Source organism: Oncorhynchus mykiss, chromosome 25 (assembly GCF_057628025.1).
Source record: "Oncorhynchus mykiss isolate SJ-2025 chromosome 25, ASM5762802v1, whole genome shotgun sequence".
Lineage (NCBI taxonomy): Eukaryota > Metazoa > Chordata > Actinopteri > Salmoniformes > Salmonidae > Oncorhynchus > Oncorhynchus mykiss.
Genome location: NC_143046.1, coordinates 86,165,434 through 86,221,958, shown reverse-complemented (window position 1 = coordinate 86,221,958; position 56,525 = coordinate 86,165,434). Strand labels below are relative to the sequence as shown.

General features: G+C 41.7%; 1 protein-coding gene across 2 annotated transcripts; it reads right to left on the bottom strand.

The window, feature by feature from the left end:
• Positions 1 to 9,299: 9,299 nt before the first annotated feature.
• On the bottom strand, positions 9,300 to 38,844 carry LOC110505911 (calpain-1 catalytic subunit). Of its 2 annotated transcripts, none has more exons than XM_036962640.2 (21): positions 38,689 to 38,844; positions 33,303 to 33,559; positions 33,111 to 33,180; positions 29,602 to 29,720; positions 29,255 to 29,388; positions 28,979 to 29,153; positions 28,277 to 28,351; positions 28,040 to 28,125; positions 27,230 to 27,304; positions 26,943 to 27,103; positions 26,661 to 26,827; positions 22,715 to 22,923; positions 22,480 to 22,537; positions 22,299 to 22,379; positions 19,700 to 19,757; positions 19,140 to 19,204; positions 15,081 to 15,149; positions 14,866 to 14,944; positions 11,197 to 11,313; positions 10,691 to 10,743; positions 9,300 to 10,398 (listed from the first exon to the last, which is right to left on the bottom strand). In XM_036962640.2, the coding sequence occupies exons 2-21, from the start codon at positions 33,537 to 33,539 to the stop codon at positions 10,372 to 10,374; spliced, it is 2,115 nt and encodes a 704-aa protein (XP_036818535.2). In that variant the 5' UTR covers positions 33,540 to 33,559; positions 38,689 to 38,844; the 3' UTR covers positions 9,300 to 10,371. The 2 variants fall into 2 exon arrangements, with proteins under 2 accessions (XP_036818535.2, XP_090077451.1); XM_090221325.1 differs by lacking the exon at positions 38,689 to 38,844 and adding an exon at positions 34,466 to 34,582.
• Positions 38,845 to 56,525: the final 17,681 nt, after the last annotated feature.

Genomic DNA, 56,525 nt, shown 5'->3' with positions numbered 1-56,525 from the left:
GGACCTCATATGTTCTTTGGTTAAAGGAACTCCCATGTATTTTGGTTGAAGGAACTCCCATGTATTTTGGTTAAAGGAACTCCCATGTATTTTGGTTGAAGGAACTCCCATGTATTTTGGTTGAAGGAACTCCCATGTATTTTGGTTAAAGGAACTCCCATGTATTTTGGTTGAAGGAACTCCCATGTATTTTGGTTAAAGGAGCTCTTATGTCTTTTGGTTAAAGGAGCTCTTATGTCTTTTGGTTGAAGGAACTCCCATGTATTTTGGTTGAAGGAACTCCCATGTATTTTGGTTGAAGGAACTCCCATGTATTTTGGTTAAAGGAACTCCCATGTATTTTGGTTAAAGGAGCTCTTATGTCTTTTGGTTAAAGGAACTCCCATGTATTTTGGTTGAAGGAGCTCTTATGTCTTTTGGTTAAAGGAACTCCCATGTATTTTGGTTAAAGGAGCTCTTATGTCTTTTGGTTAAAGGATTCCCATGTATTTTGGTTGAAGGAACTCCCATGTATTTTGGTTAAAGGAACTCCCATGTATTTTGGTTAAAGGAGCTCTTATGTCTTTTGGTTAAATGATTCCCATGTATTTTGGTTGAAGGAACTCCCATGTATTTTGGTTAAAGGAACTCCCATGTATTTTGGTTAAAGGAACTCCCATGAATTTTGGTTGAAGGAACTCCCATGTATTTTGGTTAAAGGATTCCCATGTATTTTGGTTGAAGGAACTCCCATGTATTTTGGTTAAAGGAACTCCCATGTATTTTGGTTAAAGGAACTCCCATGTATTTTGGTTGAAGGAACTCCCATGTATTTTGGTTGAAGGAACTCCCATGTATTTTGGTTGAAGGAACTCCCATGTATTTTGGTTGAAGGAACTCCCATGTATTTTGGTTAAAGGAACTCCCATGTATTTTGGTTGAAGGAACTCCCATGTATTTTGGTTAAAGGAACTCCCATGTATTTTGGTTAAAGGAACTCCCATGTATTTTGGTTGAAGGAACTCCCATGTATTTTGGTTGAAGGAACTCCCATGTATTTTGGTTGAAGGAACTCCCATGTATTTTGGTTGAAGGAACTCCCATGTATTTTGGTTAAAGGAACTCCCATGTATTTTGGTTGAAGGAACTCCCATGTATTTTGGTTGAAGGAACTCCCATGTATTTTGGTTAAAGGAACTCCCATGTATTTTGGTTGAAGGAACTCCCATGTATTTTGGTTGATGGAACTCCCATGTATTTTGGTTAAAGGAACTCCCATGTATTTTGGTTGAAGGAACTACCATGTATTTTGGTTAAAGGAGCTCTTATGTCTTTTGGTTAAAGGATTCCCATGTATTTTGGTTAAAGGAGCTCTTATGTCTTTTGGTTAAAGGATTCCCATGTATTTTGGTTAAAGGAGCTCTTATGTCTTTTGGTTAAAGGATTCCCATGTATTTTGGTTAAAGGAGCTCTTATGTCTTTTGGTTAAAGGATTCCCATGTATTTTGGTTAAAGGAACTCCCATGTATTTTGGTTAAAGGAACTCTCATGTATTTTGGTTGAAGGAGCTCTTATGTCTTTTGGTTAAAGGAACTCCCATGTCTTGACAGTCCCCCCAAAACGGCCCAAGAATTACTTCAAAAATATGCTTTCATGATTAAATTATTGATTTCTCACCATTTTATTTGTCAAAAGACAGCCATTTAAACATCCTCTGTCGAATAAACTTGTATTTGCCTCCCTCTGGTGGTCGGCTGCATCGTTACATCAGTTTATATCACATCGCTTCAACGTTACGTCACGGGGGCGGTCCTTAGAAAAACACTTAACCAGCTCTACTGCTTCATGGCACAGACATGGCAAAGTAATCGCTGAATTTGTCTCGAGCAGGTGGGTCTTAATACCTAACTTTCATAGCTCTTTGATAAACAATGCGACCTACACACTTCCCTAAACCTAAAATAAGTCAAGAAGTAATTTTGTGTGGATATCAAACATTTGTTTTACGTTGCTAGCAGAAACATTGCATATGATCACCACTACATTAATAAAATATCACCCTCCTGCTAGACTGATGACAAAAACCATAGCGAAACGGTGCAAAACGTCTGTCAGCTCAACTGGTTTTAAGGAACTCCCATATCTTTTGGTTAAAGGAACTCCCATGGTGTGGATTTTGAGCTGCAGAAGGCTGGGTCTCCTTTTAGTGTAGCTGATACATCATCCATCGGGTTTGTGTAGAGCTCAGAGACAGACAATTGGCCGCTGCCAGTAATTCTGCTGGCTTGTCTGACATTTTTATCCTGCTTCTTATAAGAAAAATAATTGCCATTTGGCGGACGTTTTTTGGTCCTGGGAATCAAACTCAAACGCCATGTGCTACCAACTAAGATACAGAGGAACAGGACATACAGTTGAAGTCGGAAGTTTACATACACCTTAGCCAAATACATTTAAACTCCGTTTTTCACAATTGCCAAGTACGCCACAATTAACATCAACGGGGCTGTAGTGTAGCGGGTCCACATCACCAACAAACTAGCATGGTCCAAACACACTTAGACAGTTGTGAAGAGGACACGACACTTTTCCCCCCTCAGTAGACTGAAAAGATTTGGCATGGGTCCTCAGATCCTCAAAAAGGTCAACAGCTGCACAATCGAGAGCAAGTGCTCAGCATCCGACCGCAAGGCGCTACACAGGGTAGTGCATACGGCCCACCCAGTACATCACTGGGGCATGAGCTTCAAATCATTTTTTTATTTGATTTCCTACCATCCAGGACCTCTATACCAAACGGTGTCAGAGGAAAGCCCTAAAATTGTAAAATACTCCAGCCATCCTATTCATAGACTGTTATCTCTGCTACCGCACGGAAAGTGTTACCGGAGCACCAAGTCTAGGTGTAAAATGTATTGGTCGCTAAATCCAGAGAATTTACAGACCATGTAAAAAACTGTTGTTCACTAAATCCGTCTTAAGGGCCATATAAGAATGGCTGGCTGGTATGCCCTCCCCTGTCTGAGCAGTCAGCTGCCGTCACCTGTCTGAGCGGTCGGCTGCCGTCACCTGTCTGAGCGGTCGGCTGTCCCCACCTGTCTGAGCGGTCGGCTGCCGTCACCTGTCTGAGCGGTCGGCTGCCGTCACCTGTCTGAGCGGTCGGCTGCCCTCACCCGTCTGAGCGGTCGGCTGCCGTCACCTGTCTGAGCAGTCGGCTGTCCTCACCTGGCTGAGCAGTCGGCTGTCCTCACCTGTCTGAGCAGTCAACTGCCCTCACCTGTCTGAGCAGTCGGCTGTCCTCACTTGTCTGAGTGGTCGGCTGTGAATGTCCTCACCCGTCTGAGCGGTCGGCTGCCCTCACCTGTCTGAGCGGTCGGCTGTGAATGTCCTCACCCGTCTGAGCGGTCGGCTGTGAATGTCCTCACCCGTCTGAGCGGTCGGCTGTGAATGTCCTCACCCGTCTGAGCGGTCGGCTGCCCTCACCCGTCTGAGCGGTCGGCTGTGAATGTCCTCACTCGCCTGAGTGGTCGGCTGTGAATGTCCTCACCCGTCTGAGCGGTCGGCTGTCCTCACCCGTCTGAGCGGTCGGCTGTGAATGTTCTCACCCGTTATATACTTACTGTACAACTGATTGGTGTGGTTCTGTCCTCTATAGTGCTTTCTGGTTAGAACATGATGTTGAGGCCCATCACGGTACTCTTGATAGTCACAACACACACACACACACACAGCTGTGTTTGGTAACCTGAAAGATACTTGGAATCTTATTGCTGTGGTTCTATAAGACAATGATATTCACACATGTAAACAGTATTAGTTAAGGGTTATAACTATAAAATATACATACAGTACCAGTCAAAAGTTTGGACTCACCTACTCATTCAATGGTTTTTCTTTATTTTTTTAATGTTTTCTACATTGTAGAATTATAGTGAAGAGAACAAAAGTATGAAATAACACTTATGGAATCATGTAGTAACCAAAAAAGTGTTTAAACAAATAAAAATATATTTGAGATTTGAGAGTTTTCAAAGTAGCCCCCCGTTTGCCTTGATGACAGCTTTGCACACTCTTGGCGTTCTCTCAACCAGTTTCATGAGGAATGCTTTTCCAACAGTCTTAAAGGAGTTCCCATATATGCTGAGCACTTGTTGACGGCTTTTCCTTCACTCTGTGGTCCAACTCATCCCAAACCATCTCAATTGGGTTGAGGTTGGGTGATTGTGGAGGCCAGGTCATCTGATGCAGCACCATGAATAAATGACAAATGGCATTTTACTTACACCATGTCTATAACGGGCTATAAATACAGCCTCAATATAAACTTAAACATTTACTTCTAGGAGAGAGAAAGAAACACTTATTACTTGGATTGACAAACGATCAATGTTTACGGCACCCTCTCACTCCAGCCTTGTGTGAGAATCTGCCAGGCTGAGACCTTATCAGATGTGGCCTGGTGCCACAGGGTCGTAAATTACTATGTGCTTGAGCAAGCTCCAAGAACTGTCTGGGATGACTCTAGAGAGGAGAGGAGCAGAATGGCCTTTTTTTTCCTACACTAGGTCCAAAAGGCTCCTTAACAGCTTCTACCCCAAGCCATAAGACTGCTGAACAGTCAATCTAATGGCTACCTGGGCTATTTGCATTGACCCCGCCCCCACCTTTTTTATGCTGCTGCTGCTCACTGTCTATTTTATAGTCACTTTACCCCTACCTACATGTACTGTACATATTACCTCAATTACCTCTACTAACCTGTACCCCCCGCACATTGACCCCAGTATATAGCCTCGTTATTGCTATTTTACATTTTCTTAACTCAGATTTTTCTTAAAACTTCATTGTTGTTTAAGGGCTTGTATACAGTGGGGCAAAAAAGTATTTAGTCAGCCAACATTGTGCAAGTTCTCCCACTTAAAAAGATGAGAGAGGCCTGTAATTTTCATCATAGGTACACTTCAACTATGACAGGCAAAATGAGAGAAAAAAAATCCAGAAAATCACATTGTAGGATTTTTTATGAATTTATTTGCAAATTATGGTGGAAAATAAGTATTTACCGTTCAAAAGTTTGGGGTCACTTAGAAATGTCCTCGTTTTTGAAAGAAAAGCTTTTTTTCCCCATCCATTAAAATAACATCAACTTGATCAGAAATACAGTGTAGACATTATTAATGCTGTAAGTGACTATTGTAGCTGGAAACGGCAGATTTTTTATGGAATATCTACATAGGCGTACAGAAACCTATTATCAGAAACCATCACACCTGTGTTCCAATGGCACGTTTTGTTAGCTAATCTAAGTTTATCATTTTAAAAGGCCAATTGATCATTAGAAAACTCCTTTGCAATTATGTTCTGATTAAAGAAGCAATAAAACGGGCCTTCTTTAGACTAGTTGAGTATCTGGAGCATCAGCAATTGTAGGTTTGATTATAAGCTCAGAATTGCCAGAAACAAAGACCTTTCTTCTGAAACTTGTCAGTCTATTCTTGTTCTGAGAAATGAAGGCTGTTCCATGCTATGTGCGGTTACATAAACTGCTGTAACTTTTCATCCGAATATACATTTTTTTGCTTTTTGTCTTGAGTTGTTGCAAAGTGGAAAAATGAGCTGATTTGAGTAAAACTGTTGCATGATTTCTCAAAGACAAATGACAAGTTGGAAGTGATGTCGTCACAATGGGGATCTTTAGAATGTTGATGAAATGAAAGCCAACAACAAAAAAAGAAGATTAATAACGTAAAAAAGTTTAACAGAGACCATTCCGGACGTTTTGAATATCGAGCGGCGTTTCTAGCGTGCAGAAGAAGAAGAATGAGAAGAAGTATGTCGAATATCTAAGCTGGGGCTCTTGCTTCGCAAGCCCCACAATTAATCTCATTGGTACAAGACTGTTCAGTCTGTTGAATATTCCATCAATGAAAAGATGGATTTCTTGGCTGAATGAGGGTTTTATTAAACCTTCAAAAGGGACACACACACACGATAAAGGAAGTTTATCAAATAAAGTAATTGACAGGAAAAGTAATTTACTACATCAATTATAGTCCCTTCATTTGTGTAACAGGGTGAATGGAATGGAGAAATGGTTTACAATAGGCAGAGTAGGGATCAACAGACGGCATGTGTATAACGTTTCCCTGAATAATGCACTACTTTTGACCAGAGCTCTACATTAGTGTACTATGTACATGGAATAGGGCACCATTTGGGACACAATTTCAACTGTTGATGAAGCCACCTGAAATCAATGGCTGCATACCAATTGTCCATCCCTCTCCTCGTGGATATCCAAGCATTAGATAGGTGTAAGCATTGGCTTGAGCTATTTTATACGGTGGTTAAATCCCTGAGATGAGAAGAAATGTGTAAATCCATACTTTGGGAGAAGGACAATGGATATAGAGCCAATGTTAATGGTCACAATGGATATAGAGCCAATGTTAATGGTCACAGTGGATATAGAGCCAATGTTAATGGTCACCATTGGATATAGAGCCAATGTTAATGGTCACAGTGGATATAGAGCCAATGTTAATGGTCACCATTGGATATAGAGTCAATGTTAATGGTCACCATTGGATATAGAGCCAATGTTAATGGTCACAGTGGATATAGAGTCAATGTTAATGGTCACCATTGGATATAGAGCCAATGTTAATGGTCACCATTGGATATAGAGTCAATGTTAATGGTCACCATTGGATATAGAGCCAATGTTAATGGTCACAGTGGATATAGAGTCAATGTTAATGGTCACCATTGGATATAGAGCCAATGTTAATGGTCACCATTGGATATAGAGCCAATGTTAATGGTCACCATTGGATATAGAGTCAATGTTAATGGTCACCATTGGATATAGAGCCAATGTTAATGGTCACAGTGGATATAGAGTCAATGTTAATGGTCACCATTGGATATAGAGCCAATGTTAATGGTCACCATTGGATATAGAGCCAATGTTAATGGTCACCATTGGATATAGAGCCAATGTTAATGGTCACAATGGATATAGAGCCAATGTTAATGGTCACCATTGGATATAGAGCCAATGTTAATGGTCACCATTGGATATAGAGCCAATGTTAATGGTCACCATTGGATATAGAGCCAATGTTAATGGTCACAATGGATATAGAGCCAATGTTAATGGTCACAGTGGATATAGAGTCAATGTTAATGGTCACCATTGGATATAGAGCCAATGTTAATGGTCACCATTGGATATAGAGCCAATGTTAATGGTCACCATTGGATATAGAGCCAATGTTAATGGTCACAATGGATATAGAGCCAATGTTAATGGTCACCATTGGATATAGAGTCAATGTTAATGGTCACCATTGGATATAGAGCCAATGTTAATGGTCACAATGGATATAGAGCCAATGTTAATGGTCACAGTGGATATAGAGTCAATGTTAATGGTCACCATTGGATATAGAGTCAATGTTAATGGTCACCATTGGATATAGAGCCAATGTTAATGGTCACCATTGGATATAGAGCCAATGTTAATGGTCACAATGGATATAGAGCCAATGTTAATGGTCACAATGGATATAGAGCCAATGTTAATGGTCACCATTGGATATAGAGCCAATGTTAATGGTCACCATTGGATATAGAGCCAATGTTAATGGTCACCATTGGATATAGAGCCAATGTTAATGGTCACAGTGGATATAGAGCCAATGTTAATGGTCACCATTGGATATAGAGCCAATGTTAATGGTCACCATTGGATATAGAGCCAATGTTAATGGTCACAATGGATATAGAGCCAATGTTAATGGTCACAATGGATATAGAGCCAATGTTAATGGTCACCATTGGATATAGAGCCAATGTTAATGGTCACCATTGGATATAGAGCCAATGTTAATGGTCACCATTGGATATAGAGCCAATGTTAATGGTCACAGTGGATATAGAGCCAATGTTAATGGTCACCATTGGATACAGAGCCAATGTTAATGGTCACACACCATTGAGTCATTAGTTTAAAAAAAGGGTATTCTCTCAAAGGGCAAATAACTGACAAGTTGTTGCAGTAGTAGGTAGGATAACAGACCAAGAGCTGTGTAAGTACATTTTCCAGAGAAATTATACAAGCAGCGCCACACTCAGGCAGAAAACTGGATTTTCTATTCTCAGAAAGACCCATATTTTCAAACAAAACACCATTTATTTCTCTGTGTTTCTAATATATTCCAAACACTGGTGCTAACTAGATGATCCCAATAATGTAGGTAGTAAATTGTAACTGTCTAGAATCATTGTTGTTTCTCTGTTTACTATTCAAAATATTGTACTTATTTAAGTCAACTACGAAATGAACTGGTCTCAAATATATTAGCATGACAAGGCTACACAGAACCACGGTGGACCCCATTGTAAAATCAGAGTTTATTTTTCTCCTATTAAAACTGTCCCAGTGCAAAATGCCAAGCTCTGCCCAATGGGGCGTCGTTTATGGAGAGCTCTGAAGTAAACGGTCCTATCATCACATGGCTCTATTATCTCACCACACCGAACCCGGTGCGTTATTAATCCTTATGTCATTTGTCAACTACCGCTTTAGACTGCCTACTATCTGTGATGATATTATTCATAGTTATGCTGCCATATCGTAGCGAGAGTTGCTGGGAAGAAAAATACTTGTATTTGCAATGACAATGAGAAAATAATCGCCATATTCACTGCCTGGATGTGTCTCGCTTGTGTTTGATATATGTAGCCCTGCACGAGCTGTGGCGTGCGCGTTCCAGAAGGGCGTGTAGGAGCGGCTCATGTTTGATATGCTTGCCAAAATATACTGTTACAACAAAGTGTGTATAAACATGACGATCATGTCTTTTGTGTAGGCTACAACATGAAACAACGACATGAAATCGCACTTGAGGCATGGAACGCATAGGTCGAACATGAAGACTTTATTTTAGCTTAGGCTGGAGCACGAAGCAACAGCTCTTCTAGGCAGCAGAAACGTAAACAAATATCCTGCACATGCGCACAAATCACCATATCAATAGCATCGGCAAATCAGTTTCCAGAAAATCCGCAACCGGATAATAATTAATGATCTACTTAACATGGACAGATTTTGGGCAGAGGGAACACTCGTTTTGCCTCTCGCTCTCTGGTTTCGAGCAACAAAGCCCAGCAGGGATCATTTGATTAAAGTCTGTTGTCAAAGCTTGTGTCCATTTAGAATCTCCCTGGATGACATAATCATGTAATAGCATGTAACCTTGTTTAATGAATACAAGGCAATACAATGAAGGTGTTATAAAGAGTGGAACAACGAGTTTTTTACCCCCTCTTTAGTTTTTATTCACATTACTAATCCAATACTTGTGTAGACAATAGAACATTGCTTCAAACCATCATAGGATAAGTTGTGTTTGACTGCATTTCTATTTAACAAAAAAAAAACGAATATAAAACCCAACAACCAATATATCACCACGGTTACATGGATAATGAAAGGTAGTAGACAAATCTAAATATGCAGAGAATACACTACGAGGCAAATATAAAATCGAATGGATGTTAGTTGCTGGTATAGAAAAAAAAAGGTTTGAGTTTTGAATAGTTAATAGTCTAGTTATTCTATGTTGTTTTTTTGTTGCACTAACACACCTGTTTCAAATAAACAGGTGATCCTCAGTCTGGACCGCCGTCAGTCTAATCAGTTGTGTTAGTGCAGGGCTGGACCAAAAGACGGAACACCTACAGTTGTGGGCTCCCCGAGTGGCGCAGTAGTTTAAGGCACTTACAGACACCCTGGTTCGAATCCAGGCTGTATCACAACCGGCTGTGATTGGGAGTCCAATAGGGCGGCGCTCAATTGGCCCAGCGTCCTCCGGGTTTGGCCGGTGTTGGCCGTCATTGTAAATAAGAATTTGTTCTTAACTGACTTGCCGATGTTAAATAAAAGGTGACATTTGAAATGTTTTATTTTTCAAGTAGCTCTCCAGAACTATTTGAGAGGGACACCACTGCCCTACACATATGCAGTTAGGACCTTACTAACCCTTACAGTATACCCAGAAACACAAACACAAACTACCACATTAGCAGATATAAAATATAATGTACCAGATGTGTACCAGAATGTAACCCCTTATGTTCTATAGCCTATGAACCCATCGATTTCAAGAGTACAGTCACTTGCTAAGCACCCAGTCTTTTAACTGTTCTCTTTGAACTGCAGGAGAATCACATCTCAAAGTGCAACAAATCACCCTGAAACTGCTGCAGCGAAAAGGAGTGGTTTGTCCAGCAAAGCATCACCTCAGCACGCTTCCCCCCCCCACACCCCTTCCAAATCTCACGATTCCAACGGCAGTCTTCTGTCCGTCCTATTTGGTCCTCGGTTTACGTATACATAGAGATGTACATCCACTGGAAGAAGAAGAGAAAGAACATCATGTAGTGTATATTAAGTGTATATAATAGTATCAAGTTGGGTTTGACCTCTGAGTGGACCTCTTCCAATAAGAAATGTCCCCAAATGAAACGCAATAAAAAATATAAAAAATCTCTCGCTGTTCTCCGTTGTCTTGACAACTAGAAAGGTGTGCCATCTCATAATGTACACACTCAAAGGTTCAAAACGTACTGTAGGACTGGAGTTGAAAACCCCTGGTGATGAAGTGGCTTTATTAATGAAGTAGCTTTATTAACTGTTCATTACCTCACTCTCTTGAAGAGATATGACCCCTCCATCGTTGAGTTGTCTGAATATTTCTGTTGAGGAGGGCACGAATTACATTATAAGACAATGTAGATAAACACAGTACCATGGCTTCAAACCGTCATCTAGCATAGGGTTTCCACATTCCTCATGATGTCTGCCATGGCACTCACAGGGTGATCCTAATTAGTTTTCTAGATCAGGGTTTTCCAAACTCGGTCGTGCCCCCCCGTGCACGTTTTAGATTTTGCCATAGCACTTCACAGCTTATTGAAATAATCCAAGCTTGATCATGAGTTGATTATTGAAATAAGCTGTGTAGTGCTATGGTAGAAACCAAAATGTGCACTGAAGGACGGATGGGGGGGGGGGGGGGGGGGACACACACTGATATAGCAAACTAACTAAGATCAAACCTGTGAGTGCCATGACAGACATAATGAGGAATGTGTCTTGTGTGCATGCACAAAGATGTATTGTGAACTATTCTTTAGTTGTGGACTTACTGGCCATGCAGTCCATGCGTAGGACGAGGCTGATGAAACTCTCCAGGCTGATGATTCCAGAACATCCACCGTAGCGCAGAGCCATCAGGTTTAACATGTCATCACCCACTCTGATCCCTGTAGAGGAGAGGAGAGGCAGACTGGGTTCACGTCTCACACCTTTAGTTCACCGGGTAAGATGTATTACGCATCAGCTGACACGTAAATGGACTAAATGTTTAGTCTTACCCTAATAGTAGAGGTATTTTCAGTGAGTGAAATTATGATGGATGTTGTGACAGGAATGAGGCAACTTATTGAATTAAAGGCCACAAGTGTGGAAGGTTCAAAGAACAAACTAGCCCCTGTAAAAATACAGATGTTGCCGATCATGCCAGACAATGGGCCAACTTGTGCTCAGCGTGTTACTTTTATTTCTTATTCATATATATATTTTATAAACTGCATTGTTGGTTAGGGGCTCGTAAGTAAGCATTTCACTGTGAGGTCTACCTACACCTGTTGTATTCAGCATTTCACTGTAAGGTCTTCTACACCTGTTGTATTCAGCATTTCACTGTGAGGTCTACTACACCTGTTGTATTCAGCATTTCACTGTAAGGTCTACTACACCTGTTGTATTCAGCATTTCACTGTGAGGTCTACCTACACCTGTTGTATTCAGCATTTCACTGTAAGGTCTTCTACACCTGTTGTATTCAGCATTTCACTGTAAGGTCTACCTACACCTGTTGTATTCGGCATTTCACTGTAAGGTCTACTACACCTGTTGTATTCAGCATTTCACTGTAAGGTCTACTACACCTGTTGTATTCAGCATTTCACTGTAAGGTCTACTACACCTGTTGTATTCGGCATTTCACTGTAAGGTCTACTACACCTGTTGTATTCAGCATTTCACTGTAAGGTCTACTACACCTGTTGTATTCAGCATTTCACTGTAAGGTCTACTACACCTGTTGTATTCGGCATTTCACTGTAAAGTCTACTACACCTGTTGTATTCAGCATTTCACTGTAAGGTCTACCTACACCTGTTGTATTCAGCATTTCACTGTAAGGTCTACTACACCTGTTGTATTCAGCATTTCACTGTGAGGTCTACCTACACCTGTTGTATTCAGCATTTCACTGTAAGGTCTTCTACACCTGTTGTATTCAGCATTTCACTGTGAGGTCTACTACACCTGTTGTATTCAGCATTTCACTGTAAGGTCTACTACACCTGTTGTATTCGGCATTTCACTGTAAGGTCTACTACACCTGTTGTATTCAGCATTTCACTGTAAGGTCTACTACACCTGTTGTATTCAGTATTTCACTGTAAGGTCTACTACACCTGTTGTATTCAGCATTTCACTGTAAGGTCTACTACACCTGTTGTATTCGGCATTTCACTGTAAGGTCTACTACACCTGTTGTATTCAGCATTTCACTGTAAGGTCTACTACACCTGTTGTATTCAGCATTTCACTGTAAGGTCTACTACACCTGTTGTATTCGGCATTTCACTGTAAGGTCTACTACACCTGTTGTATTCAGCATTTCACTGTAAGGTCTACTACACCTGTTGTATTCAGCATTTCACTGTAAGGTCTACTACACCTGTTGTATTCGGCATTTCACTGTAAAGTCTACTACACCTGTTGTATTCAGCATTTCACTGTAAGGTCTACTACACCTGTTGTATTCAGCATTTCACTGTAAGGTCTACCACACCTGTTGTATTCGGCATTTCACTGTGAGGTCTACTACACCTGTTGTATTCAGCATTTCACTGTAAGGTCTACCACACCTGTTGTATTCGGCATTTCACTGTGAGGTCTACTACACCTGTTGTATTCAGCATTTCACTGTAAGGTCTTCTACACCTGTTGTATTCAGCATTTCACTGTGAGGTCTACTACACCTGTTGTATTCAGCATTTCACTGTAAGGTCTACTACACCTGTTGTATTCGGCATTTCACTGTAAGGTCTACTACACCTGTTGTATTCAGCATTTCACTGTAAGGTCTACTACACCTGTTGTATTCAGTATTTCACTGTAAGGTCTACTACACCTGTTGTATTCAGCATTTCACTGTAAGGTCTACTACACCTGTTGTATTCGGCATTTCACTGTAAGGTCTACTACACCTGTTGTATTCAGCATTTCACTGTAAGGTCTACTACACCTGTTGTATTCAGCATTTCACTGTAAGGTCTACTACACCTGTTGTATTCGGCATTTCACTGTAAGGTCTACTACACCTGTTGTATTCAGCATTTCACTGTAAGGTCTACTACACCTGTTGTATTCAGCATTTCACTGTAAGGTCTACTACACCTGTTGTATTCGGCATTTCACTGTAAAGTCTACTACACCTGTTGTATTCAGCATTTCACTGTAAGGTCTACTACACCTGTTGTATTCAGCATTTCACTGTAAGGTCTACCACACCTGTTGTATTCGGCATTTCACTGTGAGGTCTACTACACCTGTTGTATTCAGCATTTCACTGTAAGGTCTACTACACCTGTTGTATTCAGCATTTCACTGTAAGGTCTACTACACCTGTTGTATTCAGCATTTCACTGTAAGGTCTACCTACACCTGTTGTATTCAGCATTTCACTGTAAGGTCTACTACACCTGTTGTATTCAGCATTTCACTGTAAGGTCTACTACACCTGTTGTATTCAGCATTTCACTGTAAGGTCTACTACACCTGTTGTATTCAGCATTTCACTGTAAGGTCTACTACACCTGTTGTATTCAACACACGTGACGATTTGATTTGAAATTGTGAATTTAGAGGGTCTATAGCCAGTTACAGTATGTGGCTAGCCGCAAGCCGTCTACCCCGTCTGCACAGGAAAATTCCACTTCCTCAAATAACATCTAAGCTCCCTAATGTTATTGTGGGAAGAAATTATCAGTAAAAAGCTTTAAAACCATATTCAGCCTTAAGTGCCTAAAATCTGTTATGTACATTATGTACGAGAGGACAGGCTTCAAACCTATCACACATGGTTCTGAGAGAGCGAGAGAATTTATGCAGTGTGATGGAGTCAAGACAGGTACTAGGTAATCGTATTGGATGATAAATAACTTAGCTATGGGCAGCTATTAATCTACTATAGCGCGAGTCAGCTTGGTTGGTTGCTGTCTCTCCCCCTCTCCCTCCTCTCTGCACCAGTGTCACTCGCTCACACTCATATTATCCCACACGGCACGGCCTCTGCTAGAGCTAACCTCTCTCTACCTCCTCTCCCTGGCGCTTTATCAGCTGGGGTTAATAAAGTAGCTTAAAAATGGACTTTTCTACTGCTTCCCTCACTCGGATCGGACCGGGTCTGGATCTGACCAGGTCTGTGCGGAACTGGTCTAGTTGTCCTTAGGTCCGTTTGGAATGGGTCTCTATGTTTAAAAAATTGGATGGGGAAAGCCCCAGGTCCATTTCAGAACAGGTCCAAACTTCTTGGACCTGTGAAGGCCTCTAGGTTGGAGTTAGGCTATAGCCTATCACATCAGTGTGGATTATTACAAATTTGAAGGACGGACTGCTAACCTGATTATCCTAACTCCGACTTGCGCGTAAATCATGCACTGATGTTAAAGTTTTCCTGATTTTTACATTAGGCCCTAAAAATCTATTTTGGTTTGTTTGTTTGTCATGCCAGAAGTTACCGGAAGCCATGATTGCGTTCCTCAGTTCACTCAATGACAACAATCCAGAACGGTCTTCATCTGTGCGGAAGAAGATGTCCTGGATGATGTAAGAACATAAAAATAACACTTTCAGGTAAACCGTACTTGGAAAAATTTGAAGAATTGAATAATAATAATAATAATAAATGTATAACCTGATGGAGGTTTTGCCACAGACCTGCTAATTAATTTACCTTGTACACGGTAACTTTTCTCCACAGACGCAGAAATTCAGCAACGTTCAGTTTTCCAGTGATTGATGTCTGGAGAAGGAATGGTTAAGGAAATCTACAAAGGCAGAATACTACATTTTTAGATACAATTCTACCAGAGAGTGCCCTTAGATCATGGGACAAGGCTGCACTTGACCGTTGCACTTGAATCATTCTCACGGTGAATGGCTAGGCTCACTACGCTTATGAAACCACACTATTACAGAGACTTTAATATTACCGTCCGCAAATTATGTGGTGAAAAAATGTGTAGAGGCACAGAAACTACCATCCATACCTTTGTCAGATAACTGCACAATCGAGACCATCCTGATTGCATCACTGCCTGGTATGGCAACTGCTCGGCATCTGACCGTAAGGCGCTACAGAGGGTAGTGCGTAAAGCCCAGTACATCACTGGGGCCAAGCTTCCTGCCATCCAGGACCTATATACTAGGCAGTGTCAGAGGAAAGCCCATAAAATTGTCAGAGACTCCTGTCCCCCAAGTTATAGACTGTTTTCTTTGCTAATGCACGGCAAGCGGTACCGGAGCGCCAAGACTAGGACAAAAGGCTCCTTAACAGCTAATTCCCCCAAGCCATAAGACACTGCTGAACAATTCATCAAATGGCCACCCAGACTACTACCATTACATTGTTTGGGGTTTTAGGCTGGTTTTCTGTACATCACTTTGAGATATCAGCTGATGTACGAAGGGCATTATAAATACATTTGATTTGACCCCCTCCCCCTCCCTCCATTTGTTTTTTACACTGCTGCTACTCGCTGTTTATTATCTATGCATAGTCACTTCACCCCTACCTACATGTACAAATTACCTCGACTAACCTGTACCCCCCCACACTGACTCGGTACCGGTACCCCCTGTATATAGCCTCCACACTGACTCGGTACCGGTACCCCCTGTATATAGCCTCCACACTGACTCGGTACCGGTACCCCCTGTATATAGCCTCCACACTGACTCGGTAACGGTACCCCCTGTATATAGCCTCCACACTGACTCGGTACCGGTACCCCCTGTATATAGCCTCCACACTGACTCGGTACCGGTACCCCCTGTATATAGCCTCCACACTGACTAGGTACCGGTACCCCCTGTATATAGCCTCCACACTGACTCGGTAACGGTACCCCCTGTATATAGCCTCCACACTGACTCGGTACCGGTACCCCCTGTATATAGCCTCCACACTGACTCGGTAACGGTACCCCCTGTATATAGCCTCCACACTGACTAGGTACCGGTACCCCCTGTATATAGCCTCCACATTGACTCGGTAACGGTACCCCCTGTATATAGCCTCCACACTGACTAGGTACCGGTACCCCCTGTATATAACCTCGTTATTGTTATGTTATTGTGTTACTTTTTTTTATTTTTATGTTTACTTTAGTTTATTTGGGAAATATTTTCTTCTTGAACTGCATTGTTGGTTAATGGCTTGTGAGTAAGAATTTCACGGTAAGGTTCTACACTTGTTGTATTCGCCGCCAGTGACAAATAAAGTTTGATTTGATTATTTTTTTTTATCTATGGTGTGACGGCGAGCAGGCCTCTGCACTCTAGTTATGAATGTGTCTCCCTCTGCCATATGGATGGATTATATGACACACCGAGAGCTACTGGCATCCAAAAGAGTTGAGCACATTACTCTGAGATGTACTGCAGCAGGTAACTTCGATTGTAAAACTACATCCATTACAAGTATTCCTGTTCACAACACTATGTGGAGATTTGGGATCAGAGCATGACAGAAATATTTGGAAACTGAACGAACTGAACTCAAGCATGCAGGGGAAATACAAAAACATTTGATCAATCAAATGTATTTATAAAGCCCTTTTTACATCAGCAGATGTCACAAAGTGCTTATACAGAAACCCAGCCTAAAACCCCAAAACAGCAAGCAATGCAGGTGTAGAAGCAGTGCGGATAGGAACAACTCCCTAGAAAGGCAGGAACCTAGGAAGAGACCTATAGAGGAACCAGGCTCTGAGGGGTGGCCAGGCCTCTTCTGGCTGTGCCGGGTGGAGGTTATAAGAGTACATGGCCATTAAGGCCAGATGAGTGTCCGAATCATTGGATTCAGAGGAAATAATTCTTATTGGAGAGAGCATCTTTCAAAAGCGAACCTTCCCCCAGCTGTGCATGTTTCTAACATAAACAGCATCAGTAATTGTCCCCACACCGGTGACGACTGCTCACCTCCAACGCTTGGAAGAGCACTTTGGGACCTACTTCCCAATCCGTTTGACTCTGATCCCGGCTCAGTTGACAAGACTGTAAGTGAAATCAAACAGCTGATCATGTGACCAAATGCATTCACGGCAGTGGCGGTTGGTGCCGTTTAAGATGAGGGAGGATGCTATTTTTCATATGAGCATGGCCTTATTTCTATTACAGCATGCACAACGCATCACCGGGGGCAAACTACCTGCCCTCCAGGACACCTACACCACCCGATGTCACAGGAAGGCCATAAAGATCATCAAGGACATCAACCACCCGAGCCACTGCCTGTTCACCCCGCTATCATCCAGAAGGCGAGGTCAGTACAGGTGCATCAAAGCTGGGACCGAGAGACTGGAAAAACAGCTTCTATCTCAAGGCTATCAGACTGTTAAACAGCCACCACTAACATTGAGTGGCTGCTGCCAACACACTGACACTGACTCAACTCCAGCCACTTTAATAATGGGAATTGATGGGAAATGATGTAAATATATCACTAGCCACTTTAAACAATGCTACCTTATATAATGTTACTTACCCCACATTATTCATCTCATATGCATACGTATATACTGTACTCTATATCATCGACTGTATCCTTATGTAATACATGTATCACTAGCCACTTTAAACTATGTCACTTTGTTTACATACTCATCTCATTTGTACATACTGTACTCGATACCATCTACTGTATCTTGCCTATGCTGCTCTGTACCATCACTCATTCATATATCCTTATGTACATATTCTTTATCCCCTTACACTGTGTACAAGACAGTAGTTTTGGAATTGTTAGTTAGATTACTTGTTATTACTGCATTGTCGGAACTAGAAGCACAAGCATTTCGCTACACTCGCATTAACATCTGCTAACCATGTGTATGTGACAAATAAAATTTGATTTGATTTGATTTGATGTTGGATAACTGTCATTCATATTCCGTTCACCCAGCTCAATATAACGTAGATAGGTTTAGGCTACTGCATGATACTCTAATGTTCTCTATACCCATCATGAGGTTGATACAACCAAGCTGATGAATGCAAGTTTAAAACGTAGGTGCACACAGGTCAAGATAAAAATGTGAATAATCAAGGTGATAGACAGTGACACATTCGATACCTCCTTGCACACGCTTGCCTGCATCTAAGCTGATCTAGGGTGTAATCGTTAGTGAGTAATGATCATTAGTGAGCAAATTGAGGTTTCTATTGGACAAATTCAGGTATGTTTATCCCCATTTTATTTCGCTTGCTTCCGTTTTAAGAAAAGTTTTTCCAACAGAATCGGCGGAATGAATACACCCCGATCAAAATATAAGGTTAACATTGGCAGTTATTTAAATAAAGCATTTTTGCACTGATTTGGGTCGTGAGAATTTTCAGATATCAAAATGAGATGGTGGGCCAAACAAATTTGGTAACTCCTGGGTTAAGGGAATATCCAAGGACAGATTAAGTAAAAAAAAAACAGTTGACATTTTGACCTGTAGTGGGATAACGCTGTTTGTTTGTGATCTGTTTTATATTGTTGTAACTTTATTTGCGGTATTTTCCCTTTCCAATTCAGATTGCTGGGTTTGTAAACTGCTTTTCAGATGACATGATGAAAAATGAAACTAATTCTCTCTCTCTAGTCTATACCATAGAGACTGATACATTCGTTCACAGATTTTACTGTTACATGGGAGTGTTAAAATGTACTCTTGTAAAGTACTGTTCAAGGTATTTCATAACAGAAAACATAATGGGAGACTGTCACTAAACTCATGAAGGATACATCCATTAAGGCCAACATGCTGCGACAGGACTCCAAGCTGAAGCCTTGAGTTTTCTTTACATTTCCTGTGTAAAATGGGAAAAGATGTCACATTAGAAAACCATACTTATTTAAACAATTCTCTGTGTACAAACTCCTGATTTTATTCAAAACTTGTGGTGTGCATCAATATCGATTATTCAATACGATATCGATATGAGCTAAGAATAACGTGATATCTGTTAACCTACATTATGTAAAAGAGAATACATGACTGTTCCTGCGTGCACAAAACCTTCTCACATGCGCTCAATTTATAGCGTACTTCAGTGTCTGCTGATGGGCAGTCAACGGCCTTCCTACTGGTTGGGTAGGTTAGACGCCCAGGACATTCACACCTGGCCCAATGGGCAATCAGCAAGCAGTTGTCTGAACTTCATAAAGCCGCGGAAGTTGCAGTGTTATTTATTCAAACCGTTAAGATATTGATATTGGTTCGAAAAAATGCTACTAATATCGATATAGATTTTCCATATCAGTGCCCAACACTATAAATTACAATATATTTTCTCTTTACATACCTTGGATGAGATTTTCATTCAGACAGCTCTGAAGCTGTTCAGCATTCACCTCCTCAAACTTTTTAGTAAAAAGAAAATTATACTGTTATTTTTTTTTTAAACGATTAGTTAAAAACAATGGGGCCATACTTGCGAAAATTATAAAAAGTTTAAGCTTTAGTTCAAGTTTAAGAATCAGTTTATTAAAATCGTCGAAGTAGTTCAAACGCTATATGTTAGCTGTTCCCATTTCCTAATCTGGCACATTTAGCCGTATGCTAATCTCGTCAGGTGGGTGTGATTATTTCCTGAAACAAATTCCGCGTCAACCTTTCAAAGATCTTAAAAAGGGACAATGCAGCAGTTTCTTTTCTCAATATCAAATCATTTCTGTGTAACAATTCAGTACCTTACTGTGATTGTTTTAAATTAAAATGAAAAATAAACAAAAATAGCTTTTTAATAAATAGCAATTTCTCAAGCAAATATTTTTCTAGGACTGTCTAAATGAGGAGGAGAAAACTAAAAACGAGCTGTTATTGGCAGAGAGGTTTGGAAGTCTCATTCTTATTGGTCTATTAACTAATTCACCACCTGGTGATGTCACTTTTGGCCTTTTTAAACAGCTCTTACAGTAAAATAGCCTTATCTTCATTTTCACAATATTATTTCAACATCATAGTTCGGAAATATATATAAAACCAAAGATGATCTATTATATTGACAAGATATCTGAATGACCGCTCTAACATTGGAAAGACATGTCCTCAATGTTTGAAGGCAGGCAAGATCAGTTGGGACCATTCTAACCAATAACAGGGCAGATACGTGTGTGAACAACAGGCTCAACTAAGTCGTTTTTTCTGCAATGTTGCGGGAATGCCGCATGCATCCACTTACTGAGTGTACAAAACATTAGGAACACCTTCCTAATATTGAGTTTCACCCCCTTTTTTTCCATAACAACCTCAATTCATCAGGGCGTGGACTCTACAAGGTGTTAAAAGTGTTCCACAGAGATGCTGGTCCATGTTGACTCCAATGCTTCCCACAGTTGTGTCAAGTTGGCTGGATGTCCTTTGGGTAGTGGGACCGTTCTTGATTACACACGGGAAATTGTTGAGCATGAAAAACCCAGCAGCGTTGCGGTTCTAGACACACACAAACCGGTGAACCTGGCACCTCCTATCCATATCCTGTTCAAAGGCACTTCAATCTCTTGTCTTGCCCGTTCACCCTCTGAATGGCACACATACAGAATCCATGTCTCAAGGCTTAAAAATCCTTCTTTAACCTGTCTCCTCCCCTTCATCTACACTGATTGAAGTGGATTTAACAAGTGACATTAATAAGGGATCATAGCTTTCACCTGGTCTGTCTATGTCATGGAAAGAGCAGGTGTTTCTAATGCTTTGTGTACTAAGTGTACATCATCAGTACATTTGAAACAGCCTAAAAAAATTACGAAATTTATATTCAATCTAATAAGCCTCAAGTAAATCGATACTCTCTCATGGACCTCCATTCATAAAAGCGCTTATCTCTCGCGGACACATTTTGCGTGGAGTAAAACACAGGAAATCATGTTTTTGACTACACTGGACCTTACAAAAAATGTATACACAAATAAATGGCATTTGTTTAAATAGGTAAATCTGCCTAACCGGAGGGATATACTGTATTTAAACTTCCAAATTCAAGGTTTACTTTCGTTCATATTCACTTGGTCTGTCTCAAGTGTCATTGCATCCATGACCAGACTACTTTACTATGCTAGAGAAAGCTCGTTTTCACATATGTAACAGTATAACTCTAGACCGTCCCCTCGCGAACCAGGGAACCTCTGCACACATCAACAACAGTCACCCACGAAGCATCGTTACCCATCGCTCCACAAAAGCCGGGGCTCTTGCAGAGCAAGGGGAACAACTACTTTAAGGTCGTCACAGATTGAAACGCTATTTAGCGCGCACCACCGCTAACTAAGCGATCCGTATATGTTGTAAAAAATATATATTTTTAAGTAGCAGAGGCTCAAGATCTTGTCAAATTTACCTCTTACTGCTATCACTAATTGGTGGTGTGACTCACTAAGGTGGTAAACCAAGAAACCGTGAGATGCTGTGAGTTCGTAACCCATTCGGGGCAAGGTTTTTATTCGAGAAAAAAAAAAAAAATACGCCACTGTTGATCCTTGGGTCATATAACGCATACGTGACGAAATAGATGGTTATAAAATGTTGTACATGTAAATGTGGCCTACACGTCTCTGTAATGTATGTAACCCTATAGTAGTGTCGATTCATTATTTTAGCAGTGTCAATTTTGAACCGAATATAAACACTGCCACCTGGTGAGGTTAGCAAAGGGCTAAATATGCCAGATTATGTAATGGGAACAGCTAACATGTAGCCTTTGATCAAGTGCAACTACGTCAACAATTTTAATTGGCCAATGCTTGAACTTGAACTAAAACCTTTTCATAATGTTCAAGTATGGCTTCAATTAGTTTAAACGATTATTCTTCTTTTACAGCTTTTTATTTCTCCGGTTATGTCTTTAATTTGACATTGCAATAGTTTACAAAAAATGAATGAAAATCAAAATACTCTGAACTTGCCTCATCAGAATACTTCTGAAACAGAGTTCTTTTGTCATCCACATCTCCTCCGTTGTATTCAAATTTGTCTGTAGATGTGGGCTTAAAAAAAAAAAAAAGATGTTTTAGTGAGTTATAAAGGAGGTGGAAGCAAAGCAATACCAGTGTTACATTAAGATGAAACACTTTTGGCCTTAAGTACCTTTGGCGTTTTCGGGGAAAACAGGATATCCTCCATGTCTTGGTCATTGGAGTTTTCACTGAGGGGAAGAAAAAAAATGTACCGTTTTGTTTCTGTTAGGAACACATTAATTATAGTGAGACCTAATGTTAGCTATGATCACAGACTATATAAAAAACAATATTTAAAAAATATTGGAAAAAAAACCTGACATTACGTTATTATTCATGTCGTAATGGGGTGGGGCTGTGCTTACTGGATGTGGGTCTCTGCCTTGGAGAGGATGGACAGGATGAAGGAGGCGGTTTCATTTGGTTTGAAGGTTGATGGCACGATCAGGTATTCACCAGGTTTCAACCTGAAGAACTCCATCACTTCCCGAGCATTCAGGTAGTTCTTCGATTGGGCGACAGGCACATTGTTGTTGAAGAAGGAGGCAGGAAACTTCCCACTCTGTCCTTTGAACTGAGATCACAATAAAACCACAAATTACAAAAGGCTGTGCTAAAATATGTCTTTGTAAAATGTTACTTTTGAACCGTAATGCAACAATTAAACAAAGCCACTTGGTCGTATACATGTTATATAATAGTTGTGCAACAACCCAACCTGGTCTCAGAGCATTTCGTATTATTCTATAAGTAGATCTGAGACACTCCATTTAGTGTGATATGTTACATTTCGTATGGTATGTGTTCATTTGTGGAGGTCCATTACGTATAATATGTTACGCATTACAATTCATGTTATATGTTAAGAATTCGCAAAACGTACAATCTGTAGTGAATTCTAGGTAGGTGGCTAACATCAGCTAACTCTCTAACGTTAGCTAGGCTAGGGGTTAGGGATTAGGGTTAACGTTAGGAGTTAGGTTAAAGGGTTAAGGTTAGGGTTCGGGGAAGGTTTAGCTACATGCTAAGTAGTTGTAAAGTAGTTTGCAGTTCAAAAGTAACATATCATAATAAATGGGTTATCTCAGATTTACATACAGAATAATGCGAAATGCTCTGAGACCAGGTTGCACAACCATAGTACAACAGAAACCACAGACCAAGGAGAATGCACAGGCCTATCTAGAGCAACAGTGTATTTTGTTAGCTCCTGTATAACGGTGTTTGTGAAAATGATGTATAAAAGTGGCTTACGTGGTCAGACACCTGTAGAAAGTAAAACATATACAATTCAATAGCAGGAACAATAGCATATCTGGACTGTTGAATTTACTCTTATGGGATGACATTATACTTTTATTTTTTATTTTATTTTACCTTTATTTAACCAGGCAAGTCAGTTAAGAACAAATTCTTATTTTCAATGACGGCCTGGGAACAGTGGGTTAACTGCCTGTTCAGGGGCAGAACGACAGATTTGTACCTTGTCAGCTCGGGGGTTTGAACTCGCAACCTTCCGGTTACTAGTCCAACGCTCTAACCACTAGGCTACCCTGCCGCCTACTTGTAGGTTCATATTGGATAAGTGTGTCTAGATCATCGTTTTTAAATGTTTTAATGATAAAAATAAAAAAAAGTTTGTAGATAAACTTGTTTGAATTGTTTTAGATAAAAGTCATAGACATTTCAGTTTCTTTGTAGAAATGCACATTTTCTGCAGCAAATGTAGTGCTTCTGGGTCGTTGGTGAGAAGTGTTATACGGGTTTATCATCTGGGTCGTTGGTGAGAAGTGTTATACGGGTTTATCTTCTGGGTCGTTGGTGAGAAGTGTTATACGGGTTTATCATCTGGGTCGTTGGTGAGAAGTGTTATACGGGTTTATCTTCTGGGTCGTTGGTGAGAAGTGTTATACGGGTTTATCTTCTGGGTCGTTGGTGAGAAGTGTTATACGGGTTTATCATCTGGGTCGTTGGTGAGAAGTGTTATACGGGTTTATCTTCTGGGTCGTTGGTGAGAAGTGTTATACGGGTTTATCATCTGGGTCGTTGGTGAGAAGTGTTATACGGGTTTATCATCTGGGTCGTGTGTGAGAAGTGTGATATGTGGGTCGTATCTGAGAAGTGTTATACGGGTTTATCATCTGGGTCATGTGTGAGAGGTGTGATATGTGGGTCGTATATGATAAGTGTTATACGGGTTTATCATCTGGGTCATGTGTGAGAAGTGTGATATGTGGGTCGTATATGAGAAGTGTTATACGGGTTTATCATCTGGGTCATGTGTGAGAGGTGTGATATTTGGGTCGTATATGAGAAGTGTGATATGGTTTATCATCTGGGTCATGTGTGAGAGGTGTGATATGTGGGTCGTATATGAGAAGTGTTATACGGGTTTATCATCTGGGTCATGTGTGAGAAGTGTGATATGGCTTATCATCTGGGTCATGTGTGAGAGGTGTGATATGTGGGTCGTATATGAGAAGTGTGATATGGTTTATCATCTGGGTCGTGTGTGAGAGGTGTGATATGTGGGTCGTATATGAGAAGTGTTATACGGGTTTATCATCTGGGTCGTGTGTGAGAGGTGTGATATTTGGGTCGTATATGAGAAGTGTGATATGGTTTATCATCTGGGTTGTGTGAGAGGTGTGATATGTGGGTCGTATATGAGAAGTGTGATATGGTTTATCATCTGGGTCGTGTGTGAGAGGTGTGATATGTGGGTCGTATATGAGAAGTGTGATATGGTTTATCATCTGGGTCGTGTGTGAGAGGTGTGATATGTGGGTCGTATATGAGAAGTGTTATACGGGTTTATCATCTGGGTCGTGTGTGAGAGGTGTGATATGTGGGTCGTATATGAGAAGTGTGATATGGTTTATCATCTGGGTCGTGTGTGAGAGGTGTGATATGTGGGTCGTATATGAGAAGTGTTATACAGGTTTATCATCTGGGTCATGTGTGAGAAGTGTGATATGGCTTATCATCTGGGTCATGTGTGAGAGGTGTGATATGTGGGTCGTATATGAGAAGTGTGATATGGTTTATCATCTGGGTCGTGTGTGAGAGGTGTGATATGTGGGTCGTATATGAGAAGTGTTATACGGGTTTATCATCTGGGTCGTGTGTGAGAGGTGTGATATTTGGGTCGTATATGAGAAGTGTGATATGGTTTATCATCTGGGTCGTGTGTGAGAGGTGTGATATGTGGGTCGTATATGAGAAGTGTGATATGGTTTATCATCTGGGTGGTGTGTGAGAGGTGTGATATGTGGGTCGTATATGAGAAGTGTGATATGGTTTATCATCTGGGTCGTGTGTGAGAGGTGTGATATGTGGGTCGTATATGAGAAGTGTTATACGGGTTTATCATCTGGGTCGTGTGTGAGAGGTGTGATATGTGGGTCGTATATGAGAAGTGTGATATGGTTTATCATCTGGGTCGTGTGTGAGAGGTGTGATATGTGGGTCGTATATGAGAAGTGTGATATGGTTTATCATCTGGGTCGTGTGTGAGAGGTGTGATATGTGGGTCGTATATGAGAAGTGTGATATGGTTTATCATCTGGGTCGTGTGTGAGAGGTGTGATATGTGGGTCGTATATGAGAAGTGTTATACGGGTTTATCATCTGGGTCGTGTGTGAGAGGTGTGATATGTGGGTCGTATATGAGAAGTGTGATATGGTTTATCATCTGGGTCGTGTGTGAGAGGTGTGATATGTGGGTCGTATATGAGAAGTGTTATACGGGTTTATCATCTGGGTCATGTGTGAGAAGTGTGATATGGCTTATCATCTGGGTCATGTGTGAGAGGTGTGATATGTGGGTCGTATATGAGAAGTGTGATATGGTTTATCATCTGGGTCGTGTGTGAGAGGTGTGATATGTGGGTCGTATATGAGAAGTGTGATATGGTTTATCATCTGGGTCGTGTGTGAGAGGTGTGATATGTGGGTCGTATATGAGAAGTATGATATGGTTTATCATCTGGGTCATGTGTGAGAGGTGTGATATGTGGGTCGTATATGAGAAGTGTTATACGGGTTTATCATCTGGGTCGTGTGTGAGAGGTGTGATATGTGGGTCGTATATGAGAAGTGTGATATGGTTTATCATCTGGGTCGTGTGTGAGAGGTGTGATATGTGGGTCGTATATGAGAAGTGTGATATGGTTTATCATCTGGGTCGTGTGTGAGAGGTGTGATATGGCTTATCATCTGGGTTGTGTGTGAGAGGTGTGATATGTGGGTTGTATATGAGAAGTGTGATACAGGTTTATGAAACGTGTTCACCAAAGAAGGGCACTGGACCTCAAAGATGGAGAAGCCGATGTGGAGACTTTTGACCAGGCGTCTGTTTCTCTTGTCAGGCTTCTGCATCAGAGACACCAACATGTTGTTGTCGCCCTGTGTCTCAGAGCAGACACCGCTCAATCCCCCAATCTTCACCCGATACTGGGGATTTATCCAGAAGCTGTCTGGGAGACACCACAAAAAAAATATAGATATTTTGACTGTAGATTCAGGAAATGTTGTAGTCATCATGGAACTGCATATAATTCCGTGTCAATTTCCGTGTCATGTAAGATTTACTTGGGAAATTCAGGCAACCACCAGCAGTGGTTCCTGCAACCCATCTGCCATCATGGAATGAAGGGGTCCAATGACAAGTGGAGTTGCCATCAAGAAAATCAGGGCACAGACAGCAGATGTCCACGTCTACAAAGTGCTCACAGAAATGTTTCATCGTCATCCTGAGAAGACAAGCAAAGTTGTGACCGATAAGGTGTCGAAATATCATCACTTGAAATGCTGCATGTGTCAGTTGCACTTATTTACATGGTCTGCAAAACAAATTTCTGCATTATAATATGGTTTACCAGAATTCCCCATCCTCTTCCACTGACAGACACATCTTCCGATCGTCAGGACTCACTGTTTGCCACATGGAAGACCTGACAGGAAAGCCAATGTTATACATCAGTAGATACACAATGGGGCGGCAGGGTAGCCTAGTGGTTAGAGTGTTGGACTAGTAACCGAAAGGTTGCGAGTTCAAGTCCCCAAGGTACAAATCTGTTGTTCTGCCCCTGAACAAGGCCTGTTCCTAGGCCGTTATTGAAAATAAGAATTTGTTCATTTAACTGACTTGCCTAGTAAAATAAAGGTAAAAAATAGATGAACTGGGGAAGAGTCTTAAGTAGTTTTCAAATATTATGCTGTTAGTCACAGACAGCTACATCGTAAGCAAACTCAAGAGTAAAATCAAAACCATAAACCTTGCTTGTATACAAATAGTATGACCTTACATGAAGGAACATACCATTACATACAGTACCTACACAAAGGTAAGCTGAGTGAAAATGTAATGCTTAGACTGGATTATCAGTCTTTTGACAGAACAACTTGTTTTTCAGGAACAGGGGGGTGGGGGGTAAATTAGCTTTAGGGAAACTAGCAATGTGTCATTTCAAGTCAAAAACACAAAACAAGAGACAACAATGTAAAAATCTGCTTGTGAGTGACTTCTGAAGACAATGTAAAAGGTAAGGGAGATTAGCTGACATTTCATAAAGACCTTCTGAAGACAATGTAAAAGGTAAGGGAGATTAGCTGACATTTCATAAAGACCTTTTGAAGACAATGGGTGTGATGACAGGTCACAGTCAGACTATACTGTAAATACATACTTATCGCTCCAGTCTCCTTTCCACTCTCCCTGGCCCCAGGGGTTGAAGAGGCGGATCAGATTAACTAGCATGCCTTGGCTCATGATCTGTGGAAGAAACCAGAATGAACATATGGAAAAGGGTTCATTTTGGGTTGTGCAAAAAAAAAATCATACCACACAAACGCTCCAATTTCCCTCCAGGAAGAACTAGATATTGCCAAAGCATTTCTCTCAGATTGTTAGTTCCATACAGTACCTGTTTAACCCCTGTGACGGTGTAGGCATGACCCCTCACTAATCCGTTGGGTGCCACCGTGTTTGCTGATGTTTCCTACAGAACAATAGACACAGGTTATTACAGGTATTATAAAGTGAAGTAACTGGACCGTAACAGAACAGAGGTTTCAGTCACAAAATATGACCCAATATGAACACAGCCTTCGTCTCTTTTGTGTTTACAAGTTAAACTACGCCACGTCTCATATTACTCTACAGATATGTTATTGACATCAATGATGGTATCTTAATAACACACGTGTTAAAAAAAAAAAAGTAACCTTTATTCAATTGGTGCCCAGGTTAGCCTAGTGGTTAGAGCGTTGGACTAGTAACCGAAAGGTTGCAAGTTTGAATCCCCAAGCTGTCGTTCTGCCCCTGAACAGGCAGTTAACCCACTGTTCCTAGGCCGTCATTGAAAATAAGAATTTGTTCATAACTGACTTGCCTAGTAAAATAAAGTAAATAAATAACAAGGCAAGCCAGTTTTAAGAACACATGTTTATTTACAGCGACAGTCTACTGGGGAACAGTGGATTAACTACCTTGTTCAGAACAATATATTTTTGACCTTATCAGGTGAGGGATTTGATCCAGCAACCTTTCAGTTACTGGCCCAACACTCGAACCCCTAGGCTACCTGCCCTATGAAGTATTTTGTTCAAAGTTTCATCAAAGCTACCCCTTGAGGTGTTCCACACCCAATCAGCGATTTTGACTTGGCAGCTCTGAACAGGAGGTCCCACAGATTTGGTGGAGCGTCAGTGAGCTTGAATGTGATGTGAACCCCTCCAGTGAAGTCCATCATAGCCTCTGAAAGGGTCCCTGAGTTCATGTCTGCGTAGGAGCCACACACCCTGCCAGAAGAAACAGGTAAATAAGACCAACAATTAAGGTGATGTTTGTTCGTTTTATATAAGAAAGTTCCTTATATTAATAACTGATGTGGCTCACATACTTGGCATAGGCTTTCTCCAGCAAGGCGGGCCAAAACTCATTGGGAGTTTTTGAATGAACGAAAATGAGCCTGCCGTCAACTGTTGGTAGCTTGTCATCAATCACAACGTCCACCCACCTCCCAAACCTCCAGAACTGAAAGATAGGAGGAGAGGAAAATGATTCCTACAGAGACTATTCTCTACGGGGCTTGAGAAAGGTGCCGCCTAAGCAGTCATCATTCATTACAATTCAAGAGTTCTCAAAACATCTCAGAAGCTTTTCATTACAATGTATTCTGTGTCAATACATGACATCCTCAAAGGATGATGGTTATTTTAATAAGTTAGTAAGCCCAAGGTAATTTACCCTGAAGTGGAATATTCCGCAGTAATCCTCTTTAAAGCTTTGGTTTAGGGGTACTACTTGTTCGAGGATGTGCTTCTGGAACGTCAAAGCCCCAATGGAAGCAAGAAACCAGCAATCTCCTAAAAAATGACAAGTTTATGCACATCATGACATTTGTAATGCAAAGGGCATGGTGTGGTAGGGACATGGTGTGGTATATGTTGACACTTGCTAACTAAGAAATCCTCTTTTCATTTATTATGTTTAACCGTTATTTAACAAGGTAAGTCAGTTAAGAAATACAGTGGGGCAAAAAAATATTTAGTCAGACACCAATTGTGCAAGTTCTCCCACTTAAAAAGATGAGAGAGGCCTGTAATTTTCATCATAGGTACACTTTAACTATGACAGACGAAACGAGAAAAAAAATCCAGAAAATCACATTGTAGGATTTTTTATGAATTTATTTGCAAATTATGGAGAAAAAAAAGTATTTGCTCAATAACAAAAGTTTATCTCAATACTTTGTTATATACCCTTTGTTGACAATGACAGAGGTCAAAGGTTTTCTGTAAGTCTTCACAAGGTTTTCACACACTGTTGCTGGTATTTTGGCCCATTCCTCCATGCAGATCTCCTCTAGAGCAGTGATGATTTGGGGCTGTTGCTGGGCAACACGGACTTTCAACTCCCTCCAAAGATTTTCTATGGAGTTGAGATCTGGAGACTGGCCAGGCCACTCCAGGACCTTGAAATGCTTCTTACGAAGCCACTCCTTCGTTGCCCGGGCGGTGTGTTTAGAATCTTTGTCATGCTGAAAGACCCAGCCACGTTTCATCTTCAATGCCCTTGCTGATGGAAGGAGGTTTTCACTCAAAATCTCACGATACATGGCCCCATTCATTCTTTCCTTTACACGGATCAGTCGTCCTCGTCCCTTTGCAGAAAACAGCCCCAAAGCATGATGTTTCCACCCCCATGCTTCACAGTAGGTATGGTGTTCTTTGGATGCAACTCAGCATTCTTTGTCCTCCAAACATGACGAGTTGAGTTTTTACCAAAAAGTTATATTTTGGTTTCATCTGACCATATGACATTCTCCCAATCTTCATCTGGATCATCCAATTGCTCTCTAGCAAACTTCAGACGGGCCTGGACATGTACTGGCTTAAGCGGTGGGACACGTCTGGCACTGCAGGATTTGAGTCCCTGGCGTCGTAGTGTGTTACTGATGGTAGGCTTTGTTACTTTGGTCCCAGCTCTCTGCAGGTCATTAACTAGGTCCCCCGGTGTGGTTCTGGGATTTTTGCTCACCGTTCTTGTGATCATTTTGACCCCACGGGTGAGATCTTGCGTGGAGCCCCAGATCGAGGGAGATTATCAGTGGTCTTGTATGTCTTCCATTTCCTAATAATTGCTCCCACAGTTGATTTCTACAATTTCTACAGGTCTACAATTTTGTTTCTGGTGTCCTTTGACAGCACTTTGGTCTTGGCCATAGTGGAGTTTGGAGTGTGACTGTTTGAGGTTGTGGACAGGTGTATTTTATACTGATAACAAGTTCAAACAGGTGCCATTAATACAGGTAACGAGTGGAGGACAGAGGAGCCTCGTAAAGAAGTTACAGGTCTGTGAGAGCCAGAAATCTTGCTTGTTTGTAGGTGACCAAATAATGATTTTCCACCATAATTTGCAAATACATTTATTAAAAATCCTACAATTTGATTTTCTGGATTTTTTTTTCTCATTTTGTCTGTCATAGTTGAAGTGTACCTATGATGAAAATTACAGGCCTCTCATCTTTTTAAGTGGGAGAACTTGCACAATTGGTGGCTGAATAAATACTTTTTTTGCCCCACAGTATATATATAAAATATAGGACAAAACACACATAACAACAAGAGCGACAACACAATACTACATAAAGAGAGACCTAAGACAACAACATAGCATGGCAGCAACACATGTTAACACAGCATGGTAGAAACACAACATGACAACAACATTGTAGCAGCACAACATGGTAGCAGCACAACATGGTAGCAGCACAACATGGTAGCAGCACAACATGGTAGAAACACAACATGGTAGCAGCACAACATGGCAGCAGCACAACATGGTAGCAGCACAACATGGTAGCAGCACAACATGGTAGCAACACAACATGGTAGCAACACATGGCAGCAGCACAACATGGCAGCAGCACAACATGGTAGCAACACAACATGGCAGCAACACAACATGGCAGCAGCACAACATGGCAGCAACACAACATGGCAGCAACACAACATGGCAGCAGCACAACATGGCAGCAACACAACATGGCAGCAACACAACATGGCAGCAGCACAACATGGTAGCAGCACAACATGGCAGCAGCACAACATGGTAGCAGCACAACATGGCAGCAGCACAACATGACAACAACATTGATAGCAACATGGCAGCAGCACAACATGGCAGCAACACAACATGGCAGCAGCACAACATGGTAGCAGCACAACATGGTAGCAGCACAACATGGTAGCAGCCAGTGGTGTAAAAAGTACCCAATTGTCATACTTGTGTAAATGTAATTGCAAAAATATTCATAAGAATTAAAGTGCTTATATTAAGCAAACCAGATTTTTATTTTATTTATTTATGGATAGCCAGGGGCACAATACAGCGCATAGACATAATTTCCAAATGAAGCATTTGTGTTTAGTGGGTCCTGCAGATCAGAGGCAGTAGGGATGACCAGGGATGTTCTCTTGATATTGGACCATCTTCCTGCCGTGCTAAGAGTTCAACATGTTGTAATGATTGTCGTTAGGAGACGGACAAGAGGACCAAAGTGCAGCGTGGTGCGTATTCATAATAATTTTAATAAAGATGAATACTGGAACAAAAACAACAAACCGACAAACGAACAGTTCTGCAAGGTGCAACAAAAACACTAAACAGAAAATAACTACCCACAACCCATAGTGGGAAAACAGGCTGCCTAAGTATGGTTCTCAATCGGAGACAACGATTGCCAGCTGCCTCTGATTGGGAACCATACCAGGCCAAACACATAGAAATAGAAAACCTAGAACACAAAACATAGAATGCCCACCCCAACTCACGCCCTGAGCAAACTAAAATAGAGACATAAAAAAGGAACTACGGTCAGGACGTGACACATGCAACGAGAACTTTTGGGTGTCAGGGAAAATGTATGTTAGTAAAAAGTACATTATTTTCTTTAGGAATGTAGTGAAGTAAAAGTAAAAGTTAAAGTTAAAAATATAAATAATAAAGTAAAGTACAGATTAAGTAGTAGTTTAATGTGTTTTTTATTTAAGTACTTCACTCCACTGGTAGCAGCACGAAACATGGTACAGACAGTATTGGGCACAGACAAAAGCACAAAGGGCAGGAAGGTAGAGACAACAAAACATCACGCAAAAGCAGCCACAACTGTCAGTAAGAGTGTCCATGATGGAGTCGTTGAATGAAGAGATGGAGATAAAAAACTGTCTAGTTTGAGTGTTTGTTCCACTTACCAACCATTCCTTGCCCAAAGTCAAACCTTGAAAGTCCATCAACCACAAAATCTGGATACTGTACCATTTTCTGTAAGAGTGAATGCACACATTACACCTATTAATAATGTTTATAATTTCTATTCATAATTACACATTAAAATCAGTTAACAATCTGTGCTGTAATGTGTGCAGATCGGGATGATGTCATACCGCTGGTCTCAACCACACCACTCTGCCCATGTTATCAGGGGAAAGTAGCCCATCACCAATGGAGTTATGGTCTGGGGGGAACATCTCATCGATGTACCTCACTCCCCTGGCCAAACAGTATTGCGTCAGCTGCTGAAAGTCTTGGTTGCTGTGTTTCTCTGGGTTGGCAAGACTCCCAACACCCTCTTTCTTGTGGCGCTCCCGCATTATACTCATACACACACCGGGAGGAGGCATTGTTGTCCTGTATGCAGGATCTGTTAGCAGGGTGAAATTATAAAATACTCTGAATCAATAGGTGGAGCCTAAATATAAAAAACATACTGCATTATTAAGTGTTGATGACAAGTAACAATAACAGATGTACAAAACTACTTAATGCAGTAGTATATTGTACATTCATTTTTACAGATATTATTTTATATTTTAAAGGATCTTATTCATAATACATAGCCTACATCCAATCTATCACATGAAAAGTCCCCCCAAAAATGCAAGAAAGAATAGTCTGCAGAGGGTACTCCAAAACTGGGGTACGTCGGGGGTACGTCACACATAAATGTGATTCACAACATCAACAGAAAAATCTTCACATTTTCAAACTGTACATTTGTATTTTCCAACGAGGCTATACATTTGGGTGAGGTGTTTTTCCAAGCCAGAGTCGCCTCGTTTCACTGGCAAAAATCATATTAAACCATCTAGTGTTCAAGCGAAATAACAACACAACGTCAAATACAGGTAGCCTAGTCAAATAATTAACTTCCAATCATATTAACCGTTACTCTCTCACAGAAAACCTTTACTCTTGCACAGACATTTAGAAACAAAACATGACAATTTGAAAAATAAGCCAAAGGAGTATTTTCAGCGAGAATAAAGATGACTTTTGAGTGGTAAGACATGTATAAAAGCAACAGATACCATTAATAAGAAGGGGCTAGAAGTGTCTTATATGGTGAGCTACCGAGTGGCTAGGACAGGCAAGCCCCATACTATTGTGGAGGACTTAATTCTTCCTGCTGCCGTGGATATGGCTGGGACAATGCTACGGGAAAAGGCCCAAAAAACTACACAGACGATGCCTTCATCAAACAACACTGTTTCACGACGCATCAGTGACATGGCAGGAGATGTTCTGAAACAATTACTGTTTCGCATACAAGCCAGTGAATTCCATCCGTTAAAGCTGGATGAGTCAACAGAGGTGGCGGGTCTGGCACAGCTCCTGGTATATGTCCGCTACATTTATGGGGGGTCAATTAAGGAAGACATCCTCTTCTGCAAACCACTGGAAACCAGGACAACATGAGAGGGTATTTTTAAAGAACTGGACAGCTTTGTGACATCAAATGGACACAAGATGTGTTGGTATCTGTACTGATGTCTACTGATAATCATTTTCACTTGTCTGACTGCTTGCATGATGATCAGTTTCTCACACGACTGGCCTATCTTGGTGATATTTTTTCTTGCCTGAATTATCGGACTCTCCGTGACAATGTGTAGGACAAAATTGAGGCTATGATAAAGAAGTTGGAGCTCTTTTCTGTCTGCATTAACAAGAACAACACAGGTCCTTCCATCATTGTATGATTTTTAGTGTGCAAATGAACTTAAGCTTACGGGCAATGTGAAATGTGATATAGAGAAGTACCTGAGTTTGGTGAGTAATTACACAGGTACTTTCCACAAACAACTGGATTCGTTATCCCTTTCATGCCCTGCCTCCAGTCCACTTACCGATATCTGAACCAGAGAGCCTCATCAAAATTGCAACAAGTGGTTCTGTGAAAATGTAATTTAATCAGAAGCCACTGCCAGATTTCTGGATTGGGCTGCACTCAGAGTTTTTTGCCTTGGCAAATCGCGTTGTTAAGACACTGATGCCCTTGGCAACCACGCACCTATGTTTATTTATTTGTATTTTTATTTCACCTTTATTTATCCAGGTAGGCAAGTTGAGAACACCTTTATTTAACCAGGTAGGCAAGTTGAGAACAAGTTCTCATTTGCAACTGCGACCTGGCCAAGATAAAGCATAGCAGTGTGAACAGACAACACAGAGTTACACATGGAGTAAACAATTAACAAGTCAATAACACAGTAGAAAAAAAATAAAGCCTATATACAGTGTGTGCAAAAGGCATGAGGAGGTAAGGCAATAAATAGGTCATAGTAGCGAAGTAATTACAATTAGCAAATTAACACTGGAGTGATAGATGAGCAGATGATGATGTGCATGTAGAAATACTTGTCACGAATACTACCGAAGGTGGCTCCCCTTCCTGTTCGGTGGTCGTCGTCGCCGGTCTACTAGCTTTCACCTGTTCTAATTGTTTTCACCTGTTCCTTGTTGGGGTTTTGGGATGGGTGTTATTTAAGTTTGTTTATCCCGCTGGTGTTTGTGCGGGCTTGTTGTTATTGTTATGTTTGTGGTTATTGTTGTCTTTTGGGTTTTCCCTGTCCAGGTTTTGTAACTAAGGTTTTGGGTTTGTTTGCACCTGTGTTTAGGGCTTCACCCATGTTTGGACCTGTTACTTTGTAGGGGACATTAAAGCGTTTTCTCCCGTTTACTTTTGCTCTCTGCGTCTGACTCCACACCCATCACTCACCCACCGTTACAGAAGCCCCCACCACCAGATGGAGTCAGCAGGAGCAGCGACCACCCCTCTCCCCACGATGGAGGAGAGAGTCCTTCATCATACGTCCATCCTCCATCGCATCGGATCAGCAATGGATCAAATGATGGAGAGGATGGACCGTTGGGAGAGGAGTGGTCTCCCTACTACCGCACCTACCCTCCCACCAGCAACTCTACCATCTCCTCCAGCGGGATCCGGTGCCAGCGCTCTGCGCGTCACGCCTCCGAGGGAGTACGATGAAGCGGCAGCGGGGTGAGCTATATACAGATGGGCAGCTGCAGCGATGGGTTAGCTGCTCAGATAGCTGATGTTTAAAGTTAGTGAGGGATATATATAAGTCTCCAGCTTCAGCGATTTTTGCAATTCGTTCCAGTCATTGGCAGCAGAGAACTGGAAGGAAAGGCGGGCAAAGGAAGTGTTGGCTTTGGGGATGACCAGTGAGATATACCTGCTGGAGCGCGTGCTATGGGTGGTTGTTGTTATCATGATCAGTGAGCTGAGATAAGGCAGAGCTTTACCTAGCATAGACTTATAGATGACCTGGAGCCAGTGGGTCTGGTGACTAATATGTAGCGAGGGCCAGTCGACTAGAGCATGCACTGAACTCTGTCTGCCAAGTAGTTGGTGAACCAGGCGAGGCAGTCATTTGAGAAACCAAGGCTATTGAGTCTGCCGATAAGAATGTGGTGATTGACAGAGTCGAAAGCCTTGGCCAGGTCGATGAAGACGGCTGCACAGTACTGTCTTTTATTGAGGGCAGTTATGATATCGTTTAGTACCTTGAGCATGGCTGAGGTGCACCCATGACCAGCTTGGAAAATGGATTGCACAGAGAAGGTATGGTGGGATTCGAAATGGTCAGTGATCTGTTTATTTACTTGGCTTTTGAAGACTTTAGAAAAGCAGGGCAGGATGGATTTAGGTCTATAACAGTTTGGGTCTAGAGTGTCACCCCCTTTGAAGAGGGGGATGACCGCGGCAGCTTTCCAATCTTCAGGGAATTCGGACAATACAAAAGAGAGGTTGAACAGACTGGTAATAGGGGTTGCAACAATGGCGGCAGATAATTTTAGAAAGAGAGAGTCCAGATTGTCTAGCCCAGCTGATATGTACGGGTCCAGGTTTTGCAGCTCTTTCAGAACATCTGCTATCTGGATTTGTGTGAAGGAGAAGCTGGGGAGGCTTGGGCGAGTAGCTGCGGGGGGTGCGGAGCTGTTGGCCGGGTTTGGGGTAGCCAAGAGGAAAGTACAAGAACAAGTACAAGTAGGCTACTATTGAAACCGATTAATTAGGGCCGATTTCAAGTTTTGAAAACAACTGGCAATCAGCATTTTTGGACGCGGATTACGGCCGATTACTTTACATTCCACGAGGAAACTGCGTGGCAGGTTGACCACCTTTTGCGAGTGCAGCAAGGAGCCAAGGTACGTTGCTAGCTAGCATTAAACTTATCTTGTAAAAAACAATCAATCACATAATCACTAGTTAACCACTCATGGTTAATGATATTACTAGGTTATATGCAACGCAGCTTGTCCTGCGTTGCATATAATCAATGCGGTGCCTGTTAATTTTTCATCGAATCACAGCCTACTTCGCCAAACGGGGGATGATTTAACGAAAGCCCATTCGTGAAAAAAGCACAATCGTTGCACAAATGTACCGAACCGTAAACACCAACGCCTTTCTTAAAATCAATACACAGAAATATATTTAGCTAAAATAAATTAATGTTAGCAGGCATATTAACTAGGGAAATTGTGACACTTCTCTTGTGTTCATTGCAAGCAGAGTAAGGGTATATGCAACAGTGTGGGCCGCCTGGCTCGTTGCGAACTAATTTGCCAGAATTTTACATCATTATCACATAACATTGAAGGTTGTGCAGTGTAACAGCAATATTTAGACTTAGGGTTGCTTAAACCACATCAGGAGCCCACTTTTGAGGTTTAGAGAATATCTAAGTCATTCACATTTGTAAAAAAAAAACTAGCATATGAGATGGAGTTAGTTAGTATAGGCAATGCCCACTGAAGCATTAGTGGGTATATGGAGTATACCTGAGCATACCTACCCTCCACTACACCACTGGATGGAGGCTGAATTAACTATGCATGAATGCAACAACATTCTAAACGTACAGTTTCTTCAGAAAGTAGAAAGTAGTTATAACTCTTGACTTTTCCACATTTTGTTGTGTGACAGCCTGAATTAAAAAAAATTAAAATATCTATATATATATACTGTATATATATTTTTTCTAATTTCCTGTCTACACACAATACCCCATAAGTTAAACATGTTTTTTTGAAATTTTAGCAAATGTATTGAATGCAAAATACAGAAATATGTGATTTATAAACAATACAAACAATGTGCTCACAATGATAAGATCTCTTCAATTTCTCATATTTCTCAACTGTAAGTCTCAATCCAAGCTCATTTGTCTCATGAAGTCCCAATAATATATGTATTTTTAAGTAATCAGCCTTAGGAGAAACAGTTCAGATATATGTGATGACTCAATAATACAAAATTGAGATCACCAATGTTTCATCAGAGATGAAGAAAAGACTACTCAGAGCAAAATATTTTGTTGTAATGTTTGAGTCACACAGAGATCACATGAATACATAAGCCATGGTGAAATGTAACATGACCGTGCCTGTTTCAGGCACGTGCAGCCTACACAAGCCATTAATAACACAGGCTGTAAATCAGAGTCAGGTAAAGTGCCTCACCTTAGAATATCGCAGGAATGGTTGTTATTATTCAAAGTTTTCAATCTTTTAGAAACTAATTCAGGTCATCGTCATCTTATATACCTGAAGGTTCCAGAGATTTCTAATGTACTGTAGACTACTGAATGTGGGCGTGCGTGGCACAAACCACGCCCACATTAGGTAGGTCTCCAATACATACAAATGCTTTCCTAGCTTCTCATATTTCCACAGCTTTCCATTGGATAGGGTAGTGGCAAATCTAGTTTAGTCGGTCATATAGCCATCCGTTTTCATTTTTGCTTTAGATCAGAAGAGAAACTTCTGAAAATACAGAAAGAGAGAATAGGTTCACAAGCCTTGAAAAGGGGAAATTCCAACTGATGTATGTTGCTAAATCAGATAGGCTATATACATATTGTGTAGGCTAAGCCTATTTGAAAGTGTTAACTTGAGAATAAAAAATATAGTTTACAAAAGGCAAATAATCAAGTGAAGCCTGGGTACTAGTTGAGCTACAGTCAGTTGTTTGATCCTGTGAAATGTCCTATCACTGTAGGCAGCAGATGTTAGTCCAAGCATATTTTTTTTCTCACCTGCACGGGCTTGTCGTTTCTTCCTTCAGCAAGACTTGTGGCATTTTAAGGATTTGCCCAAACAAAATTTGACATTTAGAGTAACTGCCATGGGAGGAAAAAAACCCACACAACAAACACAGAAAGTAAATGAATCATGACATATCTAATGTTGCCAAGACCACAATACTCACAACTATACTCATGTACCATAGTCATGTTCTGCAGATTTTAAAATGCGTTTTTATTAAAAATGTTCTCCGTTTATCACGGGCCTCTTCCCTCAGCTAAACTGGTCACATAAAATGAGGTGGAATGTCTAAAACAGTCTTGTATTTCTGAAACTATTATTATCTTAAATTTTTTTTTTTTAAAATACAATTTTAAATGAATCATACTATGCTACTGTCCATGTTTGATAATAACATATACAATAAATTGACTAATAAATAACTAACGGTAATTTCCAGGTTTTCTGGAAAACAAAGGAAAGCCACAAACTCTAGGAGCTCAGATGCAAAAAATGTAATGTCCAACGTTTCGACAGGCAAGCTGTCTTCATCAGGGTATAATCACAAACACTGCGGGATGACTCGTTTATATAGTGTCAAAAGACACAGGTGTCTGTAATCATGGCCAAGAGTGGCCTAATATCATTGGTTAATTCTCAAATATTAAAATGGCATTCAAAGAACAGCATACAAAATACAAATGGAGAGCATACGATCATAGGTTCATTTTAGACTGCACAAGCTTCCAAACAACTACAATGGCAAAAGTCACAATAATCACAAGAATGGCTTCAGATCAACGTCTACCTGCATTGACTTGACATAGTACAGTGTATGTAATAACATACTGTACGTTTGTCAAAAGTCATTTCATAGAGCAATCAAGATGTCAGTCATCTTGTAAATCATGTTGGGGTCTCCGAAAGGCCAGCTTTTGTGGTGCAAAGTTGAGCCAGTTTTTCTTCTGTCCTTTATGCCACAGAAGATTTTCCCCTGTTCTCACACTTGCATGCTTGTCTTTGTTCATTTGAGGATGTAAGCTCCTGTTGAGTCACTGACAAGGCCTTGGGGCAACTTGATTGACTGCATGGAGACTTGAATGTCAAACCTGCTAGTTCTTGTTCTTCTTCAAATCACTTTTACGCTGACTATCAAATAACAACACAAGGTATACCAAGGAGAAGACTTGTTGTCTGTAGCACTCCTACAATAAGCTGTTGTCTGTAGCACTCCTACAATAAGCTTCCCTTGACTTTGACTACAGAGGTCTCAGAGTATATGACTTTAACATAAGCATTGAAAGAACATTGCCTGTGGTGGAATCATACATGCATTTTATGCAATTATCTAACAACATTCCTTAGCCTAGGAATAATTACATTGTGTGGTGGTCCTAAACTGACAGGGCTCTGTGAAGAGCACATGCCCCTTAGCACTTATTCTCCAAAGTGCCCTATTGGGTGGAGGTATAATTTCCCATAAAATATTTTTTTGGGGGGGTACATATGTTTTGCCATTGCTGTTCAGAACCCACTCCCCACAAGTCGTCGTGATGCCTTCAAGTTTGCCCCCCCCTCCCCCAAACCCCGTACAATGGTTGTGCCCACCTACCCTCCCACCCCTCAAAGCTAAGGATTCGGATCAGGATCTGCGCATGTGTTATTTTACACACACATTACGTAGCTACTGCTCACACTCCACCCCTCCTTTACATTTCTCTCTTTACTCACCCTCTTCTGAACCGTGACGGAGGTAGCCTCCCTTCGCTGTCTGCTATAATGGATATTGCGGTTGCACAACCAGAATGCAGTCCATACACACTGCATCGGAGCAAAAAACTATCTGTGTTTTGTGTGATGATGTAAGCTCATATTTATAGTTGGTGCCACATCATAGACACTAGCCACTAAAAACTGTTTTTACTCCCCACTTGAGTTTTGCATTGGGGCAAAAAACTACCTTCGCATTAATCACTCAATGATCAAGTACCACACGAGTAGCCTACCCAGCTGTTCCACCTCTGGGCAGCCGAACAATCTAGACATAATTCATCAACTACTGCTTTAGACTGTCTACTATCTGTGAGGATAATGGTCATAGCTATGTTGCCATATCTTAGTGAGAATTGCTGACAAAAAGAACTAGCCAATGTTTGCAATGAGAAAATAATTCACTATTTTGACTGCCTGTATGTCTTGTATGTGTGGACAACAAAGTTTGTGGAATCATGTCGATCATATCTTTTGTGTAGGCTACAACATGAAACAATTACATGGAATAGCGCTTGAGGCATGGAATGTATAGTTGGAACATGCCGGCCATATCTTTAGTGTACAACATGAAGTTTCCCCCTCCATGTCACTAAGGGTGAACATGAAGTTTCCCCCTCCATGTCACTAAGGGTGAACATGAAGTTTCCCCCTCCATGACACTAAGGGTGAACATGACGTTTCCACCTCCATGTCACTAAGGGTGAACATGACCTTTCCCCCTCCATGTCACTAAGGGTGAACATGAAGTTTCCCCCTCCATGTCACTAAGGGTGAACATGAAGTTTCCCCCTCCATGTCACTAAGGGTGAACATGAAGTTTCCCCCTCCATGACACTAAGGGTGAACATGAAGTTTCCCCCTCCATGTCACTAAACATGAAGTTTCCCCGTCCATGTCACTAAGGGTGAACATGAAGTGTCCCCCTCCATGTCACTGAGGGTGAACATGAAGTTTCCCCCTCCATGTCACTGAGGGTGAACATGAAGTTTCCCCCTCCATGTCACTAAGGGTGAACATGACGTTTCCCCCTCCATGTCACTAAGGGGGAACATGAAGTTTCCCCCTCCATGTCACTGAGGGTGAACATGAAGTTTCCCCCTCCATGTCACTAAGGGTGAACATGAAGTGTCCCCCTCCATGTCACTGAGGGTGAACATGAAGTTTCCCCCTCCATGTCACTAAGGGTGAACATGTTGTTTCCACCTCCATGTCACTAAGGGGGAACATGTTGTTTCCACCTCCATGTCACTAAGGGGGAACATGATGTTTCCCCTCCATGTCACTAAGGGTGAACATGAAGTTTCCCCTCCATGTCACTGAGGGTGAACATGAAGTTTCCCCCTCCATGTCACTAAGGGGGAACATGAAGTTTCCCCCTCCATGTCACTAAGGGGGAACATGAAGTTTCCCCTCCATGTCACTAAGGGTGAACATGATGTTTCCCCCTCCATGCCACTAAACATGACGTTTCCCCCTCCATGTCACTAAGGGTGAACATGAAGTTTCCCCCTCCATGTCACTGAGGGTGAACATGAAGTTTCCCCCTCCATGTCACTGAGGGTGAATATGAAGTTTCCCCCTCCAGGTCACTGAGGGTGAATATGAAGTTTCCCCCTCCATGTCACTAAGGGTGAACATGAAGTTTCCCCCTCCATGTCACTGAGGGTGAACATGAAGTTTCCCCTCCATGTCACTAAGGGTGAACATGACCTTTCCCCCTCCATGTCACTAAGGGTGAACATGACCTTTCCCCCTCCATGTCACTAAGGGTGAACATGACCTTTCCCCCTCCATGTCACTGAGGGTGAACATGAAGTTTCCCCTCCATGTCACTAAGGGTGAATATGACCTTTCCCCCTCCATGACACTAAGGGTGAACATGACCTTTCCCCCTCCATGTCACTGAGGGTGAACATGAACTTCCCCCCTTCATGTCACTGAGGGTGAAGTGGCAGCTGAGTGGGAGCAATGAGCAGAAGCTACACAGTGAAACACTCTTTTCACGCCACTCCGATGCCCAAGTGACTTTTTCTTAGCGGATTAGGAGAATTTACGCACCAGGTTAGGAGCATTATTAACATAGCAGGTTAGAAGACTAGGGTTAAGGTTAGGAAAAGGGTTAGGGAAAATACTCTCCTAGCCTGTTACAAAAATCACTTTGTGTCAAAGTGAAGAGTGTGTCCCAAGCTACGTAGGCAGCAGTAGGCAGCATCTATATAAAAAAATGCTCCTGCACACGCAGAGTAATCTCCATATCAACAGCCACGGGCAAATTGGGTTCTGGATAATCCTGAACTTCAACCAGTCATAAATGTTTTTAATGTGAATGATGGCCTGTGGCTGTGTCCCAATTATCTCTCCCAAAGTCAACAGCTACACTCATCTTCTGCACATCTATCACTCCAGTTTTTAATTGCTATATTGTAATTATTTCGCCACTGTGGCCTATTTATTGCCTCACCTCCCTTATCCTACCTGATTTGCACACACTGTATGTACCTTTTCTATTGTGTTATTGACTGCATGTTTGTTAATTCCTTGTGTAACTCTGTGTTGTTGTTTGTGTCGCACTGCTTTGTATAACCATGGTCAGGTCGCAGTTGTAAATTAGAACTTGCTCTCAATGTCACACCCTGGCCACAGAGAGGCTTTTATTCTCTATTTTGGTTAGGCCAGGTTGTGACTAGGGTGGGCATTCTAGTTTCTTTATTTCTATTTTTTCTATTTCTTTGTTTTTGGTGTGGTTCCCAATCAGAGGCAGCTGTCTATCATTGTCTCTGATTGGGAATCATACTTAGGCAGCCTTTTTCCCACCTGTGTTTGTAGGTAGGTATTTTCTGTTTAGTATCTGTTACCTGACAGAACTGTTCACTTTTGTTTATTTACTTTGTTTCAGTTTCCTTTGATCAATAAAATCATGAACACTTTCCACGACAGGCTTTACACTCAACTAGCCTACCTGGTTAAATAAAGGTGAAAATGTTTTTTTTTTTAAATAAAAAAAGTGTGGCCTTGTCCAATTCCCTTCACTAATTAGAAAGAGAAGTATATGAAATATAGTGGTAACTCACTCACCTCAACCAATCTAATCCTTTTCACTGCGTGAAATGACCTGTTTCCGAGTGTGTACATGTAAATCAGAATATCTTTACTGACAAGAAGTAGAAGCTAAATATTGAGAAGTCAGAATAAAAACAGTCTTGATTAGTCAACTCTGGAAGGTCATGGATCTTTACACATGCTAATAGCCCCTAACACCTTGTCTAATTTTTAGACAAGGTGTTAGGCTTTACCTAGCAAAGACTTATAGATGACCTAGAGCCAATGGGTTTGGCAACGGATATGTAGTGAGAGCATACAGGTCGCAGTGGTGGGTAGAGTATGGGGCTTTGGTGACAAAACGGATGGCACTGTGATAGACTGCATCTAATTTGCTGAGTAGAGTGTTGGAGGCTATTTTGTAGATGACATCGCCAAAGTCGAGGATCGGTAGGATCAGTCAGTTTCACGAGGGTATGTTTTACAGCATGAGTGAAGGATGCTTTGTTGCAAAATAGGAAGCCGATTCTAGATTTAATTTTGGATTGGAGATGCTTAATGTGAGTGTGGAAGGAGAGCAATCTATTCCAAACATGTCTTTCATACATTTTAAAACGTCTTAAGAAGAATGACAGACTCTGAAGTATATATTCACACAATCCTCAATTAAAGATTCAATATCAAATCAAACTTCAATTCAAACTTTATTTGAAGTGCATTTAAAATGTCAAAAACAAATCAAATTGTATTTGTCACATCTGCCGAATACCTTTACTGTTTGAATTGTGAATGATCTGTAGAAGACTTAACCAGGTGTAGCATTTGGCCCACCTAGTGCCTTAATGTTTGATGTTTCAACTTATCGTGAAATGCTTACTTACAAGCCCTTAAACAGCAATGCAGTTTTAAGAAAATAGAGTTAAGAAAATGTTTAAAAAATATTGTAATTTTTTTAAAAATAAAATAACACAATAAAATAACAATAATGAGGCTATATGTGTGGGGGTACAGGTTAGTCGAGGTAATTTGTTCATGTAGGTAGGGGTAAAATGACTATGCATAGATAACAAAAAGCGAGTAGCAGCAGTGTAAAAACAAATTGTGAGGGGGGGGGGTCTATGCAAATAGTCCGGGTGGCCATTTGATGAATTGTTCAGCAGTCTTATGGCTTGGGGGGTGGAAGCTGTTAAGGAGCCTTTTGGACCTAGACTTGGCTCTCCGGTACAGAGAAAAGTCTATGACTTGGGTGAATGGAGTCTTTGACAATTTTTGAGGCCTTCCTCTAACACCACCTAGTACAGACTATGGGAGGCACACAGTACTACTTGGAACTCTATTCCACATCAAGTAACTGATGCAAGAATAAGGAAACAAAATGGATGGAAATCATGTAAGCAGTAAAATTAGATTTTAAAAATAGATTAAAAAACACCTTATGGAACAACGGGAAGCAACACAAACATTGGCACAGACACAGACACACACACACACACACACACACACACACACACACACACACACACACACACACACACACACACACACACACACACACACACACACACACACACACACAAAATAACATTCGGACTACACATACACATGGATTTAGTACTGTAGATAATTGGTAGTGGTGGAGTAGGGGCCTGATGTTTTAAAATTGTATAAACTGCCTTAATGTTGCTGGACCCCAGGAAGAGTAGCTGATGGGGATCCATAATAAATAAAATACAGCGCCTTGCAAAAGTATTCAGCCCACCTGGCAGTTTTCCTATTTTGTCTCATTACAACCTGTAATTTAAATGGATTTTTATTTGGATTTCATGTAATGGACAGACACAAAATAGTCCAAATTGGTGAAGTCAAATGAAAAAAATAACTTGTTTCAAAAAATTCAAAAATAAATAAATGGGAAAGTGGTGTGTGCATATGTATTCACCCCCTTTGCTATGAAGCCCCTAAATAAGATCTGGTGCAAACAATTACCTTTAGAAGTCACATAATTAATTAAATAAAGTCCACCTGTGTGCAATCTAAGTGTCACATGATCTCAGTATATAGACACCTGTTTTGAAAGGCCCCAGAGTCTGCAACACCACTAAGAAAGGGGCACCACCAAGCAAGCGGCACTATGAAGACCAAGGAGCTCTCCAAACAGGTCAGGGACAAAGTTGGGGAGAAGTACAGATCAGGGTTGGGTTATAAAAAAATATTCCGAAACTTTGAACATCCCACGGAGCACCATTAAATCCACTATTAAAACATTTAAAGAATATGGCACCACAACAAACCTGCCAAAAGAGGGCTGCAGACCAAAACTCATGGAACAGGCAAGGAGGACATTAATCAGAGAGGCAACAAAGAGACCAGAGATGACCCTGAAGGAACTGCAAAGCTCCACAGCGGAGATTGGAGTATCTGTCCATGGGACCACTTTAAAGCCGTACAATCCACAGAGCTAGGCTTTACGGAAGAGTGGCCAGAAAAAAGCCATTGCTTAAAGAAAACAGTAAGCAAACACATTTGGTGTTTGCCAAAAGGCATGTGGGAGACTCCCCAAACATATGGAAGAAGGTTCTCTGGTCAGATGAGACTAAAATTTAGCATTTTGGCCATCAAGGAAAACACTATGTCTGGCACAAACCCAACACCTCTCATCAGCCAGATAACAGCATCCCCACAGTGAAGCATGGTGGTGGCAGCATCATGCTGTGTTGATGTTTTTCATCGGCAGGGATTGGGAAACTGGTCAGAATTGAAGGAATGATGGATGGAGCTAAATACAGGGAAATTCTTGAGGGAAATCTGTTTCAGTCTTCCAGATATTTGAGACTGGGATGGAGGTTCACCTTCCAGCAGGACAATGACCCAAAGCATACTGCTAATCCAACACTCGAATGGTTTAAGGGGAAACATTTAAATGTCCTGGAATGGCCTAGTCAAAGCCCAGACCTCAATCCATTCAAGAATCTGTGGTATGACTTAAATATTGCTGTACACCAGCAGAACCCATCCAACTTCAAGGAGTTGGAGCAGTTTTGCCTTGAAGAATGGCAAAAATCCCAGTGGCTAGATGTGCCAAGTTTTTAGAGACATACCCCAAGAGACTTGCAGCTGTAATTGCTGCAAAAGGTGGCTCTACAAAGTATATAGTTTGGGGGATGAATAGTTGTGCACGCTCAAGTTTTCAGTTTTTTGTCTTAGTTCTTGTTTGTTTCACAAGAAAAAAATATTTTGCATCTTCAAAGTGGAAAGCATGTTGTGTAAATCAAATTATACAAAAATCTATTTTAATTCCAGGTTGTAAGACAACAAAAAAGGAAAAATGCCAAGGGGGTGAATACTTTTGCAAAGCACTGTATATATTATCTGTGTTGTCGTTAAGCCACGACTCATTGAAACATAAGATATTACAGTTTTTAATGTCCCGTTGGTAGGATAGTCTCGAAAGGAGCTCATCCAGTTTATTCTCCAGTGATTGCACTTTGGCCAATAGAACAGATGGTAGAGGCGGGTTACCCACTTGATGACAAATTCTCACCAGGCACCCTAACCCTGATCTCCGCCCCCTGTTTTTCCTGATTTTCTTCAAGCGAATGACTGGGATTTAGGCCTTTTACTAAAGTGTCACGACTTCCGCCAAAGTCGGTTCCTCTCCTTGTTCGGACGGCGTTCGGCGGTCGGCGTTCGGCGGTCGGCGTTCGGCGGTCGACGTCCCCGGTCCTCTAGCCATCGCTGATCCACCTTTCATTTTCCATCTGTTTTGTCTTGTTTTCCCACACACCTGGTTCACATTTCCCTCATTACTTGTCGTGTATTTAACCCTCTGTTCCCCCCATGTCTGTGTGTGAAATTGTTTGTTGTAAGTGCTTGTGCACTTTGTGACTGGTGCGCGACGGGTTTTGTACCCATATTTTGTATTTCTGGATGCCATTGGTTTTGATAATTATACTGCTCCGGTTATTACCCAGTTCTGCTCTCCTGTGTCTGACTTCCCTGCCACCAGTTACGCACCCCTTACATAAAGAGAAATCCTCCTCCAGTTTGAGGAGAGTAATCGCTGTTCTTGCTTGACATCATGGGAAAATCAAAATAAATCAGCCAATACCTCAGAATTGTTTTTGCAGACCTCCACAAGTCTGGTTCATGCTTCCAAACACCTGAAGGTACCACGTTCATCTGTACAAGCAATAGTACGCAAGTATAAACACCATGGGACCACGCAGCCATCATACCGCTCAGGAAGAAGACCCGTTCTGTCTCCTAGAGATGAACGCACTTTGGTGCGAAAAGTGCAAATCAATCCCAGAACAACAGCAAAGGACCTTGTGAAGATGCTGGAGGAAACAGGTACAAAAGTATCTATGTCCACAGTAAAAACGAGTCCTATATTGACATAGCCTGAAAGGCCGCTCAGCAAGGAAGAAGCCACTGCTCCAAAACCACCACAAAAAAGACAGACTACAGTTTGCAACTGCACATGGGGACAAAGATCGTACTTTTTGGAGAAATGTCCTCTGGTCTGATGAAACAAAAATAGAACTGGCCATAATGACCGTTGTTGTGTCTGGAGGAAAAAGGGGGAGGCTTGCAAGCTGCAGAACACCATCCCAACCTTGAAGCACGGGGTGGCAGTATCATGTTGTTGGGGTGCTTTGCTGCAGTAGGGACTGGTGCACTTCACAAAATAGATGGCTTCATGAGGAAGGAATATTATGTGGATATATTGAAGAAAAATTTCAAGACATCGGCCAAGAAGTTAAAGCTTGGTCGCAAATGGGTCTTTCAAATGGACCACGACACCAAACATACTTCCAAAGTTGTGGCAAAATAGCTTAAGGACAACAAAGTCAAGGTATTGGAGTAGCCATCACAAAGCCCCGACTTCAATCCCGTAGAAAATGTGTGGGCAGAACTCAAAAAGCGTGTGCGAGCAAGGAGGCATACAAACCTGACTCAGTTACACAAGCTCTGTCAGGAGGAATTGGCCAAAATTCACCCAACTTTTTGTGGGAAGCTTGTGGAAGGCTACCCGAAAAGTTTGGCCCAAGTTAAACAATTTAAAGGCAATGCTACCAAATACTAATTTAGTGTACTTAAACTTCTGACCCACTGGGAATGTGATGAAAGAAATAAAAGCTGAAATAAATTATTCTCTCAGCTATTATTGTGACATTTCACATTCCTAAAAAATGAAGTGGTGACCCTAACTGACCTAAGACAGGGAAATTTTACTCTGATGAAATTTCAGGAATTGTGAAAAACTGAGTTTAAATGTATTTGGCTGAAGGTGTATGTTAATGTCCAACTTCAAATGTACGCATCAGCAACCACAGCTAGTGAAGTCACTGAAACCCATAACAAAGAGTTTCAGTCTGTTTTGAAATGGGTTGCCAGTAGATAAACTAGTTCTGAACCTCTCTAAAACTAAGAGCATTGTATTTGGTTCAAATCATTCCCTAAATTCTAGACCTCAGCTGAATCTGGATAGGAATTGTGTGGATGTTGAACAAGTTGAGGAGACTAAATTACTTGGCGTTACCTTAGATTGTAAACTGTCATGGTCAAAACGTATAGATTCAATGGTTGTGAAGATGGGGAAAGAGGTGTCCGTAATTAAGAGATGCTCTTTTTTGACACCACACTCCAAAAAGCAAGTTCTGCAGGCTCTAGTTTTGTCTAATCTTGATTATTGTTCAGTCGTGTGGTCCAGTTCTGCAAGGAAATACCTAGTTAAGCTGCAACTGGTTCAGAACAGAGAGGCACATTTTGCTCTTAATTGTAATCAGAGGGCTGATATAAATACTATACAGGCCAGTCTCTCTTGGCTGAGAGTTGATGATAGACTGACTGCATCACTTCTTTTTTTATAAGAAAAAATGTGTTGAAAATCCCAAATTGTTTGCATAGTCAATTTACACACAGCTCTGACACACACACGTACCCCACCAGGCATGCCACCAGGGGCACCAGGGGCACCAGGGGCACAGTCCCCAAATCCAGAACAAATTCAAGAAAGCGTATAGTATTTTATAGAGCCATTATTGCATGGAACATTATTCCATCTCATATTGCTCCAATTAACAGCAAACCTGGTTTCAAAAAACAAATTAAGTAAAAGCTCATGGCACAACACCTCTCCCCTAGGTTGTTTGTGTGTATGTATTGATATGTATTGTAGGCTACATGTTTTGTGTGGACCCCAGGAATAGAAGCTGCTGCTTTTTCAACAGCTAATAGGGATCCTAATAAAATACCAAATACCAAGTCAGAACAGTAGGCTAAATTAGAAGGGGAAAAGGGACCAAATTATTAGGGTTAGGCACATGGGCTACAAACAGCTTACTACACAAGGTACACTGTTACCCACTGGGTGGCAGGGTAGCCTAGTGGTTAGAGTGTTGGACTAGTAACCGGAAGGTTGCAAGTTCAAATCCCTGAGCTGTCTAGGTCTGTTGTTCTGCAGGCAGTTAACCCACTGTTCCAAGGCTGTCATGGAAAGTAAGAATGTGTTCTTAACTGACTTGCCTATAATAAATTATTTTAAAAAATGTAGGAATACTTTCTTAGCTACAGTATACATATCTCCCTGGCATTTACATCATATCATATCATCATTCATACAATACATTTTTGGCCTCTCCTTGTTGTGCTGTGCTCACTTGAACAGGAAGGTGGCGCGACGGTCCTCCGTGGGCAAATTTGGTCATCAACCTTTGTCATCAAAGTCTGGTATTCTCTGGATTCATGGTGCTTTCAAGACAACTGTCAACTCTGGAAAAAAACAAGGTAAAATCGTGATGACTTCAATGATCTTCAGGTCAGAGCTCTAGAAAAAGACCAGAGTTCTCGACTTGCAATTCCAAGTTGGATGACCGTTCAAAACGAGCTAGTTTTTGACCTCACTGAATTCTGAGATATCCCAGTTTCCAGTTGTTTTGAGTGTGTCAGAAGTCGTGCTGGATTGACAGCATGGCCAATGTTGAATGTTTATCCTTTTAAGATTGGAAAAGAGACCCACACACCTAGACTGTGACCACACACCCACTCCACTGAATAGCAGGCTAGTGATTGCTTTGCAATGCTTGCAGTTAGCCACTGATTCCTTTCAAATCACTCATTGTTTAATTTGCAAGTTCTATCATGTTGTGTAATGTTTATGTCCAATAGCCGATGAGCACCCATACATTTTATCTATAATTTATCTTCATTATTCTCTTCATTTGACAAGGATTGAAAAGGATTTGCCAGTAGATTGTCGACTTGATTCATGATGATTACTACTAGCTTGCTAGCTAAGATATTGAAAGTATGATGTTGACATGATCAGTCCAATTAAAGCTACATTAGATATAACGTGATTTGACGTAATTTTATCTGTGGCCAATTGACATTGAGCCTTCTTGGATGGGCACTTACAATGTAACTCTATGGCATCACCCAAGGGACTTCAATTTTCAAGCTCTACCCGTAGATTTTGCGGTGACGTAGTGTCCCCATGAGTGACAGAACACTGAGCCAATCACAGCGCAACTAGAGAACATTACCAACACCTACACTCTGTATTTTCCGCTGCCCCACCACAACAAAAAGCACTGAGCTAGACTGAAACCCCTGCATTTTGGAGCTGTCTTACTAAAAAAAAATAATAATAAAAGACCAAGTTTGTATGCGGCTTTATTAACTCAATGTTTTTTTTACATTGTTTCAACTGTTTGCAAACTGATATGTGACAGGTATTAATGTCAAAATAACATGCCAAACAGGTGGGGACCTGAATGACGGGTCGCCACCACTGACTGTAACATATAACCACTGCTAACACACCACACTGACTGTAACATATGACCACTGCTAATACACCACACTGACTGTAACATATAACCACTGTTAATACACCACACTGACTGTAACATAGAACCACTGCTAATACTTCACACTGACTCCTCAGATGCAGCTGCACATCGGTATGTGAAAGACAGAGAAGTCGTTGAACTCACCTGACAGGGCAAAGGAATGGGACATTAAAAAAACAAAGGTGGCGTTGTCTTAGAGACAGGTTTGTTTATAAATGTAAACCAGTCCATACATTTAAATACAGTACTGAGTTGAGAAAAGTGATATTTTAGTGTGACGTTTTTTAGTTTTGGGATTCCAGTGTTCAAGACCATTTGCTTATTGGGCAGAATAACTTAGTCTCCTGTAATTTCTCAGGCTTTGGTCAGTTGGTCAAAATAACTCTTCTGATGTGGAGACTGAGCCAGATAAGTATTTTTAAATAACCTCCCAACCCTGGCGCTCTCCTCATTTTTGAGGACCTGATTGTGTCAGCAGACAAGGGGAAGAAGGGTCAAGTGTCTTACGGGGAGTTAAACTGGTGCAACCGTCCATGTCCACCGCAGCCCAACCCAGAACATCAGTTCAATAGACCACAGACAGTCACCTGCACCTTAGAGACTGTGTTCCCAGAACATCAGTTCAATAGACCACAGACAGTCACCTGCACCTTAGAGACTGTGTTCCCAGAACATCAGTTCAATAGACCACAGACAGTCACCTGCACCTTAGAGTCTGTGTTCCCAGAACATCAGTTCAATAGACCACAGACAGTCACCTGCACCTTAGAGACTGTGTTCACTGACTCTCTGCTTCTCAGGAGACTTTCTACACCGACTCCCACTCAACCACTCTTACAGAGCCTTCACAAGGGATTCACACCCCTGGAGTTATTCCCCATTTTGTTGTTACAGCTTGAATTAGAAACATATTCAATATTTATTTGTTCACCCATTTACACACAATACCCCATAATGACTAGGTGAAAATCTGGTACATACATTCATACTTGATTAACTTAAATGTTCACTTAAGGGATGGGGGGGGCTATGCACTTGTGACGATCTGAGAGGATTTGATTGGTGTAAACAATCTGGTAATGGCGCCACCTTGCCCTCTGATAGGCTCGGTTTAAGTTTCACCATATTGCTTAATGTCTACCAGTTTATGCATGAGGAATGATTTGGGATTGGTTTTGTGTCTCTGCAGACTCCTGTTGTGCCAGCAGAGGGCGGTGCCACACCATATTAACACAAACTGCTACCTTGGCTAGGAGCTCTCCATCAGGGCTGGGCAAAGGAGGGAGAAATTCTGGAACCACAAAATGTGCACACCTCCCCAAATCCACGAGCAAAAACATTGTTTGCCTAAAACTGGGTTTATCTGTGCAGTTTCATTTCATAAAAAGACATCTATAAGAGAAAAGATAAATATATAATTTAATGTCTGAACCACACAGCCAACATTCAACTCAAACTTTGACATATTAGCAACTAAACCTCCATTTGGATCTTTAAATGTGGGTTGATTGTTAGGCTTTTGATAATAGGAGTCTTTTAACAGAACATTTGTAATGGATGTGGACTGTTTCCAGGAAGTGAGATCATATTCATACGTGCTAAAAAAAAAAGATTGAACAGAATAATTGGACTGCAGAGCCGGAGAGGGCCAGTGGCTCGAGGGGCCTCTTGCACGATTTCCTGGACTGTTTCCAGGCAGTGAGATCATATTCATACGTGCAAAAAGATTGAACAGAATAATTGGACTGCAGAGCCGGAGAGGGTCAGTGGCTCGAGGGGCCTCTTGCACGATTTCCTGTGTTTTGGCGCTTCCTAATCTTTAAACAAACCCAGGAAGTGGTCTATGCAGCCACATTTATCTACATACCGTAGGAAGTAAAGAACAATTCACTGACCCCACCCAAGGTTACTCCCACTGTGCACACCACGTCAATTCAATGTGGAAATGTGAGTAATATTTGGTTGAGACGTTGATCAATGAGATTAACTTTAATTAACCAACTCTGTAATATCCTGTTTGAAAACTATACTCAACTAATAATCAACTGCATTTAAATATTGGAGTGAGATTGAAGACACATTGTGATCTGATTTGACCAGAACACACCATGAATTCAACAGGGATTTTCACCAATCCATGAACTCAACAGGGATTATCATTATTTTGGGGCAGCAGGTAGCCTAGTGATTAGAGCGTTGGGCCAGTAACTGAGTTTGCTAGTTTGCTAGATCAAATCCCCAAGCTGACAAGGTAAGCATCTGTCTTTCTACCCCTGAACAAGGCAGCCTTCCCACTGTTCCAATTTCTTCAAATTTCTACATTGCTTGAGCTGCCCCGGTCAACTATAAGTGCTGTTATTGTGAAGTGGAAACGTCTTGGAGCAACAACGGTTTAGCCGCGAAGTGGTAGGCCACACAAGCTCACAGAACGGGACTGCCGTGTGGTGTAACATGTAGAAATGATCTGTCCATTCCAAACTGCATCTGGAAGCAACGTTAACACCAGAACTGTTCCTCACGGACTTCATGAAATGGGTTTCCAAGGCCGAGCAGCCGCACACAAGCCTAAAATCACCATGCTCAATGCCAAGCATCAGCTGGAGTGGTGTAAAGCTCACCGCCATTGGACTCTGGAGCAGTGGAAATGCATTGCCTGGAGAGATGAATCACGCTTCACCGTCTGGCAGTCCGACGGATGAATCTGGGTTTGAGGATGCCAGGAGAACGCTACCTGCCAGAATGCATAGTGCCAACTGTAAAGTTTGGTGGAGGATGAATGATGGTCTGGGGCGGTTCATGGTTCAGGCTAGGCCCTTTAGTTCCTGTGAAGGCAAATCTTAATGCTACCACATACAATGACATTCTAGACAATTCTGTGCTTCCAACTTTGTGGCAACAGTTTGGGGAAGGCCCTTTCCTGTTTTAGAATGACAATGGCTTCATTCACAAAGGAGGTCCCTACAGAAATGGTTTGTCGAGATCGGTGTGGAAGAACTTGACTGGCCTGCACAGAGCCCTGACCTCAACCTCATCAAACACCTTTGGAGTGAATTGTAATAGGAGCGAGGCCTAATTGCCCAACATCAGTGCACGACCTCACTAATGTTCTTGTGGCTGAATGGAAGCAAGTCCCTGCAGCAATGTTCCATCATCTAGTGAAAAGCCTTCCCAGAAGTGTGGAAGCTGTTATAGCAGAAAAGGGGGGACTAACTCCACATTAATGCCATGATTTTGGAATGAGAATGTTCGATGAGTAGATGTCCACATACATTTGGTAATTTAGTGTATCAACCAGGACCTTTGATGTTGCCCACACTTGAAAAGAAACCCAATATGTATAATACCATTCTACCCATGGTGCAACATGTATCTTCCAGACTAAGGGTCTGTACTACTGTTGGCTACTGTCATGATGTGTAACACAATTAGAGCTGGATCGTGGAACAGCATTGTGTGAACCTCTGTCCATGTAAAAGCTGATATGCATTTAAATAAACACCTTTATTGCAACACAAAATAGATGTACAAGACAAAAAAAACATGCATTTATGTCACAGGCTTCAGTAAAGACCTAGATACACAATGAACCAAAACAAGGCTTTGATGCTTTTAACTATTTATGACCTCTTTCATCCCTTCATTCCCGTTGCTCAGTGAACCTCCCGTTGCTCAGTGAACCTCCCGTTGCTCAGTGAACCTCCCGTTGCTCAGTGAACCTCCCGCTGCTCAGTGAACCTCCCGCTGCTCAGTGAACCTCCCGTTGCTCAGTGAACCTCCCGTTGCTCAGTGAACCTCCCGTTGCTCAGTGAACCTCACGTTGCTCAGTGAACCTCCCGTTGCTCAGTGAACCTCCCGTTGCTCAGTGATCTCCCGTTGCTCAGTGAACCTCCCGCTGCTCAGTGAACCTCCCGCTGCTCAGTGAACCTCCCGCTGCTCAGTGAACCTCCCGTTGCTCAGTGAACCTCCCGCTGCTCAGTGAACCTCCCGTTGCTCAGTGAACCTCCCGTTGCTCAGTGAACCTCCCGCTGCTCAGTGAACCTCCCGCTGCTCAGTGAACCTCCCGTTGCTCAGTGAAACTCCCGCTGCTCAGTGAACCTCCCGCTGCTCAGTGAACCTCCCGTTGCTCAGTGAACCTCCCGCTGCTCAGTGAACCTCCCGCTGCTCAGTGAACCTCCCGTTGCTCAGTGAACCTCCCGTTGCTCAGTGAACCTCCCGTTGCTCAGTGAACCTCCCGTTGCTCAGTGATCTCCCGTTGCTCAGTGAACCTCCCGTTGCTCAGTGAACCTCCCGTTGCTCAGTGAACCTCCCGCTGCTCAGTGAACCTCCCGTTGCTCAGTGAACCTCCCGTTGCTCAGTGAACCTCCCGTTGCTCAGTGAACCTCCCGTTGCTCAGTGAACCTCCCGCTGCTCAGTGAACCTCCCGTTGCTCAGTGAACCTCCCGCTGCTCAGTGAACCTCCCGTTGCTCAGTGAACCTCCCGTTGCTCAGTGAACCCCCCGTTGCTCAGTGAACCTCCCGCTGCTCAGTGAACCTCCCGTTGCTCAGTGAACCTCCCGCTGCTCAGTGAACCTCCCGCTGCTCAGTGAACCTCCCGTTGCTCAGTGA

Bases quoted from the DNA above. Each gene is read 5' to 3' on its own strand.
- LOC110505911 (XM_036962640.2), bottom strand. From the start codon at position 33,539: ATGCCTCCTCCCGGTGTGTGTATGAGTATAATGCGGGAGCGCCACAAG. The intron at 29,154-29,254 runs GTATGTGAGCCA...TTCTTCTGGCAG, and splicing joins CTGGAGAAAGCCTATGCCAA to GGTGTGTGGCTCCTACGCAG. The intron at 27,104-27,229 runs GTAAACCATATT...TTGTCTTCTCAG, and splicing joins GAAGAGGATGGGGAATTCTG to GATGACGATGAAACATTTCT.